The 72,089-nt window shown below is 40.7% G+C and overlaps 1 protein-coding gene across 1 annotated transcript; it reads right to left on the bottom strand.

The window, feature by feature from the left end:
• Window positions 1–58,749: 58,749 nt before the first annotated feature.
• On the bottom strand, window positions 58,750–63,186 carry LOC148030394 (UDP-glucose 4-epimerase GEPI48-like). The gene is made up of 11 exons (XM_087686716.1): window positions 62,951–63,186; window positions 62,807–62,849; window positions 62,111–62,356; window positions 61,721–61,770; window positions 61,486–61,621; window positions 61,262–61,363; window positions 60,931–61,158; window positions 60,045–60,126; window positions 59,880–59,962; window positions 59,555–59,646; window positions 58,750–59,458 (listed from the first exon to the last, which is right to left on the bottom strand). Exons 3-11 carry the CDS (start codon window positions 62,336–62,338, stop codon window positions 59,365–59,367), a joined length of 1,095 nt encoding a protein of 364 aa, XP_087542842.1. The 5' UTR covers window positions 62,339–62,356; window positions 62,807–62,849; window positions 62,951–63,186; the 3' UTR covers window positions 58,750–59,364.
• Between the last annotated feature and the right edge of the window lie 8,903 nt (window positions 63,187–72,089).

The following is a 72,089-nucleotide window of genomic DNA, read 5'->3' as shown; positions in this document are numbered from 1 at the left end:
GCATAACTCTCAATGGTGGGAGAAGGGGATTATTGAGTGGTTAAAGTATGCTGAATTTTTATGTTTCATGATCCATGTCATATAGGGTTTGTTGTTGTCTAAAATTTAAAAGATCTAGTGGCATGAGAAAACTCGGTACTAGCCCTAAGCAACGAAGCAATTGTGCATTAGAAAAAAAGCATAAAAAGGACTGTCTTTGCACTTTCACAATGTTGATTGTTAATGAATAAACTTGTTTGAGCATGGTAGTCATACATAATTGCATTACATGCACCATATGGTATCATATCATGGATGCATAGCACCTGCTGGTATGAGCGATGACCTATGTTGAGAGTGCAAGGTACCCCAAGCTATAGGGTTAGAGATTCAATTATTAGGGGGATATTCAGTGAGGATTATTCATTATCTCCTGGATACAATTTATCTAAAGAGTACAACCTAGCATTTTCATACCTAGCCCCACCCCCCACGACACATGCTTAGGGCATGACAAGGACAGGACACACCTAGGGAGGTACCACTCGCCTATGGTTAGACCTATCACCCTAAGCTATATTCACCGCACCCTCTATCTACACCAACTGGGTCCTCAAGTGTGGAACACCACCAAGGGCTTGCCCAAGGTAGACCCATCTCCCAGTTCCACAAGCATCGGCACCACGCACTCCACGGTCAAGCAGACACACCCCAGGTAGTGCACCTTCTTTTCTTTCTAGGTACAAGAAAAGGCCCCACCACCAACTTTAGAGACCCCAGCATCCATGCAATGCACTCCCCATTCCATGCCCTGTGCCATTCGGCAAAGCATACCCAAGCAAGGGGCGATTGCGACAACCACAAAGTTAAATGACGAATCCATCTAATACCATCTTGAATTTCAAAGAAGGGTATGTCCACATGCCATCCTACAAATGCATCGTACAAACTCAAAGTTCTTAGACACTCCTAGCCGTGAGGCTGTGTGGGGTGGTTTTAGTGAGTAGTACATGCCCGGCTAATGACATAGAGCTAGTGTCAGGTTCGTTGTAGGTCACGACACTCAAGCACCAGTTTGGATCAAACCCTACTTCAATGCTCGATTTGGAGTGTGCAAGAACTCAAAGCTTGAATCCATTGGTCCTGGAAAGGGAACCAAACTATGGGAGCTCTTGCTCGATTTCCAAGAACCACGGATTGCTTATTGTTTCAATAATTTTAAGCAAACTGCAATGGCTACCTCGCATATAGCTGTGCGCACTCTGTTGAGATATCGAGCTCCACTCGTGATATGCCAGGGTGACCGTTGTGTATTTATGTCACCGACTTGTCAGTTGCAGATGCGGTTGGTACACCACCCATGAATAATAGCTACATGATAGCTATCCTTATCTACTCTAGTTCGTGGCTCAGTTAGTATGCCACCTTAGTTAGTTGAGTTTGGTTTGAGACCCATATATAGGGTTCTTCTATTTCTTTGTACTTGAGTTCTTTTGGCTTACACAACTAAGAAGAGGAAAACTGTTTTCAGCCTCCACCCTTGTGTGTATTCTCCCATTATGCAAGCAAGAAAGCTACAAGTGAGACTCCTTCCTTCTCTCCCACAATCGTGACATGGTATCAGAGCCTTGTTCGTGGTAAGGAGCTCAAGAAAGCAAGCCAAGCTCGCGGTGTTCTGGTAAGAGGAGCAGTGTTGCTTTCATTGTCTGTTTTGGGAGCAGATCTCTGCAGGTAGCACAGCCGGAAAGTGCAGGAGTGCATTGTCTCAGGTTGAGACGCCCTTTGCGGTGAAGCAAGAGGGCAATATATGCTGCGGGCAAGGGCTTTAGCCCTTGACGACCTTGTTTTTTTTATTTGAGGCCATTTCGGGGCCTGTTTTGGAGGCAGAAGTTTTCTGCACGCACTCAGGAAAAGGCCCAGTTTTATGCTGTGCAACCACTGTTCTACAGGTCGGTGAATAGTTACTGTAAAAATTGCATTGTATGCTTGTGCGCAGAGACATTGGGAGTTACAGAATCATCCCTGTTGCCTGTTGATGCAAAATCGTCACTAGGAAGTGACTGTGTGGTCAAATACCACTTTCGCCAGTTTTGCAGATTTTCCCTTGTGAGGGTGAAGCTGTGGTTTTTGCAATGACAGAATTTTTTGCAGTCTTCTGTAATAGCATCTGATTCTCTTTCACAGATTGTCACTGAAAAGCTTGACAAGAACAACTTCCAAGCATGGAAGTTTAGAATGACGAATTTCCTTATGGGAAAAGGATATTGGGAATTTGTTGCAGGAAATGAAGAAGAACCAGTTCTTCCTGATGTTCCCAATCAACAGCAAATGCAGGCATTTAAAGCATGGCATGAGAGAGCCAGGAAAGTTATGTATTGGCTGTCTATCAGCATTTCAGACTCTATGATTGTGCATATTCAAGATGCAAGTACGCCAAAGGAGGCATGGGATACTTTGTCAAAAATGTATAGCACAAATACGCAAGCCAGGAAAATGCAGCTCAAGCAAGAGTTGCATAATGTGCAAAGAGAAAGTATGAGCATCAACGACTACCACATGAAGGTGAAGAAGATTGCAGATGCACTTGCTTCCATTGGGTCACCAGTGGAAGATGATGATTTAGTTTCCCTGACCTTGAATGGTCTAGGAAAGGATTATGCACAGTTCCGAACATCCATTTCCGTCCGTGAAAGATTTCCTGATTTTGAGGAGCTGATTGCTCTTCTAATTTCTGAGGAGCAAAGAAATGGTGGTGCATCTTCTTCAGGAGGAACTTCAAAAGAAGCTGTCTTCTACTCAAATGCTGGAAGAGGTAGAGGCAGAGGTAGAGGAGGCCGATATGGAGGCCGTGGTAGAAATCAGAATATGCAGCAAACTCAAGAAAACCAGTCCTATGGAGGAGGACGTGGTAACTCTAGAGGTAGGGGGAGCCAAAGAGGTCGTGGTGGATGGCAAAGAGGCCAAAATGCAAACAGTAATGTTGAATGCTACTATTGTGGTAAGATGGGTCATATGGAGAAAGACTGCTATAAAAAGCAGAATGACATCATGAATGGAAAACTGCAACAAGGAAATTATGCATCCTCTAGTAGACAGGGTGATGACAAAAATGAGCATCTGTTTATGGTGCAGCACATGAACAACTCTGTGACAAATGCAGAAGAAAGCAATGATGTATGGTATGTTGACTCAGGTGCATCAAACCACATGACAGGTCATGCAGAATGGATGGAGGATGCAAGGAAAATGGAAAAACCAGGATTTGTGGTGACTGGTGATGATACTGCACATCCTATTGTGCAGATTGGAAAAATTCCCTTGTCTATGCAGGGTGGGAAAAAGAAATACCTGTCCGATGTATTTCACGTCCCGAATATCACCAAGAATCTGGTTTCTGTTGGTCAAATGGTTGAACAGGGCTTGCAGGTCAGATTTAATCCTCATGGATGCTTTGTTGAGGATATGAAAAATAAAGGTCACTTGATAACAAAAGGAAAGAAGAAGGGCAGAATGTTTACGTTGGATGCAGACATGCCTGAATTGAGTGCAGCAATGTTTGCACATGGGACTTGTGTAGTTGCAGATATTGATATCTGGCATAAACGCATTGGTCATGTTAATGTACAGCGACTTAAATCAATGCAGGCCCAAAATATTGTTGCAGGTTTGCCAAAATTCAAGGTTGCAGAAATGCATAAGGTATGTGAAGCCTGTTAGTTTGGAAAACAGGCAAGGAAACCATTTCCTAGACATGTTCAAGAGAGTAAGAAGCCATTGGAATTAATCCACTCTGATGTGTGGACAACTAAAGCTGCATCTCTTGGAGGCTGTCATTATTTTGTCAGTTTTATTGATGACTATAGCAGAAAATTTTGGGTGTATTTTATGAAAAAGAAAAGTGAAGTTTTTGGGCATTTCAAAACTCTTAAAGCGATGGTTGAAAAAGAAACAGGCCTGCAGATAAAATGCCTAAGGTCAGATGGAGGGGGAGAGTACCTCTCAAATGAGTTTGCAAGGTTCCTGCAGGAGCATGGCATAAAGCAGCAATATTCATGCAGTCATACCCCACAACAAAATGGAATTGCAGAAAGGAAAAACAGGCATATTGGAGAGGTATCTCGTGCCATGCTCAATGAAAAAGACCTGCCAGATTTTTATTGGGCTGAAGCAGTTGCTACAGCAGTCTACATAATGAACAAGAATCCCACTGCAGCAATACATGGAATGACTCCAGAGGAGAGGTATACTGGTAGGAAACCAAATATTTCTCATTTGAAAATTTTTGGTTGCATTGCCTATGTACATGTGCCAGATGAGTTGAGATCCAAGTTGGATCCGAAAGCTGAGAAGTGCATCTTTATTGGTTACTCTCTGCAGCAAAAAGGGTATAGATGCTATAACCCTTCTACTCGTAAGTTTATAGTGAGCAGAGATGTTGTTTTTGATGAGATGAGTAGCTGGTATAAACCAGTAAATGTGATTGATGATGTAGATGCACAAAATGGTAATGCTGCACAGAATTCACAGCAGCAGTCACAAAATATTAGTGGACCTGGAGCGTCCTCTAGCAGTGGTTCACATTCTTCGCCATGGACAGGCAGATTGAGATTAGGAGAATCTTCTCAAAGTAATGCAGGTGAATCCAGTGGCTCAGAACAGAGCATTGATGATGAGTTGGGTATTCCTTCTATTGTTACACCTGGAGTAAGGAAGACGAGGGATGTTTTGAGAGCACCTGGGAGTGAACCCACTTTGCGCAGGTCTACCAGAGTTAGGTATCATGTGGATAGGCTGAAATATGATGGATTTACAGCCATTCACTATGCATATATGGTCAAGGTGATACAGGAACCAGAACCCACTTCTTTTGAGCAAGCCATGGGAAAAGAAAAATGGGAGAAAGCCATGGATGAAGAAATGGATGCCTTGGAAGCAAATGCTACATGGGAGTTGGTACCTTTGCCTAAAGGTAAAAATGCAATTGGCTGTAAGTGGGCTTATAAGGTGAAGCACAATGCAGATGGTTCTGTGAATAGATACAAGGCAAGATTAATAGTCAAGGGGTATGCACAAACATATGGCATTGACTATGAAGAAACATTCAGTCCGGTTGCAAGGATGGCAACCGTAAGAGCAGTCATTGCTATGGCTGCATCAAAGGGATGGTCTTTACATCAGATGGATGTAAAGAATGCCTTCTTGCATGGTGATTTGCAAGAAGAGGTCTATATGGAGCAGCCACCAGGTTATGTGCATGATGTTCATCCTGAGTTTGTTTGCAGGTTGAAGAAAGCCTTGTATGGCTTGAAGCAAGCACCTAGAGCATGGTCTGACAAGATAGGACAGTATCTTGTCACTATTGGCTTTCAGATTTCCAAGGCATATTTCTCACTTTATGTGAGAAAAACAGAGAAAGGTATTATGCTACTTGTCATTTATGTTGATGATTTGATTATGACAGGTGGCAGTGATGAAGATATCCTTCATGTGAAAATGCTATTGAAGCAGAAGTTTGAGATGAAGGATTTGGGAGAGCTGCGTTATTTCTTGGGCATTGAGGTGATTAGATCACCAAGTGGGATACAGCTCTTGCAGAGGCAGTATGGATTGGACATGCTGTCCAAATATGGGATGACAGGCTGTAAGCCTATTTCAGTTCCTTTGGAGCAGAATGTGAAGCTGAGCACAGATGCAGGTGAGCTTCTAGAAGACCCTACTATGTACAGACGTATAGTAGGAAGTTTGATTTATATGACTATTACCAAGCCATATTTGAGCTATGCTGTTGGATTGGTAAGTCAGTTTATGCAGGCTCCAAGGAAACCACATTTGGATGCGGCTAGACGCATACTCAGGTATGTGAAGTCCACATTGCAGTATGGACTATTTTATGAGACTGGGGTTCAGATACAGTTGCATGGATACACTGATGCTGATTGGGCTGGTAGTATTTCTGATAGACGATCTACCAGTGGATATGTGTTGTCTTTTGGGAGTGCTGCAGTCACTTGGAGTAGCAAGAAACAGCCTACAGTTGCCTTGTCGAGCACAGAGGCTGAGTACAGGGATGCAGCAATGGCTGCATGTGAGATAGCTTGGTTGCATAAGCTACTTTATGATATGAATCAGTCTACAGATGGACCAGTTGTCATTTATTGTGACAACATGAGTAGTATACACTTGGAAAATAACCCAGTCTATCATGCTAGAACAAAGCACATTGAGGTGCATTATCACTATGTGCGAGAGAGGGTTTTACTAGGTCTTATTGATCTAGTTTATGTCAGCACAAAGGATCAGGTAGCTGACATATTCATGAAGGCATTGGGCGCAGAGAAGCTGCGCAAGTTCAGAGACCTGCTTGGTGTGCAGGAATTGGGATTGAGCTCGAGGGGGAGTGTTGAGATATCGAGCTCCACTCGTGATACGCCAGGGTGACCGTTGTGTATTTATGTCACCGACTTGTCAGTTGCAGATGCGGTTGGTACACCGCCCATGAATAATAGCTACATGATAGCTATCCTTATCTACTCTAGTTCGTGGCTCAGTTAGTATGCCACCTTAGTTAGTTGAGTTTGGTTTGAGACCCATATATAGGGTTCTTCTATTTCTTTGTACTTGAGTTCTTTTGGCTTACACAACTAAGAAGAGGAAAACTGTTTTCAGCCTCCACCCTTGTGTGTATTCCCCCATTGTGCAAGCAAGAAAGCTACAAGTGAGACTCCTTCCTTCTCTCCCACAATCATGACACACTCTCCCACCTATGGATATAGTGAGTTTACCTTCATGCCCAATCAAGTTGCCTTCTCCCACGAGCTCTTTGGTAACTCCATGATCCAAGGTGCAAGTTCAAGCAAGCTTTATCCTCAAGCTCCAAGCTCCAAGCTCCAAGCTCCAAGCTCCAAGCTCCATTGTCCCATGCGAGACAAGAGAACAAAAGAGAATAGAAGAAGAAGAGAGGAGAAGATGGAGAGGTTCTCCACCAAAGTCCCTCACCCTCACACACTCACTTCCTCACTCCCCCTCACACTTCATCTCTCAAGCACAAGCACAAGCAAGAAAAAGAAGAAGAAGAAGAAGAGAGCTAGTTTTGGCCACACACAAGAATGAGCATCCTTGGATGCCCATCCCTTTTCACATGACCGACCATTTTTGTCTAGGGCCTCTTTCCCTATTTTCTTCCTATTTACATTGTTTCTTCACCCATGCCCATCTACATTTATAAATTGCATAGGAGGGAGCATGGAACTCTTTTACAAGGATTTAGGGTGCGCTTTTATATTTAAGATGTTCCTTTCCCTTTTGCACTCATCCTGAACTTTTAAATTTTCTTCTTGCACTTTTGGCCTTTTTCTCCTTGCTTTTTTGTTGGACCACCATTTTCTGCTTTGTCCTATGTCTTTTTTTATTTCCTTTCACTTTCTTTTTTGCTTTCTTTGCGCCGGGGTTAGCACTTGTCTACGTCTTCATGAGTTTAGCCTTTGTGTTTCAATCTCCATAGCCATACCCTAGATCCATGTTTCTCAACATGGGATCAAAGCCATGGTGAGCATGGCTAAGCTCTAAAATCTCTTGACCTCAAGCTAGTATCTTTTGATACTACATTACTTGTGTCTCTTGACACATACAAAGCCAACCTATTACTGGCCTAAATTTGAGAATCCTGATGCTAATTTGATGTTGTTCTAGTCACTCAACATGGGAAAAGACTCAGCTACATGTCCCTTCAAAGGAATTATATTTCATACCTGGCAAACTTAGATAAAGCTTATCCTAATGAAGAAGGGCTTATGAGTGATCACCAACAGTTAGGAGAAGAAGCTCCGAGATGCTACTCTTGTAGTAGCTTGGCAAAAAGTGATGACAAGGTCAAGCCATCATAAAGCTTGGGTTGGATGACATCTATATTCACCATGTCGATACCTATGACATGTTCCATGATACCTGAAAAAGATTGGACACTTTGTTTGGTGCACAGTCAAGGTCTTCAAAGTATGGTTTATTAATTGAATTTTTTAGACTGGACATAAAGCCTAACACATCTAATTACATGGAAAATCTCTTAATCCAGCTTGCAAGGATCAACATTAAAATGGATGAAGATGTATGCATTTGTGTTTTGTTAAAAATCTTGCCTCTAGACTATGATAATGTCTCCATACTTTAACCAACATGCCCGTTAACCCTCAGATGAATAAGGTGGAAAATCGAAAAATTCTAAGGCAGAGGGTGAGGCCAAGACAAAAGTGAGACGAAAGACGAAGGTGCGCCAAGAAAAATATGGAAACACAAGAAGCACAGAAAAGTTCTAAATCAAGGAGAAAGGCGCACAAGAAAAAGTGCAAGTCAACACTTTTGTAAAAGAGGACAAGGCGCACCATGATTTGTTTTAAGAAGGACCGGGCTCTCACCCATGCAAATTATAAAGGTAGATAGGCGGTAGGAAGGAAGCTAGGAAGATAGGAGGACAATGGAAAAGGGCCTAGGTTATTCGGCCATGTAAGAAATGGATGACCACCCAAATGGGATTTCAGGCTTTGTATATAAAGTTCAAAAGATGAATGAGAGCTCATTCTTGTGTGTGGCCAAAAGTAGCTTTCTTATTCTTCTTCTTTCTTCTTGTTCTTGCTTGCTTGAGCTTGTGCTTGAGAGAGGGAGTGTGAGAGTGTGAGGGAGTGAGTGTGTGAGGGTGAGGGACCGTGGTGGGGAAGCTCTCTATCTTCTCCTCTCTTCTTCTCTTCTCTTATCTTGCTTGCGGAAATAGATCTTGGAGAGTGGATCTTGAGGATGGAGCTCCCTTCAAGCTTGCACTTGGATCATGGAGCTATCGGAGCGCTCGGGAGAGGAGGCAACTCAATCGAGCATAGAGGTAACCTCATTACACTTGTAGAGATGGATATAGTGTGTCGACTATATGAGAGGTAGCCATTAGCACTTCGCTTGGAACGCTTAAACAATAAGCGGTCCGTGGGTCTTCGTAGTTGAATTGCCTCTACATTTTGGTTCCTTTGCCAGGACCAACGGATTCAAGCTTGAGTGCTTACACGCTTCAAATCAAGCATCGAAGTAAGGGTTTTAGCCCCGAACCGGATCTTGAGGTAGATAGGAGATTTAGGCATGTTAATAATCAGAAACAAGTAACTATTTTTGGATTTGGATGTGTGGCTGAGTAGGCTAAAGAAGCATGAATACTATCTGGTGATTTTTTTATTACATTAGGTAGGATAGAATTAAAACAGTGTGAGCACACAGTAGGGTTTTGCTTATGTATAACAGGCTAAAACAGGGAAAAGAAGGGCAAAAAAATAAAACCGTGGGTTAAATACTGGTAAAAGGAGCAAGATTAAGGTGAATGCAGACATGGGCAGGGCAATAAGAGGCCAAGAGTAGCAAGGAAGACCTCATTTTGCATTAGAGAGAGAGAGACCTGCTGATCACAAAGGAGATCACGCGCTTTGATTCTAGTGTTTTTGACCAATCGAGGTACGTAAGGATCTTCTTTATATGCCATTGACGTGATCTAGAAGGTATGACAGGGGACCATGACGGGCGCTAGGAGAAATCAGTCAAAAATCATCGCCCTGCGCCATCAGGTTTGTAACCAGAACACTATGTTGTCCTGGTCCGACTCCCAGAGTCAAACAATCGAGAACCATCCAACTAGGAGCATTGGACCATCCAACTCCATGAGTCGGACTGCCACCTCAGGTCCAATTGGACCACCCATCTAGTTGGACACTCTTTGACAATTGTACCAAGCCCATTGGTCCGATGATCTGTTCGATCGGAATTTCAACCGTCCAATTGGACAACCTTCCCCAACCAGACCGCCCACCATCATTCGGGGAACACGTAACCCGATTGGACCAAAAACTACAATCGGACCACACGAAAAATCGGTCAGGGTCGGCGTCCGACTCGAGAGTCAGACCACCCATCCGATTCTGGGAATTAGACCAGTTGGGGCAGAAGACAAAAGAACTAGGAGTAGGACCACCCCCCTAGGGCAGGACCTATTGGGACACATTCCCGAACACCTCAGGAAATCCACCCTGGCTTGCCAAAGCCAAGAACTAGAGGAAACCATGACTATGCCACTTAGAGATAGACTCTAGGAGCCTGCCGACTAGGTTTGTAGCCTAGGGATTGACCTCTTGGCTATGACCCAGCCTTGATAGAGCGTAGAGGGAGTAGCACAGTTCCCATATTAACCTCAGGAGTGACCAGAGACCATGTGTAGAGCCGTACTAGGTCGTAGACAAGAAGGGGGGAGAGCTAGAATTGCATGATCATTTTATCGATGCACCCCACACAGTAATTTCTTCCACAAAAGTGCACTGGAAAGGGACAGAAAGCCTGATTTTTCATCGTGCACCACAGAACCCAACATTAAGTGTGCATAAGTTGAGGATTGTTTTCAATAACAAGGAATGCAATCAAAATTAATAACTTAAGGAACACACCAATAGGAGGAGACCCCATAACATAATTGGATGCTTTGGAGCTCCATCGATAGGACCTTCGAAAACAGTAGTGGGACCAAAAGGACAACAAGATTGAGGGCAAAGCACTACCAAAGCTGCTAGGACTGATTGACAACCTCGTGGAGCAGGAAGCATGAACGATGTCAGGAGAAAACGTAGACTAGGGAGACAACCAGCTGGACTTCGGTGAATTCTCGACCACAGTCCAAGACGTGGTCAACGAGTACGACATGCTAACCAGGATAGTAATCCATGGTAGGCCAGTAGAGGAGGTAGTGGCAATCTTGGAGGAAGAGAGAAAAGCAGTTAGGAAAGCACTACATGGCATAGTTGCTTACAATTGAGAGCAAAGAACTAGGAAGCTGTAGTAGGACATAGAGGTGCACAAAGCTCAATGCATGCTGGCCTTAGTTAGAAAAAGCAAGGCGGGACCAAACACAGAGAGAGTGTGTGTGCTAGAGGCAGACCTCACGCTGAGCAAGCTTGTGACCAAGCATCTCATGGAAAGCATGGCTACTAAACAGAGTGCGGAAACACTAGTGACCTCGCTACTCTCAGGCCTATGAATTACTCAGGGGACAAAGAGCCAATAAAAAATCCCTACAGTAGCTAACCAACTGGACAAGTACCAACCTAGTAGCAACCCATATAGTTTTTTTGAGCACTTTGAGCAAGTTTGCGAGGCCAACGGTCTCACAAACCTTGCACAACACTCCTAAGATTTTGAACTTTTCTTAGGCGATAAGGGTAGGACATGGTACACCAACTTAGACACGGCAAAGCGGGCAAACTTTGCTCGACTAAAAGATCTCTTCATTAAGAGATTCTCGAAAGTGAGATAGATGGAGTTAGCACAACTGCATGAATAAGTGAGAAAACCAACCCGACCATATGTCCAATACGTGCATTGTGGTACATTCGGCCACGATTCCATACATTCTAGGTTGCCTAGGAGGTTCCCCTATGTCCAACAGTACAACCCGCCGTACCTAGGGAACAGGCCACCAAATTTCCTTGGAAGAGGAGCCCAGCTAGCACTTCCAGCACCAAATAATGCAAAGCCCATCATCCCTAGGATGGAGATCAACCCAACAAGTATATTCCGGTCACTAGGACCCTATGTGACCCATCCACCGAGTGATGCCCCAATCCATTACATGGAGAAGCCTAACAAAGACAAAGCCTACGTAAACCCTTATGTCTCGTAAAATGAAGAGGGCAACCTAGTCCTGATGGACTATTGACCAGTACCAGTGATGGCATTAGGTAGAGGTAGGGGGAGAGGATTCGCACAGCGCTGATCCAAGCTCCAATCTCGTGTTGGATTTACAGTCACTTGGGCCACATCTCATCACGTTGTTCAGAGAGAGAACAAGAAAATAAGGAGAAGTCTGACCTTAGATGATTCGAGTGTGGCATCACTCGCCTCTTTGCCAATTGCCCTAGATGGAAGCTATCTTCTAGCTCCGCAAACATGCCCTCAGTTCCCTTGGGGTTGTTCAAGGTCGAGACATTCCGCAATGAGGACACACCCATCCCAATGCATGTCATGACCAGAGCATAGACAAAATAGGCAGGCATATCACTGCCAGGACCCAGAAATGTAGATGCAACCTCAATAGGGAAAAAGAGCTGATGAGAAGAAGGAGGAAAAAGACAGAGGAAAAAATCCCTCTTAAGACCAAGGGTGCAACAACGCTAGTGACCGGCAAGAAAGTCATGGATGTAGAGGCAGAAACTACCGCTCCAAAGATGGTAGAGAAAGGGAGTGCCAAGGTAGGGGAGTATCCCCATCCTAGATGCCAACTCGAGGCAATAGCCAAAGTCACGGAGTGGGTAAAAGAAGCTTAAGATCACCTCAAGGATGCTGAGCCTATCTTGGAAGATGAGATCCAGGACCTCTCTAGTGTAAGCACGCTAGTCTCACCTACACGACCAAGGTCAAGAGATGCACCCATGCCACAAGCGGTGCCACCTAAGCCAAGTTCAGACGTCATGGGCCGGCCGGTCAATCAAGACCCGTGGCCAAGGAGCACAAACCTAGGAGAGAGGCAAGCAGCCTGCAACCTCCTCGCGACATTAGTGCCACCCCAGTGACCCTGAGTTTAGGACACCTCCTCAGACAGCACCCCACACTATGGCAGGAATTGAAACATTGGGTGGAAGAACCGGTGGAGCATGTTGCCACTGACCTACAAGATCATGATGCAATCACGCAAATACCCAACTTGACACTACACTCAGTGTCGAAGTTAGTACACGTTAATGCCTTTTTGGGAAGGCACTGAAATGCACCTAGTCTTGCCTATCCTAGCCCTAGGAGATATCACACAGCAATCATACCACAAGTCCTTAATTTAGCAACCCAAAAGATGGTCTTAGACATGAAGGGGAACAAAATGAAAATTGATGAGATGATGATCATCATGGATGTGACCCCTTCTATAAATGTTTTTACCACTAGCCCTCTAATGTGCAAAAAGGAAATGTAGTTGACATCAAGTCCATGAAGGTGGAAGGAATGATTGAAGAAGATCAGCCCATGATCTCTCAAATAAGAGCATGTTTCAAATGGTTAAACCTTGTCTCATGATTTTGGGTAACCTACGTTTAGGCAACACTCTTGGAATAAAGATTCATAGAAGAAATATTCTTATGTTTAGTTATCTTACAATGAAAAGGAGCATAAGGAAAATATCAATATCACTAATTTCAAGGGAGACAATGCTTCACCTTTGGAATGGGAGGAATGGATTAACAAGCTTGAATTCTACTTCACCCTTTATCCTCCAAGTGATGAAGCCAAGATTTATTTTGTGGCTCTTCATCTTGAAGGTTACCTCCATGCTTGGTGGAGATACATGTGCAAGAGATAGGACAAGACTCTCTCACCTTTGGGAAGAGTTCAAGCAAGCAATGATTGATGTTTTTGTTTTCCCTTTGAAAAAAAAAGGCTTAAAAAATAAGCTGGTATGCATGCGCTCAAAGAGGGATGTCCATTAGAGATTACTTAAACACCTACTTGAATCTCTCTATGTACGTTGAAGGTGTTTCAACCTTTGTTGAGCTAAATAAATATATTTTTGGTCTTATCAGCAACAGTTACAGCCCACCAACTCTAAACTTAGCCCATTCAAGGGCAAGTCATATGCACTCTTAGGGAAATGCAAGATTGCAGTCTCTATCAAGTCTGAGAGCCTATCCGACATCTTCTACGTATTTCCAAACACAAAGGGGCAGGTCAAGAATCGTTATTAGGATGCACCTTTAAGAAATAGGTGCAGTGCACCATAGATTGTGATTTGCAACATATTCACTTTGCCATTGGCAACGTTTGAATTGTGACAACTTTCAAAAAGGGCAACGAGGTACCACCCAAGCCCGCCATGCCACCAATAGAACTACCTAGGACCAAGCCTAGGGAGGAGGGTCGTGAGCCACCACAACCCACCCAAACTACAAAACTGCCACCAACTAAAGCCATCCCCAAAGTCCTAGAGCCCGCACTTCAATGGGTGCCAAAGCACCAAAAATGACCTCCCCATAGCCAGCAAACACCGCCTTGCACAACTCACAACTGTCATTCAAACCCTAAACAACCAACCTGACGCTATCAACATAGGCGCAGAGTCAAGCCGCGGTGGATCCCCAAAGATCTATTGCAAGCTCAAGGATACTACAAAGGCAACACTTGGATATGGGTACCCAAGAAGAAACATGCTAGAAGCATGACCACACCCCCCCATCTCCAAGAAGCCATGCTCCTACTGATGTAGTGAACACCCAGAAAACCTAAGCAGCCAAGACTACAAAACCCGCGATGGCTGCGATCAAAAAAACCCAACCAACCTATCAAACCACACAAACGTGTGACACCCCGGAATCATCTAAGACTAGAGAGCTTCTCACCCCAGTGGGCTGCACATGAGGCGGGCAAAGCACCATACATGCCCCTGACACCACCCTCAGTATCCCAAAGCCACACTTGTCCCCCCAACTAGGGTAAAGAACTACCTATAGACACACCAATGTCATGTCATTCCCCCCTCGAACCATTACTGTCTAGCTCCCTTCCACCTCAACCACCAGTAGGCCTTAGGCCTTCCTATGAGCGACGTTCATTTCTATCAATTGCCAAGGACCTTGCTGAGAATACGAGAGATGAGTTGGTAACTTGCATCAAGCTCTTGGATGCCACCTTCACCACATTTGCTAGGAACTACAAAAGACTTGGCTTGCTTAATGAACCCCTTGCTATGCCGAGGTTTATTCCTTATCTTGCACTTGGGAAGAATACGAGTTTATAATCGCAACATCCCCCAAAGTCTCAAAGGAGTTGATCGATAATGGTGAAGTCTCAAAAGATCACACCTTCAAAATGATTAATAACATCCTACTGCAAGCCCCAAAGGCCTGTGTCACCAGTGGAGATTGAGAAACTTACTCACCTCAATGACTCTAACTCCTCGTTCCTAAAAAATGGGCAACCTATGTCTCCAATGGGAGAAATAGGGTTGCCAAATAATGACTAATGCTGAGCAGCGACGCACCATCAAAATAACTGAGTATGACTAAGTATGACCCGACTTACATAGCACCAGCCTTGTTTAGGGTCTTGGCCACCACTTGATCCAAACACCTAGATGACCTTTCATTGAACATATCCTTATAGAAGAAGAGCTACATGTGGCTAGACACATCAACTCAAAACCAATGTCCTAACTTACATTACCCAAGTATGCATTAGCCCTCATAATCTCGATCATTCCCAATTAGAATACAACCCTAATTTCTATAATTGGATGATGCCATAGTTAATAGCACCCTACGGTGCTCAACTGTCTTGCCTCTCCCATGTCCAATCATAGGAAGGATTCTTCTCATTCCCAACAGGGGAGAGGTTAAAGGTGAAGAAAGGTGAAATCAGGGAAAAGTGTCATAAGATCTTGGAAATGAATAGAATTGCTCAAGGGGAAATTCTTTTTGTTGCTTGAAGCATGTTCTTATTTCCATAAAAGCATGATCAATTCCTGTTTATTTTCCAACAAGAAAATGTCTTAGGAATACTAATGGTAAACCACAACATTTGTCAGGAACCTAAAATGGTAGGGCAAGATAAAGGCAACAAGCTTCCATTCACAGAGGAAGAACAAGCTAAGTATGGCTTGACGGTAGAAACGAGGGGCTACAACTAGTTCACATTCAAGCACGCCATGAACCTAGAGGATGTCATCATGGAAAAGCCACCCATAAAATGACTCGTGGACTATGTAGCCTACAGAAGTACATAGAAAAGGTTGGGTAGGCGGTCAACTATGAAAAATGTACAAAGTTTCTAAGGAGCTTCAATGTCAAAAGGAACTGTGGCATGGTGACAATTAGGAAAGGGGAAGAATCCCACCAAGTAGAGGTGGAATTAAGCCCTGAGGTGGTGGAGAAGGCCCTAAGCTTAACTAGCAGGACCGAGCGACACCAAAAGAGGGATGTGCACAACATGCTAGGGATGAACAAGGCTGCTGTACGCATAGTGGATGGGATAAGTTTAGTGGATATTCCAAATCCTGAGATCAAGCTGTAGGAAAAGATGGTCCATGCTCTCTTCTCTAGTCAGAGGTACAATGCCCTTATGAACATAATCGGGGTGCCATTGTTGGAGAGCATCGCAGTAGGATCACTAGATGAAATAGATTGAAAAGCCTTTGTGTGAAAAACTATTGAAAGCTCAGCAAAAGCTTTGACCACTGGTAGAACAGTAGCAGGAGGAGAATCCCCAACCTCCACAACAAGATCACCTCGAAAGAAGTCCTCCTCCAAAGCATCCACCATTAGGTTTGGTGGGATCCTAACGGCCATCATCCAGGAGGCCTTAAAGGACACATAGAAAGGTGGAGAGGGAGTAGGGGAAACCCCTGACCGATTGCCTCAACGTGAACAGGTGCAGTCAAGCAAAGGATTATAAGAGATAAGGAAGAGTAGGAGAGACGCAGTCCGGACAAGGAGAGCTAAAGGCACAAATGAAGGGAACCCCATCAAAGCTACATAAGGAGACAAAAGAAATGATGATAAGGGAGGAATGGGCCGAGTTGAGGAAGGCCCAAAAAGATTCCAAGAGAGCCAAAGATGAGAGAAAGAGAAGAGCCGAGAGAGAGGCAGAAGAGCTAAATAGAAAGGAAGATGAAGACATGGCGAAGGCCATGCATAGGTTTGTAGAGGAGGCCTACGGTTCCAGAGGAATGGCCACCTTGAGCCCACACCACGAAGGCGAACCAAGTGGCAGTGTTGAAGTAGCCCCAATTGTCGCGGGAAAGGGAAAGGCCCATTGCACCCCCTCCCTTTGACTCTCATGCCTCAAACCACCACCACCTCCTCCGCCACACAGGAGCCAGTGTCTACCATGGACACCACCACTCAGCTCATGTCATGATGCAGTTCCTAGTCACAGAAGTACAAGAGATGGTGCTAGAGGTAAGAGCCAAAAGGTTGTCTACAGCGGCAGACCCCGAGTCCAAGCATGACCCAAAGCAGCAAAAGCTGGAAGCAACCACCATAGCACTGCCAATGATTCCCCCAGTTGCGGATTATGATGCCTATGTGGTTCAACTCCTAGCCCAATTAGAGAGGGCCAAGGAAGAGAAGAAGGCCGTTGCTGTGGAGTTAGAGGCCGAAAGAGAGGTTGTTGTAGCCCTACAGCTAGAGATGACACGCCAAGCCTCTGAGCATCAAAAAGAAATTTGGAGCTTGAAAGAGCAACTCAGTGCCCAAGAAAAGAAGGCTCAAGAAAATGAAAATCACCTAAGGCAAAGACTAAAGGACAAAGCCCAAGACTTTGTGGTGGAGCAACGGGACCACAAGTGACTCATCTAGCAACATGCTGAGCTCCAATAGCAAATGGAATAGGTGGAAGCTATGCATGTAAAACTATAGGAAAGCTTGCAAGAAGGTGACTAGGCATCAAAAGAATGATGCCAAGAACAAGAGGATGCCCTGGTATTCCAACTATGGACGACAATGGAAGAGCAAGGAAGGCTGGAGAGAGAAATAGAAGCCATTTCAGAAAGGAGGTATGAGGCCATCGAGAAAGCCACAGTAAGCCTACAAGACAACCTAAAGAATGCCCATGGAGGCACTAATGGCCATGGCCATGACCTGAAGAATGCCCGGGAGGAGATGGAGCCTACAAGACAACTTGAAGAATGTCCAAGAGGAGGTGGAGGCACTAATGGCCATGGCCATGACTGAAAGGAAGCTACACCGGGCAGAGCTTGAAAGTTTTGTGCAAACCACTAAAGATATATCAGAAAAAATTGCAAAATCCTACCAATAGCACTCTGTGGCAATGGAGCAAGGTAGGAGGATAGCTTAGGAGCAGCTAAACCATCGGGATAAAGAGAAGACCCAGATGATGGAAAACTGGAGCGAGTAGCAACAGGTGGTAATGATGTTGTCTCAAGAGATGGAGAGGGGTAAGGAAAACATGGAAGAAAAGGCATAACAGTGGGAGGAACACAACCTTGAAAGAGTATAGGGACTAACAAAGTGTCTGGCAGTATCAGAATGTGAGAGGGTGCTCGTGGAGTCCAAAGCTGAGGCCACTGAAGCGTGCTCCAACACATAGAGGCAAGCCTTTTTTAGCAATGTGCTTCATGTCACACAAGTTGAAGGTGAGGACACGGTGGAGAGAATGAGGAGGAAGCTAGAATTGACAACCAGAGCTTTAAGATATGGCTTGCAAGAGTGCACACTTCCAACTAGCACGGGCATAACCAAGGAGCAGCAGCGTAGCTACTTGCAACAAGCCAGTCTCTCCACCGATGAGCTCAGGGAACTTGGATTCAAGGAACAAGATAAGGCCCACCCACCCCTGATCCAACTCTCTATGGAACTAGACACCGAGGAAGGGCCTAACCTTGAGCAAGCATTCGAAGAAGAATCACAAATCAGGGAGACCAATTCTCCCTTACCTAATCTACCCCTAGAAGAGATAGAGGGTACCTAGGTTCCTGAGTGTGTTATTGCTGCAAGAAGAAGATGATGAGAACTTGTGGAACAAGCCCAACAGAGGGCGAAGGTACGGCCACAATAGCTTCTTGAGACAAGCCCATGCTGCCACATGAGGATCACCACCCCCTGTTAACTGGCTGCAAGAGCTAACAATTTGGCAACAAGAAGAGCTCATATCCCGACCCTTTGAGTTCTCCTTCCTCTACCCACAGGCCTTAAACTGAGTTTTTCCCTTGGAAGTAGTGGAAGGAATCATTCGTTTGGGCAATAATCTAGTAAACTGATGAGTCGAGGAGGAGCGAGCATCATCATCACACAATGGAGGTGGGAGCCCACGAAGTACTAGCAGGACAGGGTCCATCAAGTTTCCAAAACCATCCAAGGCTACCATGCGCAACCAAAGTGGCGAAGGAGGATTTTGAACACCAATTTTGATGCATGGATGACCTTCTGCGGCACGCTACAGAAAGAACGGAATGATCCTACCTACATGCCCTACCCTTACAGACAAGGAGTGGATTACGATAGGTGGATGGATGGTAGGTATAGCTTTCTGAATATCTACAATATCAATGCAGCAACTCTCGACGATTGCATGACCTTTAGAGTAGGAGACTTGAACCCTTCTATTAGCCACTTCCTCTAGGATTTGTCTTCCCTTAGGATCATTAGGTTTGTGCTTAAACAAAATCCAGTAGCTGAGGAAGCCCACCTCTCCCCACTCTTTTTTGACATTTACCTAGGAATAGATAGTTGTGATATGGCTAGGCTCATGATGAGGGAAACCTTGCTTCCCTCGTTTTTCATGAGAATCCTTGAAGGCATGAATGATACCCACTTTACGAGCGGCAACCACCCTTTTTTTTCAACCACAACTCTCAATGCTAGGGCTAACATCAAGGAATACCTGCAGAGTTGCACCTTCTTGACTAAATCCCTAAGACCACCTCGTGACTCTTCCATGGAAAATCAGGGTAGAGTCTAAGAACACCCTGACTATTCAAAAAAAAATCCCCACCCCCCACGACACATCCTTAGGGCACAACAAGGCAGGACACACCTAGGGAGGTACCACTCGCCAATGGTTAGACCTGTCACCCTAAGCTACATGCACCGCACCCTCCATCTACACCAAATGGGTCCTCAAGTGTGGGAAACCACCAAGGGCTTGTTAGATATGATCAATGCCCCACCCTCATTAGGTGCTACCAATGATCCATGGTGCTCAAAGTTGTAAGGCCCCCATTATGAGGAGAAGCCATATGTGAGCCCAGACATTGGTTGAGTCCTGACTTGTATGTCAGATGAGGTCTATGTGACCGGATGGCAAAAAGGTGACCGTTGTGGGTCTAATCTTTGGGTTAGACAGAGTAGCTAAGCTGGTAGCAAATCGAGGCACATTGCATCGAGTTGCGGGGTAAGAGAGTTATCAGGGGCCCTAGCCAATGGTAAAGGGAATATTCCCTAGAATATTCCCTAGCCAACTAGTGGAGGTGCACATGGAAGGTCAATAGACACATGGGCATATGAAAGGTCAACAGACACATGTGCATATGGAAGGTCAACAGACACATGGGCACATGGAAGGTAAACAGACACAAGTGCATATGGAAGGTCATCCATCATGACCCCCTTTACAAGCTATAAAAAGCTAAACTCCTTCATAGCTATCTATCATCCATCTTTCACCCAGTCAGAGTTGTTATTCCAGCTAGCCTTAAGCTCTTCATCTATCTTCTATCTAGATCGCCATCTAAGCTTCACACAGTGGAAGCGCACGGGTGGATAGAGCCATCTTTGTATCAGTTGTTTGAAGTTAAAGAATTTACTGATTCTCCTCTTATCTGTTGTGTACTCTCTATCTCTTTCTCAGATTCTGTTCGCTGCGCCGTGTAATATTTTACATGGTATCAGAGCCCAAGGGGCTCTAGAGATCGGAGAGCGTGCAAGAGGCAAAGGCTTCAACAGCAAAGAGAAACTATGTCGACTTCCGAAAGCGGTGCAGGAGGTGGTGTTGCTGTACCAGCTATTCAAACACTGAGGATTCGTCCACCAACCTTCAGCGAAGGCAAGTTAGATGGTACAAACTACACCTTGTGGAAGTTCAAAATTACAACTATCCTTGATTCTTATGAGCTTCTGGAGACTGTGCTGGGGACTGACGCAGAACCACAGCCTACCCCTGACCCATCAAATCCTAGTGTGATGATTCCTCCGAGTGCAGATCTTCTGCGAGCTTGGAAACGAAGGAATGCAGATGCATTGTGTGCCTTAGTTACAAGCTATTCTGATAGTGTTTTGACTTTGATTCAGCATACAACCAAAGCTTCAAAGGCTTGGAATGTACTAAGGAGTCAGTATGAAACACGAAACCAAACAAGGATTCAAAGCTTGGAGAATCAACTAGCAGTGGAGAAGTTTGCTGAAGGAGAGACGGTTGGAGAATTCATCACTCGAATTAAGAATCTGCGCGACCAGATGGCTGGTGCTGGGATACAAAAGACTAGCGAAGAGCTAGCTCGGAGGTGTCTTCGGATTTGTCCACAAAATTTTGATGGACTAGTAACTGCCCTTAATACTCAGGTGAGACCTCAAGCTTTGACTTTTGAGGAGTTTTGTGCATTATTAATGGAGGAGGAGTTGAGGCTGAAAGCCTGAGAAGGAAGCAACAATGGAGATGCTGCAGTCTCTGCCAATGCAAAAGGCAAAGGTGTTTCCTCTACCAAAAATGATGGTGACAAAAAGAAGAAGGGCGGCAAGAAGAAGTTTCAAGGAGAGTGCTTCTACTGTAAGAAGAAAGGACATGCAATTGCAGATTGTCGTGTCAAGAAGGCAGATGAAAAGAATGGTACCCTTAAAAGTAAAGGGAAAGAGACAGCCAATATGGCTGAAGCAGAGTTGGAATTATTCATGGCGACCATTTAGGAAGTGTGCTCCTCGGCGCAAGAAGAATCTACCATTGACTCATGGGTGTTGGATAGTGGGGCCTCCCGTCACATGACCAACAAGAAAGGTCTATACAGTTCTATGCATCCTCTACAAGAATCCATCAATGTGATGGTTGGAAATGATACTAAATGCCCTGTTGCGGGCACAGGTACTATTTCTTTTGTTGCTGCAAATGGTGAAGTCAAAAAGCTTTCAAATGTGTTGTATGTTCCCGAAATCAGGAGAAATCTCTTATCAGTTGCTGCCATAACTGATCTTGGTCATGAAGTGAGGTTCAAGAAAACAAGTGTAGAAATTATTGATAGTGCTGGCACAATTGTTGGCAAAGGAGAAAGAAGGAACAACCTGTATGAGCTAAGTGCTCTTACAGCCACCACTGGAGTGGGCACAAGTAAGCTTTGGCATGAAAGGTTTGGACACATCGGATTTGCAGTATTGAAGGAGATGCAAAAGCAAGGTATGGTTGCTCACCTACCTACAATAACTGAATTGAAGGAACCATGTGAAGCTTGTATGATGGGCAAGCAACATAGAAAGGCATTTCCACAAGAAAGCAAGAATAGAGCACAGGCTCCTCTAGAGTTGGTGCATGCTGACTTGTGTGGTAAGATGCCTACACAGGCCTTGGGGGGATCTTCTTATTTTATGTTGATTGTCGATGACTACAGTAGGAAGATGTGGGTGTACTTCCTTCGTGATAAGGCTCAAGCTTTTGGTAAGTTTAAAGAATGGCTAATACTTGTTGAGAATGAAACAGGGAAAAGTGTGAAGAAATTTAGAACAGATGGTGGTGGTGAGTTCAACTCAAAGGAGTTTCAAGGCTTTTGCAAGAGCAAAGGGATCAAGCGTCAATTGACGATGCCTCACACACCTCAGCAGAACGATGTTGTGGAACGTAGGAATCGCATCATTGTGGAGATGGCAAGATGCATGCTAAAGGGCAAGGGATTGCCTAACCATTTTTGGGCTGAAGCTGTTAATACTGCAGTCTACATTCTAAATCGGAGCTATACAAAGGCTCTCAAGGAAAAAATACCTCATGAGGCTTACACTGGTAAGAAACCATCTGTCTCACATTTCAGAATTTTTGGATGTGAATGTTATGCACATGTTCCAGATGAGAAGAGAAACAAGTTACAACCAAAAAGCAAAAAATGTATCTTCTTGGGTTATAGTGATGAGCAGAAGGCTTACAAATTATATGACCAAGAGGCAAAGAAGATCATCACGAGCCGTGATGTGGTTTTCAAGGAGGAGCCGCATACAGTGGAGGAGGAGAAGGCAAGTTCTTCCACTTTATCATCAAGCGAAGAAGTAGTCCACTATGAACCTGTCCCGAGAGCTATCCCTATCCTTAAGGAGGAGGAAGCATCATCTTCAGATGATGAGGAAAAAGTTCACCAACCTGAGATCACCCCACCGGAAAAGCCATTTCCGCGCTGGGTGAAGTAGCTCTATGACCACAATAATCCTATGCCTGCATCTGTTGAGGAGAAGGCAGACGGACCAAGGAGGTCTCAGAGAATAGAGAAGCAACGGAGGGCTTCTGCTCACATAGTCAATATGGCCTTGATGGTTAAGATTATGAGAGAAGTAAAGGAGCCAACTGATTTAGAAGAAGCACTTGCAGATCCATCATGGAAGGCTGCTATGCAAGTGGAGTATGACAGCGCTCAGTTTTGCTGTTGGTGTTTTGAGCAGGTTCTCAAACAAACCTCATGAGAGTCATTGGAAGGCTGGGATGCTATCGCTCAGATACTTGAAGAAAACTCTTGACTATGGTATCACATACAGTTTTGGAACTTCTCTTGTGGGAAACTGTGACTCAGATTGGGCAAGAGACATTGATTCTAGGAAGTCAGTTTCTGGTTATTATTTCTCTTTGGGTTCAAGAATTTTCTCTTGGATTAGTAAGAAGCAACCAACAGTGGCATTGTCTTCTACCGAAGCAGAGTACAAGGCAGCTTGTTTTGCTGCATGTGAGGCCGTATGGTTGAGAAGGATTCTATGGCATATGGGAGTGCAGGATGAAGAACCAACTGTGCTGAGATGTGACAATCAGAGTTGCATCGCCATTGCCAAAAATCCAGTGTTTCATGCACGCACCAAACATATAGAGATCCAGTATCACTATGTGCATGATTTGATGGAGGATGGGATAGTGGAATTGGTCTACTGTCCAACAGAGGAGAATGGAGCAGATATCTTCACCAAAGCACTTACGAAGGATCTACTTCAAGTTCATCTTCAGAGACTCGGCATTGGGCCGACGAGATAGTTCACCTATGGGTGGACATTGAGGGGGGGTGTTAGATATGATCAATGCCCCACCCTCATTAGGTGCTACCAATGATCCATGGTGCTCAAAGTTGTAAGGCCCCCATTATGAGGAGAAGCCATATGTGAGCCCAGACATTGGTTGAGTCCTGACTTGTATGTCAGATGAGGTCTATGTGACCGGATGGCAAAAAGGTGACCATTGTGGGTCTAATCTTTGGGTTAGACAGAGTAGTTAAGCTGGTAGCAAATCGAGGCACATTGCATCGAGTTGCGGGGTAAGAGAGTTATCCGGGGCCCTAGCCAATGGTAAAGGGAACATTCCCTAGAATATTCCCTAGCCAACTAGTGGAGGTGCACATGGAAGGTCAATAGACACATGGGCATATGAAAGGTCAACAGACACATGTGCATATGGAAGGTCAATAGACACATGGGCACATGGAAGGTCAACAGACACAAGTGCATATGGAAGGTGATCCATCATGACCCCCTTCACAAGCTATAAAAAGCTAAACCCATTCATAGTTATCTATCATCCATCTTTCACCCAGTCAGAGTTGTTGTTCCAGCTAGCCTTAAGCTCTTCATCTATCTTCAGTCTAGATTGCCATCTAAGCTTCACACAGTGGAAGCGCATGGGTGGACAGAGCCATCTTTGTATCAGTTGTTTGAAGTTAAAGAATTTAATGATTCTCCTCTTATCTGTTGTGTACTCTCTATCTCTTTCTCAAATTCTACGCCATGTAATATTTTACAGGGCTTTCCCAAGGTAGACCCATCTCCCAGTTCCACAAGCATCGGCACCACCGACTCCACGGTCAATTAGACACACCCCAGGTAGTGCACCTTCTTTTCTTTCTACGTACAAGCAAAGGCCCCACCACCAGCTTCCAAGACCCCATCATCCATGCAATGCACTCCCCATCCCACGCCCATGCCATTCGACAAGGCACACCCAAGCAAGGGGTGGATGTGACAGCCACAAAGAGTTAAATGACGGATCCATCTAACACCATCTTGAATTTCAAAGAAGGATCTATCCACATGCCATCCTACAAATGCATCGTACAAACACAAAGTTCTTAGACACTCCTAGCCATGAGACTGTCTAGGGTGGTTTGAGGTGAGTAGTAGAGGCCCGGCTAATGACATAGAGCCAATGTTAGGCCCATTGTAGATCACCACACTCAAGCATTTGTTTGGATTATCAAACCCTACTTCAATGCTCGATTTGGAGTACGCAAGCACTCAAAGCTTGAATCCATTGGTCTTGGTGGCAAGGGAACCAAACTATGGGAGCTCTTGCTCGACCGTCAAGAACCATAGACTACTTATTGTTGCAAGAATTTAAGAAAAGTGCAATGGCTACCTTGCACATAGCTATGCGCACTCTCCCAACTATGGGTATAGTGAGCTTACCTTCGTGCCCATCGAGTTGCCTCCTCCAACGAGCTCTTTGGTAACTCCATGATCCAAGGTGCAAGTTCAAGCTTGCTTGATCCTCAAGCTCCAAGCTCCAAGCTCCAAACTCCATCCTCCCATATGAGACAAGAGAACAAAAGAGAAGAGAAGAAGAATAGATAAGAAGATGGAGAGGTTCTCCACCGAAGTCCCTCACCCTCACACACTCACTTCCTCACTCCCCCTCACACTTCATCTCTCAAGCCCTTGGCTTGGGAGACTAAGGAGTAACCACACATATTTAGATGGATTTATAAGTGTTATAGGCAAAGACAAAGGAAAGAAGAAAGTGTTGGATGGTAATTATGCATCTACTAGTCATTTGGGATTTGATGAATATTCTAGTGGTTCAAAGATTTTGGATGATGATCTTGGTATTCCTTCAGTCATTAGGACACCAGGTGTACAGAGAGATCATAGTAATGTAAAGGCTCCATTGAGTGATCCAATGATACGCAGGTCTCACAAGGTCAGCTACCATATTAAAAGATTTGGTTTTGAAGGTTATGCAGCTCACCATTATGCTTATATGCTGAAGCTAGTTGAGGATGTTGAGCCTACTTATTTTGAGGATGCTGTTGGTCATGCTCATTGGGATGCAACAATGGATGAGGAGATGGCTGCATTAGAAGAAAATAAGACTTGGGATTTGGTACCCTTGCCTAAGGGTAAGAGAGCTATTGGCTATAAGTGGGTTTACAAAGTAAAGCATAATGTAGATGGTTCTATTAACAAGTATAAAGCTAGGCTGGTTGCAAAATGCTATGCTCAAACGTATGGCATAGATTATGAAGAGACATTTAGTCTAGTTGCTAGGATGGAAACTGTTAGATGCATGATTGCCTTGGCAGCAACCAGGGGTTAGATTTTGCAATAAATGGATATTAAGAATGCCTTCTTGCATGGTGAGTTGCGAGAACAAGTGTATATGGAGCATCCAGTAGGTTATGAGGATTTAGAGCATCCCACATATGTGTGCATGTTAATGAAGGCTCTCTATGGGCTGAAGCAAGCACCTAGAGCATGGGTTGTGACAAGATTGGAGAGTATCTTGTCAATATTGGATTTTGTATTTCCAATGCTAATCACTCACTTTATGTGAGAAAGGTAGATACAGGTTTGGTCATGATAGTCATCTATGTAGATGACTTGATTATTACATGTGACAATGACAATGGGATTGCTGGTTAAGGACTTCTTGAAGAAGAAGTTTCAGTTGAAGGATATGGATCGCACACGCACGTGTGTGTGTGTGTGTGTGTGTGCATGAAGAGGCTAGGAAGGATTTCTTAGAAAAGAAAAATACATTAAAGGAAATAGTTGTATTCTTAGAGATGACCTCAACCCCACTTAGCTAGCCCACATGAGAGAAAGTATACCCAAAATTTGGGAATGCCTAGGAAGGTAAGATGGCTTTCTACAAGGGAGGCATTGTATTCATCCTAGGTTAAAATACCAAATGATGGTGAAAGATCTATTAAACTAGCCTAAAACTAGCAATATGGAATTGTACTAAAGGGAACAACTGCATTCATGGAGATGACCTCAACCCCACTCAATTAGCCCACATGATAGAAAGTATGCCCAAATTTTGGGTAGTTAGGAAGGTAAGATGCCTTTCTACAAGGGAGGTATTGTATCCATCCTAGAGAAAATAATCAAATGATGGTGGAAGGCCTATGAGACTAGCCTAAAACTAGCAATATCAAACTATAATGGATCATTAAGACTAGACATAGGTGCATTTGTCGAGACTTTTAGAGACCAACGTCAACTTTTACTTACAAACACACGAACGACCATAAGCATGCTTCCATGCATAACTAAAATATGAGTCATGTACCTTGCATGGAACTTGGGGCTTAGGGGCATGGCAATGTTGTTTAGGGAGAAACTCTACTCACACATCCAAGTAGTCCATCAAGATTAGCAAGTTGAATATTATTCTAAGCATCCACCAAGTCTAGATTTATATTTAGAGCTCAATAGCAACATTATTTTAGCTTTTTGAAGCATCCCTAATCCAATTTAGTAATAATGGTAGTTGGTCTCCTTCACATCTTCTAATGTGAGTACTATTCATTAACCAAATTTATGCTTTGAAGATGTACATAATGCTCACTCATATATGATTCTAAAGGAGTATAAAATTGAAATCTATGTCATGCAATCACACAATCCATGCAAGACTAAACAAAATGAATGCACTGAAAAATTTGTGCCTAGCCTAGCTACAAGTGCCTCTACCTCATGCAAACTACAAACACCATTCTTTAATTAGATTAAATCCTTAACCTTACCTCTCATCCCTCAGCAAAGGAAAAAATGTTGTACTTTTCTCCATCCACCCAAATCCACACAATCATTCAATCAAAAATATGGTCCTCATGATGTTGACAAAGAAGACAACCCATCTCACGACTGTAGGCATCCTTCACGACCCTCAAACTCACCCATCCACCTTCCCACTCATCGGTTAGTTCCTATTTTGGTGATGAATATCCCAACTCTTGTGCATGCACAATGAAAGGTGCTCTCTTAAGTGCACATGCATCTAAGGTTTACAATATATAGCTGTAGTGGGCATCATGCCGTACTAATGCTCAACAATGGTGCAAAAAGTGCATCAATCAAACCCATGTCATGGAAGTAATTAATAAAATCAAGAGACAACCCCGAAGTGCAATTTATCCAACAAGTATGACATGAAGTGCTCGTGAATCCATAATCCCCATGATTTGCAAAGATATCGATAAGAAAACATACCAAATCCATAATCCCCATTATGTGCAAAGATATCGACAAGAGAACATACCTATTTCAAGATGTCTAGTAACTACAATCAAAGTCATGCTCCAATCTTGACCAAGTCCATCAAATTTTCAAGCTCAATAAATCCAAATAAATTGACAAAAACAATTCCTAATCTAAACAAACACAAAAATTCTAAGTATAAAACAACAAAACAAACAATTTCACAAACGGTTAAGCTACAAAAATCCTACCTATCTAATGCTTTTCTAGGGGTTTTCAATTTATGTGAAAATACCTAACAACATGAGGTTGCATCTACAATATTCCACTAGCAAATGTCTCTTTGCACAATGTGCTTCCACATGATCCCAAGGGGGACTACCTCATAAAACATGTAAGATACCACATGAGCTCAAAAGAAAGGGTATTGTATTTAGTAAAATTTATAGGATTATATTTATAAAAGGGATTTTTGTATACATTTTGAAAAAATATGTAAGTTTAATAAAATAAAAGGGGTCATCTTGAGGCCAGATAGCATGTCTAGAAAATGACTTTCTTAATATCCTTTGAGCGCACATCATATAGATGATTTCTTATAAATGGAATCCCTGAGCACATGATCAAGATTAATGCTTTTAGTCATAATCCCTCACATTTTAGGGACAGCCAAAATCATAGCCCAAAACATTCCACATACTGTTGCAATGAGCATATAGTGGGTAGGTGAGAGGCTTACCAATATTGGTAGTGAGATAGCTACAAAGGTAATGAATACATGAATATGGTTTGTTCTTATGGAGTTCAGTACATGAAGGCTCTTGATCCATTTCTTTTCCACACTTGCTTCTTTTGTACAATGATAGTGGTTGTTATTTAACCACTTCATTAGTGATGCTGATGGTGATGATCATGGATTGACGTGTCCCAATTTTCCTCATACAAATGCCTTGAGATGAGCATACCTATCCAAAAATGCAAGAAATCATAGACTATGAGCCTATCCTAGTCTACAATAGTACAGCTATGCAAGGGAAAGGCAGTAGCTTCCAGTACTTGAAAATGGTGGACAATAGTAGAGGTGTTTGCAAGGTTACAAACCCCAACAATAGCAAGCAGGAAATTATCATCCTTAATTGAAGATATGGGAGGAAAGTTTGCTAGGCTACAAAGCTAAAAAAATAGATCCTATTCTTCTTGAATGTGGAGGTGCTATCATTTTCTAACATAGTTAAATTGTAAATGATTTCCATTGGAGCTAGTACAGTAGATTCTAGTCCTATAGTTCAAGAACATCAATAGCTTTATCCTCTTCACATGATAAGCTCACCATTAGCAACTTCTAATACTTGAAAATGGCTTTATCCTCTTCACATCAAAAGCTTTATCCTCTTCACATGATAAGCTCACCATTAGCAACTTCTAATACTTGAAAATGGTGGACATTAACAAAAGTGTTTGAAAGGTTACAGACCCCTAGAATGGAATAATAATACAAAACAAGATTATAATCCTTAATTGGAGATGTGGGAGGAAGTTTTGCTAGGCTATGGAGGCCAAATAATAAATCCTAGGGTGTCACTAAGGAACAAAACAAGCATTGAAATGCCAAAACTACCAAATCAAATCGATAGGCAAAGCTAACAAATTATATTGATAAGAGGAGTGACAAGTATGAGTGCCAAAACTCCTATATCAAAATCAAGAGGCAAGGGTGACAATCTAGATGGGAAAGAGGAGTGACAAATATGAGTGCCAAAACTCCTATATCAAAATCAAGAGGCAAGGGTGACAATCTATGTTAAAATGCGCAGGATCTAGAGCATGGCTATGGCGGCCTGTAAGCATAGACTAAACTCATGATGACATTGACTGAAGACCAAAACTATTACACAAGTGAATTAGGTTCCAAGATGGAAGCTTGGACTCATAAACACAATCTTGTGTAGGACTGACAAGTACAAGATTGACACTAACTGATAAAGAAAAGCATCATCATGTATTCATTCATCTATCAAAAGTGGTAGTCAAGTACAATGCTTTATAGTTGTTGGATGGGTATAGTTTTTCCTTTCTGTGCATATGGGATTCCTGCAGCCTACATGTCTTCATCCCAAACTGCCTCATACAAAGAGGCTACAATAGGCGTGATTGCAGATATCTCAACAATCTAAATGGGAAAGAGGTGTGACAATGTGTAGAAATGCAATAGCAGATTTTGTAGGTTAGGACTTTCTCAAAGCTAGCAATAGTCCGATGATCTAATTATGGCCCTCAGAAGAAGGTTAATGGCCTAATTGACGATAGAGACCTAAGTAGCAAATCATAAACCTTTTGATAAGAGATACCCCCTTTTGATGTCAAGTGAACATTGAGATGACTAGTGTTTCACAGTTGTGGATTAATAGGGGATTGAAGCTTTCTAAACTTGACGTTTTGGATTCAACTACACATGAAGAAACTATCAGTTGAAGTGATAATGGTAAACCTCTCTCTTTTTCAAATATCAAAATTACCTATGTCCAGAGAGAGAAAGAGAAAAAAATTGGGGGGGAGGGGGTGGTGGTGTAAAAATTACATGGCACAATAAACAAAATCTAAGCAAGGAGTAAAGAATGCACGTCAAATATGAAAAGAATGAAAAATACTTTAATTTCAAATGAATTGATACAAAGATGGCTTTGGCAACCCATGCACTTCCACTATGAAGCTTAGATGGCAATGCAAATAGGTGATATGCAAAGAGCTTAAGGCTAGCTTGAAGAACTCTGGCTGGGTTAAAAATGAATTCACAATGGCTTTTGAGGTTCTTTCTTTTATAGCCCCAGAATGTAGTCTAGTAGACCTATCCAATCATATTATGAACCTTCCCTCGTCTGTCAAGGAATATTCCCTTTATCATCCAGCTAGGAGCACTACCTCTCCAAGCCCATTTGAAGGAAGTTGTTGGCCCCTTAAGACCCACCCTAGCAACAAGGGGCCATGAAAATAGGGGCCCCTAATAACTCATGCGCCACACAACTTAATGCATTGTGCCTCTCAAGTTGCTACTAACATAACTACTCTATCTAACCCAAAGGCTAGATCTACAAAGGTCACCTTTCTGCCCCATCAGGTCACATAGACCTCATCTGACATACAAGGTACGAGAGCTCACACATGGCTTCTCCTCATAATGGGGGCCTTACAACTTAGAGCACCATGGATCACTAGTGACACCTTATGAGGGTGGGACATTGAATGAGGGGTTGCTGGGGAAGGAGGGGTAGTGTTGTTTGAAATCCTCACAAGTAGCATCTAGTTCATTATAGTACTTGCATTCTCACAAGCAACAGTTCCTTATTGTAGTTAAAAAGTACTCGCAAGCCTCCCAAATTTATCAAATGAACTCAAACTCTCTTGTTAGAGAATATGAGTTGACTAAATGAATGCTTCTTTCATGAGTTGTATCCTCCTCAAGATTAAGAGGTGCTGATTGACTTTTGATCTTTGATGGGCTGCTAGCTGCCACACTACTATGATCTCCTTTAATTGACTCATGTATTTATTGATTGTCATTCTATCTCATAAGCACATTGTTTTCCAATCTCTCCCCAATGACTATTACCACTCCTTCCAGCTCTAGCCCTTGGCACCCATTCTTCAGTCTGCCACACAATCTATAGGTGTACAAGCTATTGCATTTAGTGCTTCACTCCTTCACATGCTCTACTACATGCAAACAACATCTAGACTTACCTATAACCTAGTGACAACATCCAACACATCATATGATATGTCTAGGCTTGCATTTTGTGGATTTGCAATCCGCCCAACATCAAACTTACCTACCCAACTCTTTTCTAACGGGTGCGATCAACTTCCATGGGCAATATTCTATTGTATTTTTCTTCATTAGCTCCAAAAACTATTGCATTATGGTTTCCAGCATGCTACCCTATCATTCCAATATCATCTTAGCTATGGCAAGTGGTTATCGCACTCAAGATCCGTCTCTAGTGGACATCACACTCCAACTCCTCCCTTAATCCACTCTCATGAAAATCATCAATTATTGGATAGATTTAACTTTGAGCACTCTATACACACTTTCATTTATTTAATTTATTCAATTACTTCTAAGTTATCTTTCTTATTTTTGGAGTTTTTGTCTAAGCTATTATGTTTTAATCGTGTTTGTACATTCTATGTTTTCTTAGTGCAAACCCTTGTATATCTTCACACGGTATAAGATCTAGTGCTCTTCTAAAGAGTACCATACAACTATCATGGAGGCTTGGTTTTTGTGAGATACATAAGCAACATATAAGCAATTTACAATGGCTAATATTCCTTTCTCATGGGAAGCTAGCGTGTCTTTTTACTTCTCCATCACTAGAGGCCTTGAGGAGAAATTCTGGCCTCAAAAAGAAAAACAACCAATCTTCTTCTTCTACAAACATAGAGTGGATATCATATATAAATTTTACAAAATACTTGAGGATAAGATGGCCCTTGACTACACTCCTCTTTCTAATCTCTACACACCAAAGAGCTTTGCACTTTTCAATATCTTATATTTAAATTCCAGATTTGCATTGAGCACAATAGGATTAGGATCTTTCATTCCCATTCCTAGCACATTTTCTTTTCTAGACGTTAGCTATCCATAGGTGAATGTTACTTTGCTCCTTGGTACACCCTTATCAGGAGGAATACCATCCATAAATATCGTACCTCTAACACACCCCCAAGTATACGTATCTAGCTTGCTTTTCAATTTTCAAGCCTTCAAATCTTGTCGTCAAGCCTAGAACTATTGTCGCCTAGTTGCCCATGTTAGAAAACTCCTGTGTTTTAATCTGCCTACTACCCCCCTACTTGGGAAAGTTACTATATATCTACATTTTTTTTGTTTAGTCATCTATACAACTACCACATCATCCTCATCATCTATATTGGCTGATTTTACCTTGTATTTTGCATGTTTATCACCGATCTAACATTCTATTGCTATGTTTGCTACTAGACACTCCTGAAGGATGCCTTGTTGCATTTTGAGATTCATCAAAGTATGATACACTCTCCAACTCATACTCTCCGCCATGGTCCTCAAGACACAGGCCAAGTTCAAGGTTTAGAATTTTTCAATACATAGTGTGTTGTCTACATTGAGAATTGTGTTATTAGGTTTCATTCTTTACTATCCATTGTGTTCTTGTTTTTGTGTTTCCCTAACCCTACTATATTTCTTTATCAATCTATGCATTTGTCATACGATTGTATCCAAGTAAAGTACTCACTAAAGAAACATAGGCACTCGATCGGAAAGCTCACTTTGAAAGCAAGAGCAATAGAAGGGAAGATGACATTGAGCACCACACATTAGCTCGGCCCCAAAGGAGCCTATATTGAGAGCTGAGAAAGAGGCATCCATTGCCAAAACAACTCCACAAGGCTCCACCACAATTGAAGGTCCTTCTGACTACATTGCAAACACATCATTATTCCATCATAGATGAGGAGTTACATCAGCTGATCTTGGCTCATAAAGCTAGGAAGTCCAAAGAACTACATCCACAAGCCTTTAAACAAAACATGCATAAAGAAGGTATACTTGATTCTTTCTATTCAAGTGTTCTATACAAATCGAATGATATCACAGGGCCATCAAGACCTCCATTAGGGATGGACCCCCCTCTGAGAGAGAGAGAGAGATCCAAAGTATGTTTTTATTTTTAGCCTGTCTCTGCTACTTCAATGCAAGGTACACAAGTCCTAATTTTGTCCCTTCTTATATTTCTTATTTTTCAGTATCTTTACAGCATTTTGGTAAGGATCAAGATGAAGCTAGAGTGCCATATGTTGATCACAGTAAATCTCCCATTGAAGATACATGCATATATGTTAATAGAAGGAGTGATTATGAGGAAAAGATTGGTAGCTCTTCTTCTTTCTTTTCTTCTTTCAATTTTGCTTCTCAAAGTCAGAATGGGTTTGATTTTTCTTCTTCGATGCATTTCGCATCATCATCTTCATGTCAATTTCCATCTACTAATCAAAATCAACCTAATGCATCTTCATTTTAAAACCCACCCATCCCACCTACTTCTGTCGCTATATCACCGTTACCTTTCACACCATTCACATGAGCTTCAAAGTTTCAAAATCACTAAGGGGGATGACCTTAAGGTCAAGTTGGCTAATTATCAGTGCCTCCTCGCACCGAATTCTCTATTATTAAGGCTCCTAAGTCCCTTAATGAGCCAGTCACATTGTTTCTGAACAAGGTGCCTAGAAAATACTTCCATGTTGTACAATAAGTGATCTCACAACAAATCAAGGATAGTGACGAGGCTCTATCCACGACACATGAACCTATGAACAATGAGTACCTTTGCCACTATCACTTCGGACACCTTGGGTATGACTCACTGCACTATATGAGCTATCACATTGTTAGATGGTTGAGGAACTTCCATGCCTCAATCTCTCCAAGAATGTCTGCCCAACTTCTCAACTTGCGAAGCAGCACCACATACCCTTTCCTCAATAGACCACACATAGAGCTAAGGTGGTGCGCAGTCGGATGTTGGGCGCATGCATAGTGAATGACGAAAGGTTCCTAAGAACAAAGAACTCTACAAACCTTCATAATTTCAAGTACAAAGCAAAAGCAAATTTGCTCAATGTGAGACAAAAGAGACAAATTGGATGCAATCTCCCCCGATATCTTATGTGAGTGCTTCACAAGGCATGTATTTATAGATTTATTTATCTTCAAGCTCAAAAATAGTCCACTTTAAAAATAACATGCTTTTGCTTTTGGTATTTGTGTTTGTCCAAATATAAAGTAAAGTGTTTGGACGTCCAAAAGTCGGGCTATACCCAAATACAAATATCAAATAATGAAATAATTAACCGAGCGCCTAAGCGCATACAAGATAATAAATATTTTGTCAAGTGCTTTAATAAATAAGCGCGCTTAAATAAATATTGATGCCACGTCTTTAGTGATAAGACCGCACCCATCAAAAATAGTAATTCTTCTATAAATTTGGATTCATGCCATCGCCCGGTGCTACCCAATGCCACTGTCGCCTGCTCTACACATCAACTAAAGCATTCACAATTGTTAGAAAATAATAAAATAAAACCCAACAAAAGTGAATACCTAGCAGTCTTCAGCTACAAAATAATTAAATAGGTTGAAACTCTGTCCTTGCCTTAATTTAATTCGAGTATGCACTCTAAACTCGTAAATGTCCATTAATTCAATATGTATTTTACAAAATCGCCCACGTGCACATTAAATTAATTTGGCGTCCGAAAAGGACAAGCGTCCCCATCAGCTTCTTGCATAAGGAATCCACCTTGTGTACAAGCCTCGACAAATAAATAGTTTTACGGAATTCACTGTAAAATATGTCTCCTAGTATCATAACATTGGTGTGCAGATCGAATGCTGGACACGTGCGTAGTGAATGTCGGAAGGTCCCCAAGAACAAAGAACTCTACAAACCTTCATAATTTCAAGTACAAAGCAAAAGCAAATTTGCCCGACATGAGACAAAAGAGACAAATTGGGTACAATCTCCCTCCATGTCTTAAGTGAGCGCTTCACAAGGCATGTATTTATAGATTTATTTACCTTTGAGCTCAAAAATAGCCCACTTTACAAATAGCATACTTTTGCTTTTGGCATTTGTATTTGTCCAAATATAAAGTAAAGTGTTTGGGCGTCCAAAAGTCAGGTTGTGTCCAAATACAAATATCAAATAATAAAATAATTAACCGAGCACCTATGTACATATAAGATAATAAATGTTTTGTCAAGCACTTTAATAAATAAGTGTACTTAAATAAATATTGACACCACACCTTTAGTGATAAGACGGGCACCCATCAAAAATACAAATTTCTTCTAGGCATTTGGATTCATGCCATCGCCTAGTGCTACCCAACGCCATCGCCACTTGCTCTACACATCAACTGAAGGATTCACAATTGTTAGAAAATAATTAAATAAAACCAAGTTAATACCTAGTAGTCTTCATCTACAAAATAATTAAATAAGTTGAAACTTTGTCCTCACCTTAATAATTCAAATGCGCACTCTAAACTCGTAAACGTCCATTTATTTAATACGTACTTTATGAAATCGCCCGCTATATGGAATCACCCGCGTGCACACTAAATTAATCTGACGCTCAAAAAGGACATGTGTCCCCGTCAACTTCTCACACAAGGAATCCACCTTGTATACAAGCCCCGACAAATAAATAGTTTTACGGAATGCACCGTGAAATATGCCTCCTAGTATCATACCACTGATACGCAGATCGAATGCCAGATTCATGCGTAGAGAATGTCGAAAGGTCCCTAAGAACAAAGAATTCTATAAACCTTCATAATTTCAAGTACAAAGCAAAAGCAAATTTTTCTAACATGAGACAAAAGAGACAAATTGGATGCAATCTTTTCCCATCCCTTATGTAAGCACTTTACAAGGCATGTATTTATAGATTTATTTATCTTCACGCTCAAAAATAGCCCACTTTACAAATAGCATGCTTTTGCTTTTGGCGTTTGTGTTTGCCCAAATATAAAGTAAAGCGTTTGGGCGTCCAAAAGTCGAGCTGTGCCCAAATACAAATATCAAATAATGAAATAATTAATTGAGTGCCTACGTGCATACAAGATAATAAATATTTTGTCAATCGCTTTAATAAATAAGCGCCCTTAAATAAATATTAGCACCATGCCTTTAGTGATAAGGTATACACCTATCAAAAATAGTAATTCTTCTTGGTATTTGGATTCACGCCATCGCCCGATGCTACCCAACGCCACTGGCACCTGCTCTACACATCAACTGAAGTATTCACAATTGTTAGAAAATAATTAAATAAAACCCAATAAAAATAAATACCTGGCAGCCTTTAGCTATAAAATAATTAAATAGGTTGAAACGCTGTCCTCATCTTAATTTAATTCGATTGCGCACTCTAAACTCGTAAACATCCATTAAATTAATATGTATTTTATGGAATCGCCCGCTATGGAATCACCCACGTGTACATTAAATTAATTTGACGCCTGAAAAGGACAGTCGTCCCTATCAGTTTCTCACACAAGGAATCCACCTTGTGTACGAGCCCCGGCAAATAAATAGTTTTACAAAATCCATCGTGAAATATGCCTCATGGCATCGTAAGGTACCTCTTAGATTAATTTGTGTTGCTCTTTGTGGGCCAACATCCGTTGCCACCCTTAATTTCATGCTATACTTCACAACAAAGCTTTTTGAGCACCTTTAGGTCAAGGCTATTAAAACTTTAGCATACATCCTCAACCATTGTCCAACTGCGGTGGTTCCTCAAAGGATCTGATCCCTTCTAGGCATTCTTTGGCACTCGCCATGTTATTTCCTAAGTATTGTGTTTACACACACTCTCCTAATGATAAGACATGAAAGCTTACTCCTCATACTAATCTCTTGGTTTGTAGGCTACTCTTTTGAGAAAAAATCCTAATCCTCAAACAAACAATGTGGTTATTCAAATAGAGATTATTTTTTATGAGAGAGATTGTACATAGCACTACATCGGCTTTCGAGCCAATCCCTACTCCTACATCAAAGATGGTACTGAGACTGAGTCTAGTCTGCTACCCACTCTTGACCCACCTCCACATGGTCTTCTATACCTTGACCTTCCCTACAAGACCCACTACCTCGTCGATACTAGCAGATCATGCAAGATTCAAGGATCCTTCGACCATATTCCACTCCGAAGGGCCCTAGAAGATCTGTTTGGCTTGTATATAGTGTTTCATTTGTATCTATCTTTACAGCAAATCATAAGTGCATTCTAAGCTGGAGAATTAACAACATGCTCTAAAGCATACCCCAATGGTAAGAAGCCATGGAAAAGGAGCTTGCCAATATTGATCGAAATGAGACTTGGACCATGATGAATTATCTGAGCCATAAGAAATTCATTGAGAGAAAATGTATCTTTAGTTCCAAATTGAAAGCTAATGAAGCTCTAGATAAATACAAGGCTCATCTTGGTAGTGCAAAGTTTTAAACAAAAACATGGCATAGATTATGAGGAGATCTTTGTACTTGTTGGTTGTGCTCATCGCTCATCACAATTGGCCAATCTAACAAATGGATGTCTAAAAGTTCCTTCCTCAACGGTTATTTAGAGGAGGAAGTCTCTAGGTGGAGAAACCTCCTTGATTTTCTTCTACTAACCATAAAAACAAGGTCTTTTTTTTGTGAAAAGCTCTTTACATGCTCAAGCAAGCATCACATTCCTAGTTCCATAGGATAGACGAGTTTCTAAAAACTCATGGATTTGATTATGCCCCTTATGACCTAAACTTATATGTAAAAACTACTTCAAAGGGGTTCAACTATATTCTCTTATAAGTAGATGATTTCCTTATCATAGGCTTAAGTTATACTACCATTGCAAATATTACGGCCTAACTTTGTTCCACATTTGAGATAGCTAACCTTGGTTAGTTATCCTATTTCTTGGGGATGGAGGTCATTTGATCTAGGGATAATATTTTAGTATCACAGCAAAAGTACGCTTTTTAGTTAGTAGAATTGTAGTATATTGATCAAACACATCATGTGGCCACACCATTTTCCCCCACTATCCACTTATCTAAGGATTCTCTAGGCCGATGATGAGCATAGCTATAGGTTTGTTGTAGGAAAACTTATCTTGTTGATTCATACTAGGCATGATCTTGCATACTCTATTTCTTTACTTAGTCAGTATTTCAATGCACCTAAAATGTCACATTGGATTGCTTGTATGCATGTGTTGAGATGTATTCGGTATGTACACTAATTCAAACCGGGTTGGAAATCTCAATACCCAACGATCTCATGGCAGCTACATGTTTTCTTTGGGTACAACTCCCATTTCTTGGTCAAGCAGTAAGCAAGTGTTGATAGCTATTTCCATAGCTAAGGTAGAGTATCGAGCCCTCTTCAATGGCACCATAGAAGCTATCTACTTGAGGGAACTACTTGTTGTTTTACACTTCCTGTGTGAGTCTTCGATTGTCATATATTGTGATAACTCAATCATCACACCACCAACACGGCATATTGAATTCCACTTTCACTTCAAAGCAGAGAGTAAGTTATGCTATGCTCCATACACTTAGAATTTGTGCCATCATCAAATAATTTTGCAAAGATTTTGACCAAGGTGATCAATTGCTTGGTTTTATAGAACTTGATACCCCCCTACTACTTCTGAGTGAGAGGGAGAGGGTGATTCCCTCTTTTCCCTTCCACATTGATAGTGGGTGGGCTTCTTCTCTTGAGGGTGATAGGATTTTGATTCATTTATTACTTCAAGGACATTTATTATCTATACATTGTATCATCATCTACATCGTCTGGATGACTATGATTGTAAAAGGGTACTTGAGTAAGTGAAGGACATTGTCCAAGTGATACCGTTGCATAGCATTTTGCATGAACATCATCATCTACATTGCCTCTTGCATAACTCCAATGCATCAAGATTCTATTCTCGTAAAAATGCATTTGTGTACATTTATCCCTTTTAAGTCTTATAGAGTGGTCAACTCTAGATGCCCCATATTTGTGGCACCTCACATGGCAATCTCCAAGGGTAGACTTCCGTACTTACTTTGCTTGCTCAACTCACCTAGCTTGCTTTCACCTATCTTTTTTTGTATCCTTTGAATACCCTCCATAGATTTCTTCATCATTAACATCCAATGGTGGTTGGGATAGCTTGTTTGTTTTGTGAAGGTCTTGGGTTTAACCATCCCTTTATTCTCCCCTAAGGGCACAAATTATTCTCAATAGAACGAAAAGTGATTAAAAACCTTCACTTAAAGTTGCATCTATTAAACAATCAAAAGCTCTCCACAACCCAAAATAAAAACAAAAAAAAGTACATTGTGGTTCCATCCATCTTTGTAGATCCTAGTAGGCTACTAGGCAACTGAGGAGCACCCTTTGTCCAATGCCTAAGCCTCTCTAGGGTAATCACTTGGGCTTCCTTAGTACAATAACCATCACCTCTATAGATTTGATAGGTCACTAGACAATCAACGTGTATCCTTTGCCCAATGCCTTGGCTACTTTGGGGTGGGATGCCTTACAATAAAAGACAAGAAAATTTGTGCTTGGGCTAGTACAATCCCTTTCTGGTTCCAATTTTGCGCTAAAGAGGGGGTATTGAGCTAAAACTACATTAGCTTTATTAAAACATCCCCAAAACTCAATTAATTAATAAATTATATTTTTATTCAAAAAAAAACATTCCTAGAGAGTGCATGTGTTCCATAAGTACAAATCTTAAGTAGGAGGACCCTAACTTTCTATAAATAGGCATGTTGTCATGATGTTGTGCCATCCACTCAACCAGAATCTCATTTTTATAGCTCAGATGTTCTTTTTCTCTACTATCCAAACCCCGTTCATAGAGGATAGCTCAACCAAAGATATAATCACTGCATTCGGTGCTTGTTGTCCAACCCATGTCACTGTTTATCGAGGAGTTTAAGCCTACCCAATCCCTCCATCATCAATACTAGCAACTATTGCCATTAGATGTTGCTACCGAGCCTAGAACTATTGTCACCACCAATTTTCCATGTCAAAAACTACTCTGTTTTTATCATGTTGCCACCCTGCCTAGGAAAATTTCTCACAATCTACAATTGTTGATTCTACCATGTCTTATGCCAATCTCTCTCATTGATATGGCATTCTATTGTTGTGTTTGCTGCTACTAGACACTCATGAAGGCTACCTTGCTACATTTCAAGATCCATCAGAGTACAACTCTCTTTAGCGTATACTCTCACCCTCAATCCTCAAGACACAATCCGAGTTTGGAAATTAATATTCTTCACTACATAGTGTGTTTGCTACATTGAGCATTGTATTCTATTCAGTATTCATTCTTTATTAGTCATTGTGAAGTGCACGAACCACGAAGTACAGAGCTTCTATGAATGCAACAATGTATGTTGAGAGAAAGAGAGAGTGACACAGAATATGTGGGTACAAAGATTGTACCGCTAAGGTTTTAGATATGTATATATATATATATACAGAGCTTCTATGAATGCAACAATGTATGTTGAGAGAGAGAGAGAGAGAGTGACACAGAATATGTGGGTACAAAGATTGTACCGCTAAGGTTTTAGATATATATATATATATATATATATATGCATGTGACATAGTATAGTACCCTAATAGGAGAAGCACAGGCACGATGGCCCTTTATTCCCAACAACCTCCCCCATGAAGGAAAGTGCCTAAAGGTAGAGGAAAAGAATCAACTAAGTCTAAGTATGTACAAAGCTGAAAACCTATACCTATCCAACTCCCATCATCTGCATGGCAATGAGCAAACCACTCTGCTGGAAGACATTTCGTGAGAAGGTCTCTACAGGATTATCATTAGGATATACCTTGACTAGCTCAATGCTCTTGCTATCAAGTATTTCCTTGATGAAATGATGCTTCACTTGTATGTGTTGTCTTTGCATGAAAGACAAGATTCCGTGCTAATATGATAGCACTCTAACTGTCAGTGGAGGACAGGAATCTCTGTAATACCAAGCTCTCCAACCAAATGTGAAAGCCATAATACCTCTTTGCAAGCCTCAGCTGGTAGCCACGTACTCAACCTCTGTAGTAGACAATGCAACACTCTTCTACGTCCTAGATATCCAAGAGATTGATTCCCCCCTGTGAAGGTAGATACATACCCTGAAGTAGACTTCTTGTAGTCCGCATGTCCAACATAGTCTGCATCCATAAAGCCAACAACAGATGCCTTCTACTTTCCAAAGCAGATGCACAAATCCTTTGTGCCCTTAGAGGTATCTCATGATACTTTTCACTACTTCCCAATGCTTCTTGCCAGGGTTTCCCATGTACTTGCTAACCACTCCCATTGCAAAGGCAATGTTAGGACGTGTAGCAGCCATAGCATACATCAAGCTACCAACAACTAAAGCATACAAAATCTTGGCCATTTCAGCCTTCTCATCACTAGATATAGGGATGTCCTCTGCATTGAGTTTCACATATGGAGGCAGTGAAACACCAATTGCTTTCCCCCCCTCCATATTGAAACACTGCAAAATCTTGGATACATACTCCTATTAGGACAAATAGAGAAGGCCCTTCGATCTATCCCTGAGTATTCGCATTCCAAGAATATGATTTGCATCACCAAGATCCTTCATGTCAAAGTTGCCATGTGGACTTTGCTTCAAAGAGTCCAAGGCATAAACATCCCTACCTGCAATCAGCATATCATCGACATACAAGACCAAGGTAATCAAGCTACCATTTTTTGCCTTTTTGGTGTACAAGCAATGATCCACTTGACTCCTGTGAAAGCCGTGAGACTGCATGAATGTATCAAACTTGTGATACCATTCTTGAGGTACCTGTTTCAGCCCATACAAACTCCTTTTGAGTTTACATACCATCTTCTCTTTGCCCTTTGCTACAAAAACTTCAGGCTATTGCATATATATATCCTCGTGCAAATCACCATGTAAGAATACAATCTTTACATCCATCTATATAGGTTCCATATCTTCAACTATAACCAAGCCCAAGATAGTTCTCAAAGTAGTCATTTTGAGTACAAGAGAGAAGATTTCATCAAAGTCAATCCCATGTTCCTACTTGTATCTCTTTGCAACTAGCCATGCTTTGTACTTTGGTGAGGAACCAAAAGTGACTTTCATCTTATAAACCCACTTGCATGGAAGAATCTTTTGCCCTTTAGGCAAATGCACTAAATTCCAAGTACTATTCTTTTCAAGAGATTCCATCTCTGATAACATAGCCTTAAACCACTTCTTATTGTCATGTTTGTTTATTCTTGAAGCATAATGGTTCACTACAGTCAATCACCATGACATTATTAGCAACATACTGAGCACCAAGAATAAACCTATCAAGTGGCCTTGAAGGTGAGTCGACCTACAAAGCAAAGGTTCAACATTTGGAGGCCCTCGGGCCTTCAAATCTGCATTTACAACTTGCTGTCCTGAAATTTTAGCATGCTATCCAAACTCCATGTTATCTTGCCGAGACTATGGTGCATTGTGGCCAACACCTTGCTGACCATTTTCAACATCACTTCCTACATTTTCAAGAGTATTTACAGTACGTATTTGCTGCTGTCCATTGGGCACAAACTCTTGTCCAACAAGTATATCTTCCTTGAAAACAACCCTTTTGACTCCTCTACCTTTTCGGGCTGCTTGCGCATGTGATCTTTACGAAAGATAATATCATTGATGCATACTACTTTCCTTTTCTCGAGATTCCATAATCTGTACCCCATTTCACCCTCATCACCATATCCTAAGAAAATGCATTTACAGGACTTTGGCTCAAGTTTGTTGTGTTTCTCTTTACGAATATGCACAAAAGCCTCGCATAGCCAAACACTCTCAGGTGAGCATATGAAGGTGACTTGCCCGACCACTCTTCCTGAGGGATTCTCCTCCCCAAATACCTATTCAGTGACCGATTGATCAAGTGAAATGTTGTCATAACAGTCTCTGCCCAAAATCCGTGGGGTAATGCAGCATGAGACAACATAGTACGGACCTTATCCTGAATGGTCCGATTCATACGCTTCATAACTCCATTTTGGGGTGGATTATGAGGGGAAGTGAGCTCTCTCTTTATCCCTTTACTATCACAAAAGTTTTAAAAGGATTTGGACACTTAAGTGTCTTGCCAATCATATTTTTAGCCAATGCTAGGAATTTCTTAAACTTATCTAGAGCCTCATCCCTGCTATGAATAGGATACTGTTACATTAATAAGGTAATTATGGAAGACAGGCGCGAGGGATGACCGTCCGAGGGCCTTGGGCACCCGAACGGGGTCAAGGGGAGCCTAGAGAGTAAGAGAGTCCAAGAATAGTAGGACTCACCTGAAGCAGATGGCTGGCAGAGGAAACAGGGAAAGAGGAGCCAGCACTTATCTAGGCGAGGTTGGGAGGTGAAAGAAAGAATCACTCGTGCCATTTCGGAAGCCAGACTTAACCGTCGTGAGGAGTTTTTTGTTACCTCTCGTCATTCATCCACACGGGATACTCGTCATTCGTGATAATACCACAGTAATATCAGAGTCGACGGATCCTTCTAAAGAGTCGACGGGTTCTTTCGAAGAGTCGATGGGTCCTTCTGAAGAGCCGACAAGTCCTTCTGAAGAGTCAACGTGTCCTTGCAAAAAGCTACGGGTCCTATCCTTGCGAAAAGCTGTGGGTCCTGTCTTCACCGGGACATATCAGTCAACAAAGGCGACCACGATGGATGGAGAGCAAAATGGATTACGCTTTTTGTCAACAGTCCTGCGGGCGATTACGATGGGACTAAGTCCCACTTTAATCTTTTTGGTTCACAGCTTGTGTTCCCACGTGACTGGATAGGGGGGTGATTAATTACACCCATACCCAGCACTCCTACCGACAGGCCGTGTTCCCATCTGCCTCGTTCCTCCCGCCATCTCTACTTTACAGAGATCATTGACTTCTGTTTTATTGTAATCAGGGAAGTACCCCAACTTTGTACGCAAATTTCTTATATTTTCTTTCCAATTACAGTGTATTATGGAGGGGAAAGGGAGAGAGGGATAATCGAGGGCTCTAGTTCTGGGGACCACCCTATGGTAGATCCCCATGAAATGGAGATATAAGAAGAAGAATGGGAAGAATTTTTTGCCACACGAGAACTATATGATGATATAACTGCTCGTGTGCAAGCACAAGGGGTTCAAATGGAATTTCTAACTCAAACACTCACCGAAATAAAATCTCAATTAACCTTATTACTAGAAAGGGATAAAAATAAGCTAGAAACCTCGAATATTCCATCTTCATCGAAAGATTTAGATGTGACTATGTGAGATCCTAAAAAACCCCACCAAAAGTTGAGAGATAACCCAGTGTTAAAATATATGAAACCCCCTCAGTTTCACAGGGAGGAAAAAAACAGAAATAAAGACACTATCTTTAATTTTCTCCAAAAATGGGAGGATTTGTACAAACTTAAAAATACTCCACCACATCTCCAAGCGCTGGAGGCCAGTTTAACTTTGGGGCCAAAGGCATATAAATGGTGGCAAACTTTAAAGGAGGCAAATAAAATACCTGAAACTTGGGCTCAATTTGAATCAGTCTTTTTGAAAGAATTCCTTCCTGAAAATGAAATGGAAAGAAATTGGGAAGATTGGAATTATGTCAGACAAAAGGAAAGACCCCTGCTAACATATCTGGAGGAGTATCGTGAGATAATCCTCAAATTGGAAGGAATAGATGAATTTCAAAAGACAAGAGGATTCATTACGAGACTAGATAAGGCTGGTAAAAAGGAAGTGAAAAGGAGTTCACCTAAGACGCTTGAAGAGGCATTTAAATTTGCATTAATTAATGAAGATAGTACGCGTCCAAGTATACTCGCTAGTCTCATTGATACAGAGCCCAAGACTAAGGAATTGCAAACCTCAAAATTTGTAGAAAAATTTAAAAGAAAAATGCCATTTCTTAAGGGCTAGAAACAACCCTTTGAAAAGAAACAATATGTAAGGCCAAAATTAAGTCAAGATGACTTTGATAAGGCCAAAAAAGAAAGGCTGTGTTTCAATTGCCTATCCCCTAACCATACTGCCTAGAATTGCCCTCAAAGGAAAAAGGGGGAAGATAAAGGAAATGATAAGGACAAGGGCAAGGGAAAAGAAAAACAAATCCATGTAGTACAGACCCTAGAATTAAAGGGGCATAAAAGGTATAAATCTTTAGAGGTCTTGCACAAGGATATACAACACAGGTGTTGTATGTCAACTTCTATGTGGCAGCCTACTTTTGGGCCACATGATTTAGTTAGAGTGCATGGATTGACAGCTAGAAAGAGAGTTAGAGTTATGATTGATGACTCTGCTACCCACAATTTCATAAATTATGCACTTGTCAAAAAATTGAAACTTCCCCAACAAAAGAGTGGGCATCAATATGTTGTTCGTATGATGCAAGGTCAGTATAATAAAATATGGGATACAATGGTATCCAATTTGGAAATTGAGATCCAAGGATATAAAGATAAACTTGATTTCCAAATTATGAATATGGAAAGAGCCGATATTGCTTTAGGGAGGGAGTGGCTATGGGGATTGGAACCATCCTTCAAACATAGTTATCATCATAATACACTGGAATTTGAAAGGGATGGTAAGACTTTTGTGATTCAAGGTGAACATGAAGTATCTGATAACCCTTTGTTGTGTTTCACTGAAGTTCAGAAGCTGATAAAGAAGGAAGCTTGTGAGGTATATATGTTATGGTCTCTTCCTATACAAAACACTTTTACTTTCTGTAATATTAAGCAAAAATTTTCTTATGTTTGTGAGTTGAATGTAAGTAATGAATTAAGTGGTTTGTTAGATGAGTTTAAAGATGTGTTTCCTTCTGATTCACCAAGTGGCCTTTCACTAAATAGGGGTGATATAAATCACCCAATTGACATAGATAGGGATACACACCCTATTTCTAAACCACCTTATAAATTAAGTGAAACACAGCACCAAGAAGTTGAAAGACAAATTAAGAATTACCTTGATAAAGGGTTTATACAACCCAGGAATTCACCTTGGGCTTCACCAATTTTATTGATAAGGAAAAAAGATGGTTCTATGCGGCTTTGTGTTGATTATAGAGCACTTAACAAGATAACAATGAAGAATAAATTTCCTATGCCCAAAATGGAAGATCTTTTTGATCAATTACAAAGGGCAAAATTCTTCACAAAGATAGACTTAAGATCTGGCTATCACCAAGTTAGAATTAAGGCACTGGATGTTCCTAGGACAGCATTTCGTACTAGATATGGGCATTATGATTTTTTGGTGATGCCTTTTGGCCTCACTAATGCACCAGCTACCTTTATGAAGCTGATGAATAGTGTGTTACGGTCCTATCTAGGACACTTTGTAGTAGTCTTCTTGGATGATATCTTGATCTTTAGTAAATCAAGAGAAGAACATTTGGAACACTTACATTTAGTATTCCAATTGTTAAGAACACATTCCCTTTATGCGAAGAAAACTAAATGTGAATTCTTCGCACAAGAGGTCAAATATTTGGGGCATATTATCTCGAAAGACGGAATCAAGATGGATCCTGAAAAAGTAAGGGAAATTATTGAATGGCCATCTCCAAGGAACCTGGAAGAGCTGCAGATTTTCCTAGGATTATCTGGATTTTATCGTAGATTCATTCGAGATTATGCCAAAATAGCTCTTCCAATGACAAGCCAACTTAAAGGGAAAGGGAAGAGCTTTAATTGGGGAATAGACCAAAATGAAAGTTTTCAAAAACTTAAGGTAACTATTGCTACAACTCCATTACTATTAATTGTGGATCCCAATAAACCATTTGTGGTTGAAGCCGATGCCAGTGGTTGAAGCCGATGCCAATGGTAAGGTGATAGGTGCGATCTTATTACAAGAAGGTCGGCCAGCTGCTTTTGAAAGCAAGAAATTAGACCGTGCAAAACGGAATTATTCTGTTTATGAGAGGGAGCTGTATGCAATAGTACATGCAGTGAAGAAATGGAGGCACTATTTGTACGGTGCCAAACTTTTTATCTTGTCGGATCATGAAAGTATTAAGTGGCTTAATGACCAACCGGATCTACAAGGGCGTAAAGCCAGATGGACCGAACTCCTTCAAGATTTCGACTATGAGATAAGATGTAGAAAAGGGAAGTATAATATAGTGGCTGATGCACTCAGCAGAATGCCCATCATAAATGAATTGAGCTTTACTCAGTTCACTTCCGATTTGCTTGAATCCTTAAAAGGAAAATGCCAGGTTGATCTGGCATATTCCAACATATGGGAAGCAATAGAAAATGGGGATCCAAATGGAAGGGCCTCCACTGAGGAAGGAATATCTGAGGATGTTCAACAAGGAAATGGAGCATCAGAGGTTGCTCAAATCGGATTCAAGTGGAAGAATTTTACCATTGATAACAGTTATTTACTCTACAAGGATAGGGTATGTGTCCCGAAAGATGAAGAAATAAGGCACCAGATACTCTTTGAGTGTCATAATACCCCTAGCGTAGGACATCCAGGAGTTAATAAGACTTATAGTCTTATTAAAAGGCAGTTCTATTGGCTTGGAATGAATAAGGACATCCTTGACTATGTGGTCAAATGTAATAAATGCCAGGTTAATAAAGTTGAAAGATTGAAAATGGGAGGACTTCTCCACCCATTAGAGATTCCTTTGGGAAAATGGGAGAGTATCTCCATGGACTTTATTGTTGCATTACCCAGAACACAGAGGGGACACGACTCTGTGTGGGTGATTGTGGATAGGTTAACCAAAATGGCTAGGTTTATTCCAACTTCAACTGATGTTAAAACACCAGAATTGGCTAGATTATTCGTAGAGAACATATACCGATTGTATGGCCTTCGGGCAAATATAGTTTCTGATCGGGATAGAAAATTTGATAGTCAATTTTGGCGTGTTGTATTTACAAAATTGGATACTAAACTTAGCATGAGTACGGCGGACCACCGGCAAACTGATGGGTAAACTGAAAGGGTTAACCAAATCCTTGAAGATATACTCAGAGCATATGTAAGTAAAAGGCAAACTAATTGGGAAGAATATCTACCGATAGCAGAGTTTGCATATAATAGTGCCAAGCACTCTTCCACTGGATATAGTCCATTTATGTTAATGTATGGGTTTCAGCCCAGAGCTTCTCATGCAGTAGGACTGCATAAGGAAAAGGTTCAAGCAGCCAAGGACTTTTTGGAGGATATGAATAGCATGTTAAAATTTGCTCAAGAAAATATTAAGAAAGCTCAAAATCAAGCTAGAGCTTATGCAAATCCTCACCGAAGAGACATCTCCTTTGAAGAAGGGGAATTGGTCTATCTTAAGGTGTCTGAACAAACTAAAACCATGAAAACGGGACAATGTCCAAAGCTTTCACCCAGGTATTGTGGTCCTTTCACAATACTTAAAAGGGTGGGAGAATAGGCTTACAAGCTCCAACTACCTGCTCGTAGTAAAACACATCCGATTTTCCATGTAAGCAAGCTAAGGAAGAAGCTGGGTGATTTGGATAATCTAATCTTAAATGATAACATTGAGGAGCTATTAGATGACCAATCTAATCCACATGAACCAAAAAGAATATTAAATGTTCATAGCAAACGAACAAGGAATACTATTTATCAAGAATGTTTGGTCAAATGGAAAGATTGTTCACAAGAAAGCTCAACAGCAAGTACCCTAAGGAAAAGGTTTCCCAATTTACAGTTGGACCTTCCAAGTATCGTTTTCGAGGACGAAATCGATTCTGAAGGGGAAGAAAATGTTACATTAATAAGGTAATTATGGGAGACAGGCACGAGGGATAACCGTCCGAGGGCCTTGGGCATCCGAATGGAGTCAAGGGGAGCCTAGAGAGTAAGAGAGTCCAAGAATAGTAGGACTCACCTGAAGCGGACGGCTGGCAGAGGAAACGAGGAGAGAGGAGCCAGTACTTATCTAGGCGAGGTTGGGAGGTGAAAGGAAGAATCACTCGTGCCATTTCAGATGCCATACTTAACCATCGTGAGGAGTTTTTTGCTACCTCTCGTCATTCATCCACACAGGATACTCCTCATTCGTGATAATATCACAGATATACCCAAAATTTACGTGTAGCATCATCGACAAAGGTGATAAAGTATTTCTTCCCCCCCCCAAAGACAACCCTAGCATCTGATATACATTTGAGTATACCAACTCTAAAGGAGAAGGTTTCAATGAAAGAGAATTTTTATGTAAAGTATGAGCATGCTTATCCTAGACACAATCATCACAATGATGAAAATCAACATACCACAAACAAGGCAAATAACCCAAACGAGTGAGTACTTCCATTCTAGTTTGACTCATGTATCCACCGGCTATGCCACAAAGAAACACTTGGCTACTCGATTACGGCAATAACATGGTCACGCACACTCGATACATGTAATGGATACAAAGTATCACTCTTTGAACCTGTAGCAAAGACCCTAGATCCCTTACAGATCTTCCATTTTCCATCACCAAAGGTGATATAATAACCATCATCATCTAGCTGCCCTGTGCTAATCAAGCTCTTCTTGAGTTGAGATACATGCCTTACATTCTAAAGTGTAAAGGCTAAACCATGCTGAAACTGCACCTACACACTACCAATGCCTGCAATATCACATGCACAAATATCCTCCAAGTGGACAATACCATGTCTACCCCTCGAGGGGGTCACTCATGAATATACGTATATATAACGTGAGTTCAAAATAAGGGGTTTTTAAAACACCATTTTTATACATTTTTTACATACAGAAGGGTGTCATATAAAGGAGTTACTTACAGGTTCAATAGAAAAGGGTTGTGTTTTATTCAAGAAAAATTCACAGATTAGGATATTTATAAATAGGCCATGAACGCACGTTATATAGAGAATATATATATAGTGAACCCCCCGAGGTCTACCCCCAATGTAATTGGAGAACCACTCACGAGATGAGGAGTAACATGAAATGAGGCACTTGAATCCAAGATCCAAGTATGCATGTCATCATCTGTATCTACTACCAAGGCATATGCACTAAAGCAAGAAGAGACAAAGAGTATGTCATTACCACTATCGCTCTCATGGCTAACTACATTCACTCCTTCTATCTTGACACTACTCTTCTTTGCTAGCTAACTATCCTTCTTCTCATCCTTATTGTCATCAGCCTTGTTACCCTTCCCTTTCTCTTTCTTCCATTTGTAGCAGTCACGCTTAAAGTGACCCTTCTTGCCACAATGATAGCACTCTATATCTTTCCCACAAGATTTACTGCGTCCTTTGCTTTCAAATTTTCCATTCTGCTGAGACATGCCTCTAGTATGCAAAGCACTGGAAGACTTATTGGATGCAATGTTTTGTCGATTCATCTCTTTCATAAGCAACGCACTCTCTACGTCAAAATACATCAGCATAGCATTTGAGTTGCTCATGGCTGTCCTAAAAGTATCCCATCTTTCAGGTAGAGTATGAACAGTTCTTTGTTCTCCTCCAAACATTGGCATAACAAGAAAGTAGCCTTGAACTCATCATCAATATTAAACTTCAAGGCAACCAACTAGCTGAAAATGGAATTAAACTCACTGAGGTGTATAGACATAGTTGTACCCTCTTTCATGCGGAGATCCATTAACTTCTTCAACCAGTAAACTTTACTTGCAGCATTCTTCTAAGCATACGACTCCTCAAGTCTCTTTCAAATGGCATAGGCAAAATCCAATCCTTCTATGTTAAACAACAAGACCTCAGAGTCTAAAAGTTCAATGGTTGAACGAGCAAGCTCATTATGCTCATTCCAATCCTCTTGTTCCATTTCCCCTGGTCTTGCCCCCTACGTCTTGATAAGCTTCACTTGCTTCTTCTGCACCAAGATTTTGTAGCACTGCTTTTGCCAAACTGCAAAGTTATGTGCCCCTTTAAGCTTCTTGATGTGCATAAGGTGACTGCTGTCACTGTTGCTAGCCATGACTATAGCTCAAAATGACAAGAGAACAAGCCTAATCTATCACACAAGAGGTGCAGAAAACCAACTTGCAGTATACTTCCAAAATCTCAGTTCTGGCATTTCAGCATGACAATGACATTTCAGACCAGTAGCATGCATATAGACATCACCAAATAGCAGCAAACAAGTCTAGGTACAAACTGCCTGCAAATGGTCTTTGCTGTTCATGGTATACAGCAGCAAGATGTCTACACAAGCTGATCTATTTTCAGCTCAAAAAATGAGGCATAACACATATCCAATCACTGCTCAAGCATGTGACCTTACGTCAGTACCAAAACCGTGCTTATGAGCTTCATTGGAAGCATACAACCCTGTCAAAACCACTTGCAGATATAGCATCTGCTGTCTACAATCTCTTACAGCAGCCAAGACAACCTTTCCCAACCTCCACATCATTCATGGTATGCATGTACATTGTTTCACTAGTACCTGAGAGATGACCCAAATGCAATAGGCATACCACAAACCTCTGCCAAGTACGTTCAGCCCTGCTATAAACAGTAGTAAAAATGACAGTAAAACTGAGTATAATTCGTGTTAAAACCAGGTCAAACATATCTTAGACCCAAGGCATATCATGTTCCAATGTAGTAGCACCAATACATGACCATTTGGGCATCCCACGAAGCATATGTGAGCTCAAACAATGAAGCAGATAACTTCTTTGACCTGTGAATCTCACAGACTTACTGATGTATACAGCAGTGAATTCACTGACAAATGAAGCTATTTTAGTGGCAAAATCAGCTCTAAATCAATCCCATAACATAGGCATCAATCAGCAACCAATAGGCATCAAATGTCAATGCCAACAAGCATAACATCAAATGTTAATATTGCTGCCCTGTTTTACGCTGTTTGTGGACTGTTATAGCAGTCCAGAACTGAAGTAAAACAGTCACAAATGTCAATGCCAGGAGAAGATCCAATGCACAAGCATAACACCAAGCATTATAATGCTCAAATGAGCTGCCAATGAAGCCCAAATGGAGTAGGGAGACTAATAGAAACTGAATGTCTATGTAAACTAATATGTTGCTGTCCACGTGGCTGCACCTGTAGGTCTGGGAAGGGCTGGGAGCAGCTCTTGATGCTAAGGAAGGTGAGAAGGGTCCTCAAGGACCCAAACAAGCTCGTGATTGAAGCTCAAACAAAATTGTGTGACCAACGTTTCCTAAGAAGCAAAGAGCAATGGCTGCCCTGCTCTGAACTGAATGCAATGTCTTTCTCAAGAGACACAAATGCACTACCTCCTCAAGCTCCTACTCCAAAATGCCAAGCTCTCATACCAGTTTGAAGTGCGTGGACCACCGAGTATGGAGCTTCTATGAATGTAGCAATGCAGGTTGAGAGAGAGAGACAATGATACAGAATATGTGGGTACAAAGATTGTGCCGCTAACTCTGTGTGTGTGTGTGTGTGTGTGTGTGTGTGTGTGTAGAGAGATGACATAGTATAGTGCCCTAATGGGCGAGCACGGACATGGTGGCTCTTTATTCCCAACACATTGTGTTGACTGTTGCTGGATTACCCTAACCCTAACTATGTTTCTCTTTATCAGCTAGTGTATTTGTTGTACAATTATTTTTGTGTTTTGTGGTAGAGCATTTCTTTACACCGCCTACTCCTCACTTAGCACCAATACTCCACTTGCCATGGCCAAAAATACCTTTTACTAATAAGGCTCATTTTGGTTGTCGAATTTCACAAACTCAGTCAATCTTATACAACTAGTGCTTTAGTCTTGGGGTCTTTGGGACCTAGTAGTTAAAGTCTATGCCAAACCCTCCATTAACCCACCCAATCAAGGGTTACTTCCTGAGTTTAACTCCCAATTACAACATTTTCCCCTAGAATCTGATCATTGAAGTCATCTCATTTGCCGTTGTAATGTGAGAGATCAAACCCATAGAATCAATCTCAATCATGAGCTACAAGGGTTTTTGATTAAGGGGATGGTCTAAAAGTCAAGTTGGTTGAGTATAGGTGATTACTTGTAAAATTTTTCAATATTGGATGACGATCAGGTCACATTATTCCTAAACAAGCAGCCACCCAAACTTTTCACTTTATGCAACAAGTCATTTCATTATCTCAATTTTCAACCTTCTATGAGTTTAAATATCAATCCTTGCATTATGCAAGGCTACATGATCAAGTCAACAAAAAGACATCTTCCCCATTTTTATGTCTAGTGGAGGACCTGATATACTCTTCTTTGAAGGGGAAATCCAAAGTGGCAAAAACTCTCAAGAAAGGAAGGCAACCCAAACAAGGGCGACACCCCTTTCTTAGATAAACCCATCTGGCGACAACTCCATAAAAAAGAATAGGTTTTGCAGACACTACCATTGCTTGGACCACATAGACTAGGAGTGTATATCAAGGCCCCGAGGCCTCCCACCTAAAAATTCATAGCATCCCATGACTACATCCATAGGCGGTACACCTCAGACAATTGAGAGGGGGTCCTCCAACTGTTGCACCTACTACTGTTGCTCCTTACAGTACACAACCACATCAACAGCGCACCACTAGACAAGTGGCATGTGGACAACCCCCTCCACTCTCACGCTATAGGATTCTTGAAGGTTTGAGTGATTAGTCTATTAACCCCACTACATTACGTTTCTCATGACATGCACTTCTAGCTACTTATGACCACTTCTCCACCTCATCACAAGTTTCATTGACTAAGACTTGCTGATGGACATGCTCAATGGTCGTCACACCCTTAAACTAGTATTCTCTAAGTCCGTCACGGTACTCTAGGCTAGTCTAGTGTCCATTCCTACTCTTTAACATGCAAGTTTGCATCCATTCTTCTTGGGTTGGAGACATGGGTTGCTTGCCATTCCTTTGTGACACCATCTTACTTTAAGACTTGCTCTTCCACCAATATGGAGGCTTCCCCTCTCGAGGCAAGTCTTCAAGCATCTTTCAATGTTACCATAGCAGGTGCTTCTACCTCGCCCTTCCAACTAGGGTGCTTCATCTTCATCCTTCTTCATAGTTCTTTGCACCACACCAAGACCGACATCAGGTTCCTCTTCCTTCTTGGGCATCGACATACGTGGTTAAGAGGGGGTTCCTACCCTTTTCTTGGTACCGACAAATTTCAGCATTGTCTTTGACATCAAGTTCCTCTTCCTTCTTGGGCATCAATATACATGGTTAAGAGGGGCTTCCTACCCTTCTCTTGGTACCTACAAATTTCAGCATTGTCTTTGACATTGACCTCCCTTCCCTATGTACTCACCCTTTGCATTGCATGATCATTATCATCTTTGCAAACAAGTGCCTAGACAAGTGAATGATTTCCCCCATGAGAGATATTGACCAAGTGGCATCTTGCTGCAGCGCATTCCCATCATTTAGCATTTATTCATGCATCTCATTGTGCAAAGTTCCCTTGAGCACATTGCTCACATCTGATTCTGAGCTATCTCCACCAATGGTACATACCTCTTCACCCCTTCCCTTCATCCTCAACACCCTTGCAAGTAGTTGAGTGCATACTATTTGTTTGAGAATTTGTGAGCCAAGTGTCCCCTTACTAACCCCCACGGTCATATTCATTTCATAAGTTTTATTAGAAAAAGAAGAAAATAAAGTTCAAAGTGGTTTTACCACGCTTTTGCAAGTCCTCATAGGCCACTAGGCAGCTAGCCAGCAACCTTTGTCCAATGCCTTGGCCTCTTTGGGGAGGTCTTTTAGACTCTCCACGAAAGATAACCATCACCTCTTTAGTCTTTGTAGGTTCTTGGACAATCAACATGCACCCATTGACTAATACCCTCACTCCTTTGGGGTGGAACATCTCGGGATACACACAAGGTGAGCTACGCTTGCAATCCCTTGGGCTTGAGAGGGGGTGTTAAGCTTGAAAAGGACCATTTCATATTAACATTATTTAGCTCATTTAAAAACAGCCCCAAAACTCAAAAATTTAATGCTATTAAGAGTTTCAGTGTCCATAAATAAGCAAACTCCTGCAGTTTGGTTGGTTCCTCATGTATAAATAGATGGTGTGCTCAGTCAATTTGCATCCTGTTTCATATCCAACCTACTCTACTACTTGTCAAGACTATCCAGCCTTGCCCTAATACCTAGTGATGGAATCCAGCACATCAGACAATTTGTCCATGCCTGTGTTTTCTGGTTTTGCAGGCCACCCAGCATTGAACATACCTCTCCCAACCCCTCTGCTGCTGCATGTGACCAGCTGCCATCATTTTCAGGCAGCACACTGCTGCATTATTCTTCACTAGCCACAAAGACTGCCGCGTTTTGGCTTCCAGCCTGCTGCTTGTCAGCAATATCCAGCCTTGCCCAAATACCTCATGACAGCATCCAGCACATCAGACAATCTGTCCATGCCTGTGTTCTGGTTTTGCAGGCTGCCCAGCATCAAACATATCTCTCCCAACTCCTCTGCTGTTGCATGTGACCAGCTGCCATCATTTCAGGCAGCACACTGCTGCAATTTTCTTCACTAGCCACAAAGACTGCTGCATTTTGGCTTCCAGCCTGCTGCCTTGTCATTTACATCATCATCTTATAGCTCCAAATGGTGGCTACAGCACTTGGGATCCATCTCCAATGGACATCATTCTGACTTCTTCCTCAGCCCACTCCCATGAGAGTCCTAGGCTGCTGGACAGCTCTGCCTTTGACCACTCCATACACACTTTCATTTCTTTACAACATTCATTCAGTTTGATGTGTTTGATGCTGCGTTTGTGTTTTTGCATTTTTAACCGAGTTATTTGTGTTTTAGTTGTGTTCATACATTCTATGTTTTCTCAATGCAAATCCTAGCATATCTTCACACACTTTTTGATGTTTCAAGAGTAGATTCATGTTCCTGCTCATCAATTCACTGATCTTATGGTCAGCAAGTTGTTGGATTTAACCATCTCAATCTTCTGCTACCTTGCCACCTTCTAGGATCACCCCTTTATGGCTAGATTCTGTTTAGTAACCTCAGGGAATGCTTCACTTGCTAATTGTCATCGTCAGCTTCAATACTATTCTATTGATTACAAGGGACATCTAATAGGTCAGCTTCTATTGGTTGAGGTTCTGGTAGCTCATCTTCTGTTAACTCCTTCCTACCAGCTTCTAGCAATTCTGGTGCAAGTTCCCTGGACAATGACAAGATAGGCCCCTGCACTAGCTCCTTCCTCTGCTTGCAGGTACTCTCATCGGGTGCTTCCTCCTAGTAATGAGCTTCTGCTGTCCCTTTGGCCCCCATGTCATCATCATCCTCTTCAGCATGTGCCTTCTTACTGAAAGTATTGGGCTCATAACATGCCTCTTCTGCTTGATTTGGCTCATTGCTTTTCCCTACTTCATCAAGTTGGGCACCTCTGATGATGATATCAGAGCAAGTTCTGGTACCTCTTCATCAAACTCACTGATCTGATGATCATTAATCTGTGACTCATTTGTTAGTTGAATTGGACCATCTTTATCTTCAGCTTCCTTAGTCTCAACATCTGGGATCACCTCTTCATTTTGTAAGTTTACAAATTTCTTTAAATCTCAGAAATAACAAGTTTACTGGAAACAGTGATCCTTCCAGCTTTGGAATACTGCTCCAATTCAACACCCACCTTTGAGCCAAAAATTTTGACAGGGATGATTCCTGTAAAACTTGGTACGCTGCTTCACTTGGAAGCTTGACCTGTCTGATAACCAACCAACAGCATTTACACCAATCATCTTTGGCAACCTCAATCACTTCACAGAATCACAAATGACTAGGAAAAAGCTGTCAGTTATTATCTCATTCAACTAAGAGCATTACAAAGTTTACAGATCGCTATAAATCTCAGCAATAGCAAGCTTACTGGAAATATACTTGCTGAGCTTGGCAGACTTGTGATAGAGCTGCAATACATGCCACTGCATCATTAACAAAAAGTTGGTAAGAGACTTCCTACTCACACCCTCTAACCCAAGTCTTACAATTTGAACATGTATGTTTTGGCCTTCTCCTGAAGTGTGTATGACGCTGCAAGCCTTTTAATGTGCATATGACACTGCACTGCAATTTTTTTAATGTGCAAATGTATGTATTGGCATCCTGAAAATACCTTCTGCATGCATCAGCAGTTCAATGCTTGTTCACCACATGCAAGTTCGATGTACCTTATTAGAGAGCTGAAACAATTGTGAATCTTAAATATTTCCTTCGATTTCATCATAGGTGCAATTCTTCCAGCTTTGAAGTATCCAACAAACATGGTCTTTACCAATCACATTTGGAAACCTCAATCACTTGACAGAACTGTACCATGGATATGGATACAAACAAACTGTCACCAGGTATTTCCCTCCAAAATAGGAGCATTACAAAGTTTTATCAGAATAATCTGCTTCAAGCCTCAGAAATAACAAGCTTGCTAAAGCATGCCTGCTGAGCATGATAGGCTTGCAAAGCTCAACCCTCCACATCAGTCATTTATCCAACCAATACTTAGATCCAGTTTCTCCTAAGCCCTTGTTATTAGTATCAATGTTTCCAACTCAACCAATAGTTGCTAGACAATGTTGAGATATGGCACAAGCCTCTTCTAAGGGCAACTTGTTCATTCCTTTGGATGAGTTGATTATGAAATAAAAAGTACCTGGGATATGGAACAAGCATCTGTAAACAAGAAAAACAAGCAAACAAGCAAGAAAAATCAAGCTGCTTCAAACACTCCTTCAAAGGGAAAAAAATGAGGAACTTGGAAGACAATGCTCTTGCACACAACAGTGTGCCTTGTTATTTCCTCTCACCTCCACCCACAATTTTTGCCAAGACAGATTCTTTTTTAATAGATATCACTCAAAAGTAACGATTGTTCCCCTTCCTCTTTGTCATCTTGCTTTTCCTCCTCCTCGTCAATGACAATCAAAAAAGAAGTATATGCAGGGTCACTGCTGTTTTTTGGTGGCTTGCAACTACACTGCCTTGTTTTCTTTAATGACACAAAGGAAGTTTTCTTATAGCCAATTGCTACAAGATAGAAGTGTTAATCTTAGAGTTCTTAGCTGCACCTTGTATGTAATGCCTGTCAGTTAGACCAAATGGCAATGTTTGTGCTTCCTTTCCAAAGCTACTCCTTGAGAATGTCAAAGGCCTTGATGTAAGTTCTCTATATTATTGATTTAAAAACAAACCACCTCTTTAGAAGAAAGACATGAATCAGTCTATTGCAGAAACATTCCCATTTTTGTGAACTCTGTTTTCATAACCTTTGAAGTAAGAGTTACAATGACATTTCATCTGCTATCAGCAGTTTTCATAACCTTTGAAGTAAGAGATACAATAACATTTCATCTGCTTTCAGCAGTGAACACCTCAAGTGAAAACATCTATAAGGATGCTGAGCGTTCATCTGACTTTCAAGGCCAAAACCTATCCTGAAGAATAGACACTATTCTTGTGCCATAGTTTTGTCATAGAGGGTTATGAATACTATGCAAGTCAGAATCTAGAAATCCTGTGTGTGTGTGTGTGTGTGTGTGTGTGTGTGTGGAAACAGCTGCAACTTCTTCGAGCCTGCAACCCCTCAACAAAGGGTTTCTGTGCAAACCCACCTTGACACTGCTAGTCAGACATTTTAGATATACAATGAGACTTGATAATCCTATTTACTTTCTTGATCCACCAGGCTTATAACCACCATGGATTTGACCCTCCCTAATACTGCACGTTACATCTAATGCATATACAGTGAGATGAGAACCTATTTTCAGAAACAAATCGATAGTGCCTGCTGTTAGTACTTAGTCTTCTGATCCAGGTGGCCTGTAACCCCATGGATTCTTAACAGCCCAGTTCCATTGATCATGGCACATCTCCTCTATTCCAAATTGAGCTCTGCAAAACATGATGGAAAACACATCAACAGATGAAAATATCACCTTAAGCACTAAAAACTCTCATTGGGTAGAATACTTCTTATGAGGGGCATACTTCCATTGCAGTTCCCTTTCAGCCTTCTCAGTAGATGCATAGACTTCACTACAGTCACCTGGGCGTCGCCCAACAAACTTCAATGGTATTTTCTGCCAAAACATTGCATAGTTGCTTCACTCAATCCTTATCAAAGAAGCCATATGATAATCAAATATTTTTCCTTTTAACAATGCACATAGGACTAATAAGCATTGAGACATGACACAGTGAATCAAAATTAATTTGGTGCCACATATCAATGCTGATTACACTTATTTAGTGAAATAAATATAAAAAGCAGCCAAATACAATCTAAAGGGATAAACAGGTGGCATTGCCTTACCTTCCCAGATACTTTCTCAAAGGCTGCAACCATTTCCAATACTGATGTCCCTCGCCCAGTTCCTAAATTATATACAGTGCAGCCTAGAAAAGAAATACCGGAGCATGTCAGCAAAACATAGACTTCTTTTTCAGATTAAGCAGAGCCAAATAAGAAAATCCATACCTATGCCACTGGAGCTAAAGAGCTTCTTCAGTGCTGCTAAATGGCCATTAGCCAAGTCCACCACATGAATGTAATCACGGACCTGTTAATACACAAACATGCAACCCATTGTTTGAACAGAAGCATTTTCTAAGATTTAATACTTTTACCGTATGAGGGTGGCGTATCATGGCTTTTAAGCCAGATTAAATTTTCAAAGACAAAGTTTTTTAACTGTGCACGTATAGAGATTTTGGTTTCAGTTCTCTTTTGGCACAATCAGTAATGTGATTCTCACACATGCAGTTCTGCCCCATTTCAGACAGCAATTGGGGTTGCTAACAAGATAGAACAGGTGGGATAGGTTCTAGACTGCCATGGTTTACAAGGCACAAACACCATAGTTGATCTTGATGCATGCAAAGACTAAACAAGACCCAGCAACAATACTACAAGAAACAACCTTGGCCATGGATCCCACTGAGGAACACCGGCGAAACTATAGCAAGAAAATTTATGCTTATGCTTCTTGAAGAAAAGGCAGACTGAACACTTCATATATGTTATCATAGACTGCTAAACTAATCTTGACAACACACAAAAACCACCTCTGCTAATTTGTGGATAAACCTGGTCAACATGACACAGACTGCTAAACTAATTTTGACGACACACAAACACCACCTCTGCTAATTTGTGGATAAACCTGGTCAACATGAAGAAACAGATGACATCACCATATAGTTCTAGCTTCAGGAATCATATATTCCAGCAAAGATTGGTAAACTAATGATGGCACATAATAAGTACTGTCCTCTACTAACTTCTGGATAAACCTGGTCAGTGTAAAGAAACAGATGACTCTTGTTGCATTGTTATAACTTCAAGAAGGGTTATGCAATCATACCCCAGTACCATCTCTTGTTGGATAATCATTGCCAAAAACAGCCAGCTCATTTCGCCTTCCAACTGCTACTTGCTGTACAAAAGGCATCAAATTGTTTGGAATGCCTCTTGGATCTTCACCAATCAGCCCACTCGGATGAGCCCCGACAGGATTGAAATATCGCAGAAGAATAATCTGCCATTCAGAATCTGATCTCTGAACATCTCGTGCCATCTCTTCAATAAAGAGCTGAAATTCCATGTACCAGTTAACTTTAGATCAACCTTGCATGTTGCAAAACCTTTCAGCTTCAGAGTCCTGGCATATGCTGCAGGTAAGAAACTGAAGTTACCTTTGTACGACCATAAGGATTAGTAGCTGATAAAGGAAATTCTTCAGTACAGGGAACAGTTTTGGGTTGACCGTATACAGTAGCAGATGACGAAAAGACTAGCTGTAAAATCAAGATAAGGAGAGAGATCTTGTCAAATTAGTTTAGAGACAACAAACCACATATGAAACACCCCCAAATAAAGATACAATACAAGTGAACTAAGCATCAGTAAAATGACTTGCCTTTTTACATCCATGGTTACCCATAACCTCTAAGAGGTTGATTGTGCCTATTAAATTATTCCCATAGTAGGCCAAAGGCTTGGCCACACTCTCACCCACTGCTTTCAGCCCAGCAAAATGTATGACAGCATCGAACCTGCAAACGACAACCAACATGATGGGAAAATCGAAGAATTGCAGTGCTCTTAAAAAATTATCAAATTTTAAGTTGCAGAAAAGGTGTGCTCTTTCATACTTGGCTCTAGAAAAGAGCTTTTGCAAGGCTTCCTTATTGCGTAAATCTATCTGCAGCAAAGCCAGACCAGTGGGGCAAACGCAAATCAGTATAAATATACAAAGTATGATCATACAAACATGAGGATGCACATAAAACATTGTGACATAGCTATATGGAATCAGGACTACTGAGCCACTTTCAGCAAACAAACACCATATTAGGGAATTTGGGAATTCTCATATAGTTTGGGAATTCCCAATATAATTAATATTTGGCCATATGATCAAACCTTGTCCCCTTACTTAAAAGGGGAGTCTACCCTAATTACTATATAGGTTGTATTTCTTAGTTCCACTTTGAAGCATAGAGATTCCAAAATTCTCTAATATGGTATTAACTGCAAATTACCTGGAAAAAGTAGAGATTGCAACTGTTCTTCCCAGCTAAGTCTACAACACGCTTGACAGCCCCCTCAACAGAGTTATCCAGGTTGTCAATGATGACCACCTTGTAGCCCTGCTCTAAAAGCTGTAATGCGGTGTGACTTCCAATGTAACCAGCTCCACCAGTGACAAGTATCGTTGGTCCATAGTGTGTATCAGAATTTGAAGTAATATCCCCAAAAGTGTGATTCATGATGCTCGACCAGGACCCCTGTAATCGAAAATTTGCACAACCATAAGACTCCTGCTCCATAATTGAAAGATGGAACAATCGTGGTGAAGGAATCGAACAATAAAGAAGAGTGAAAGGGGGTCTGCTCCATAATTCAAAACTTAGGCAATCATTTTCAGCAAATGGGACAACGAAAGGGAGTCCTGCTCCATAATTGGATAATTGTACAGCCATGTAACATGGAAGAAATTGAATGACAGGTTATGCATGAGACATGCCAATTATATGCTTAATAGTGTAACATGGAAGAAATTGAATGACAGGTTATGCATGAGACATGCCAATTATATGCTTAATAGTGCTTGTTATTCTGTTTTTGGGCTGCCTAGGTCTCTCATGAGCTGCATAAAAGACTAAAGATTTATGTACATGATTTTACCTACAACAGCAAAAGAGAAGAAAGAAAACTCATATTGATTACCGACGTACCTGGATGGAGCTGTGTGGCGCCCTGTTTGGCCGATTGAACAGGCTGCCAAGGACAAATTGCAAGAACAGCAGTAAGAAACAGGTGAGTTATGTAACATGAAACGCAAGTTCCAGGTTAAATTGTGGGAGGAAGAGGAAACATACTGAAAGAAGGATGATCTTCCTCCTGCTAGGCAAAAGCAATTGTGAGGCGTGGATGACTGAAGTTGCTGAAAGAAGGATGTGCCTCCTCCTATTGTGCAAAAGCAATTGTGAGGCGTGGGTTAAGGAACGCAACTGATAGGGTATGTCTGTGTTAGGTGTGATCGGTGCTTCTGCGAGAGAGAGAGAGAGAGAGAGGCACACGAAACGCGTCGATTGCTTATATCGCTCACAGCACAGGAGAGAGAGAGAGAGAGAGAGCGAGAGAGATTTGAATTTGATTTTTTTATATAAATAATACTAATAGTAGTAATAATAAAAATCCGACATCCTTGTCCTTCCACATCAGCATCCCCAAATCTTTTCCTGCCCGACCTCGCTGACGTGTCGGCTTCTGAATCCTCTTGACGTAAACCACCGCCCAATCCAAATGTCCCAAGGAATTTCCTTATTATTTATTAAAGATATTTACTTCCTTTGTTATGATTGTTTTTTTACAGCCTCTCTATTATTCAAAAAGGCATTCTTTTTCGATGGCTGTTAATTGGGTTTTTTTTAAATTAAAAAAAGGGCCCTTTCTAGAGGCTTTCGTTCTGTACCACGTTTGTGAAGTGTGGTTCAACATGCACTCGTGCATTTCCCTTCTCGAGAACAAAAAGAAGGAGAGTATCCGGATTCCATATCATTCTCTTTAAATCTACAAAGAATAGCAGTAGTAACCATAGTCATAATTATAGTACCAACGTTCTAACTTATCACCAATTGGGGTCGGGGCTCAATGGTGGGTGCTAGGGTTGAGTTCCCTGGGTATATGAGTTCGAAACATGTGAGTAGACCTTAACAGTATACCTCTCAAAAGAGAATAAGTCACAAAAAATACTAACCTACTTCATGCCATGTCTATCCTTTCCATTGATTTTAAGTATTGGTGAACTAATCCCCCCTCCCCCCCCCCCCCCCACCCCACCCCCAAGCAGCAACCCAACTAGTGGATAGAGTAAGGGGGTCGAAAAAGTCAAAGCACCCAAATTAGTGATGATTCTTTGTGTCATACCCACATCAATTTAAGCACGCTAAAACATATGTCTTCATCAGAAGGAGATGGCACGTAGCCTTTCTATTGGAGGAGACACTCTAGCCTGTCATAGAATTGGGTCATTGATGCTTTTTTCTCAAGGCGACCAACTCTCACATTTTTGCATGCATGTTTTTACAACATAGAATTATCCGTAGTCGTGGGAAGGAGGAGAAGTGAATAAAATGATCTAAGTTATATTTATAAGATATACTTGAATGTTGCAAAGCCAACTGTATACTCATGCTACTTATTTTCCATCAATTTAAACCAATGAAGGGTGAGGTTGGTAGTTGTCACTAAACTAGCCCCTTCACCTTACATGGCATGTGTTGCATGGGAGATTATATGTGTAAGTACCCATAACAGATGGGATAGAGTCGGCAAATATGTGTCCTACAACAATGCTACTCACACATGCATCATCTATTCTATGTATAAGCTTTTGCGATTACTAAATTAAGTTCCGTATAGCATTATAACTTATAGGCATATATCTAAAAGACAAATTATTTCCAAGGAGCTTAATTCAATTTGTTTTACAATTGTGTATGATTGACAACTATGTATGTGATTCAATATAAAGCATTTATAAATACGCCCTTTTTCAATTAATTTCATATTTGATGCATGTGAAGGTAGAAGATTTGGTGCATTTTTGGATTATGTGAGTGACATGTGTCAAGCAATGTATATCACATAGCCAAAATGTCTTCTTGCAATTTCCAAAGAAGTCATGCCCTTTGATCCAAGTGGCTACTATTGTAGTACCCGGAGAGAAATTAAAGAAGTATCTTGCCACCTTTAAGCAACACTTGTACTAATGAAATATTTTGAATGGCCATCAAGAAGATTCCATACCCCTACTATGCTTGAAAGTTAGGCAACCCCAAATCTCTCCACCCCCTCTCTTTCGTTCGTAAATTTTTTTGATTACTTTTTAGAAAGCAATACATTTCCTAATAAACAAGATGCGCACTAAATCAATTGCCAAGACATAACAAACCTTGTCATACTTTCATCCCACATGTCTTATACATATTTATGAGAGCTTTGGTAGCCTTTTCACAAAATTGTTCTTTTTCACCTAACCGGATCCTCCTTAGGTGACCACTTTTCCTCCAAATCTTGAAAATAAACAATTCGTGCATGTAGTTTTATGTATGTGTCATTTCATGAACTCCAACACACATGCTATTGTGTGTAGATCTTGCATAGGCCCAACCATTGAAATTCATTAGTCCAGCAAATGCTTAACATTTAGTATCGCATTCTAATTGTGAACTTGGCACAAATAAGAGTTTATTATCACATGCCATTCCTTTTCGTGGCCCAAAATCATATATTAGGAACCTAATACATCCTCATTAAATGGTTCATCCAACATACTAAATTTACATGCATGGTTTATTGCACAATAAAGCAAGTTTGTGAAGCATTACCTTCATCGTTCAAAAAATAACTTTGTGGGGAACATTGTTATATCAAAAGTTGTATGATTTATAACTAATAATTTCACTTGCTATTCCCAAAGAACATGAAAATTACTGATGGTGACACCTAAATACTTTTGAGGTGTAGTGTCTTGCTCCCAATAAGTCAAGCTCTTACACTACCAAGTTAGTTTCCCTCCTCACTTTGAATATATTTCTTTTATTACACTCAATTGGACCTATAGACACTCAAGCTGTTATCACAAAATTGTTTACTTAAAGGGGATCTTACCCACATTGTCGTGCATATTTTGTTTGTCCTTACAGTTGTTGATCAAAACCCCTTTTGACATCCACATCAATAAGAGATGAAATATAGCTTTTACATATATTTGTCAAGAAGAACTAATGTTGACATGTTAGAGACCTAAGGTTTTGTTATTTCGTACTATTTGTGATACATTTCGATAATACATATCACAAGCAACCCAATTCGTGTGTAATAGTACAAGAGGGATGCAAGAGGAGGGGATGGTGTGTGTGTGTGTGTGTGTACAAATTGTGATGCATATGTAAGATTCACATCAAACAATCAATTCCTTGCTCCAAACATGTGGAGATTGCACAAGTAGGAACGAATGGGAGGGACTAGGTGTTGGTGTGAAATCATCTACCAACAATCATGCATAATCCATCCACCCATAGCCTCTTTACACTCAAACCTATTGCAGTTGAACTCTCTCTGCTCTAGGCTATGGCCATGTGATAGTGCAACTAGATTGTGCCCATACGCTGATATTCCAAGAGGTAACACTTTAACCTAAGCCATTTTCAACCATGTCAACTAACTCATAATGTGACTTTTTATCTTTCTATTCAATACTCGTATCAATTGTCATATCTACTTGCATTTCCCCATGGTAGATCATGTGCTCTATGTTATAGACCAAATTATCCATGCACGTCATTAGGACCCCATCTAAAAAGTGCTTTTTTCTTTAAAAATGTTCATTGGGAGCCTTTGTTAGAGATATTCATCCTCCCCAAGTTATCACTATCTTGAAACCAAACCTTCTACTCACTCAATCTTCCCTAAAGTATGCCTAGTTCTCAATTAACAAATAGATAATAATTATTTCAATTCAATTGAATGTGATCAATTCCTTGATGTCCATCATTGACTATGTAACATCTCCTAGTTTTTCACATGAAAAAAATAGGTGTTGTTTGCTATGAGCTAGAAGCTCCAATTTGTGAGTAAAAAATATAAGTTGTTCAAGTATCTTGAAAGGAGCACAATACATAGGGGGGAAGTGTTTAGGTGAGAATAATACATTGTTTCATGACTATAGGGTGTTTATAAGTAACAGTACGTGGAGGTGGTGCTCCCTTAATGTGGACTCGAGTTTCATGTTGAATGATAGAAATGGTGGAGAGTGCATTGAATGTAAGATTGAGGGGGGCCTTGCCAAATGTATTTGTTTAAAAGGTGAGGAGATACCTCTAAGTCATGGGTTCTTAAATGTTGTAAGGCATTTGGTTCCAATGGAAGTTGATGGTGAACTTTTGGAAAGTAGATGGATTGTGAAGCTCTTCACCCAAAATGTTGTGTACTAGGAAACATAAACCTCCCTTAGGGTTTAGGATAGGCACATAAAGGTTCACATCATCTAGACATCCATGATGCAATACCATAAACAAGGTGGATGTGTTTCCTTATTGCCACTCTCTAGACATATAGGATGTGGCTTATTCTTAAGAAACACTATCAAAAGTTTGTGCATTGGTCTACTCATATCATCATCTTGATAGATCTCATTTGTACTTTTGTGGAACTATATCTCATGTTGATAAGGGAATCAAGGGCATAGCATGCATTATTCCATGGTGCTATATATCCCCTTGGGCCCATGACTAGTTTGGTAGATTGAGCCATACTTCCTCCATTATTTTTTAAATGTTCACTAGGCTAGAGATGCCTTTAGATAGTAATAGTCATCAAAAGTACCTTAGTTCAGTGATGTTATCACATGTTCACTAGGTTCTAGAGATGTTCTAGAGGTATGTGTTATATAGTGGTATCAAAGAGCTCTAATATATTGGTGCTTTTTCTTTGTAACTTCTCTCTCCATAACCTCACTAAGCTTGTTTGGTATGGAATGGACATTTTAATGTTGCACGTGAATTTCATAAGCGCCAAAACTCAAAGTTTTGCATTTTCTATGAAGGTAAGGTTTACATAATTTTTGTTATGTGCAATGCATATTAAATTTACTTTTTTTTTCAAATGTTAGGTTGCACTAGGTTTTTTATAACAACATGGGCTACTACTTTCCATGAAAATCTTAGTTTTCTAGTAGATGACTAACTCCCTTGTGTGTAAGCATTGCTCTTCCATGACATTTTCCTAGTTTCCTATTTTTGGTTCATGTAAACTTTCTCTTAAAAGGGATTTACTAGAGTCGGTTTTATCTCTTTAATCACCATGTGTATGAGTATTTCTTCTCCATGATGACTTCCTTTGGGCTTTCTATTTTGATACACATGAACTTGCTCTGCAAAGGGATTAAGTAGAGTTCCTTACCTCTTTTATTACCATGAGGGAGAAGAAGAAGAAGAAGAAGAAGAAAAAGAAGAGAGATGGCCTATGTGCCCCATTTCTCATATGGCACACTTAGGGGGGAGTTATTTTCTTAACAACCTTTTTGTGTGCCAAGAATTGGAGGTGTCTCAAGCATTTCCTTTAATGGCAAGGCTTACCTTGTACATCATTCCACCACACACAAGGTTTCAACCTCTTGATATTGAAACTTTGAAAGCTTTGCCAAACAAGTGTGATTGGACTTCTTTGTTAACCCAAAATGATAAAGACTACAATTCAAAAGGAAGAAGTTGGTCAAAAGTGTTCAAAGTCAAAGGTCAAAGGAATCAATGAAGGAAAGCTAGTCAAAGAGAAACATACTTGAAGATAGAAGAGACAATAAGGAGGATCCTAGATGTGCCAAAAATTGATAGAGTAAAATTTTGGAAATTTTTGAATTAATCTTAGATGGCATTGGAATCCTTGCATAGAATATCTCAGTTACATCATATCATCCTGAAGAATAAATAATCTTGGTAAAAATGAGAGAGAGGGGATTTCTTCCCTGTAGATTGTTGTATCTAGTGGAATCAAGTTTCAACTCACATATGTAAAAAAGTTCTACAAGTAATGTGGAGTCATGAGCAAGTTGTCACTTTATGAAAAAGTCCATGCAAAAGCACTATATCCTTAGAATGAATTCTTGTACTATTTATTAAACATTGAATATGTTTTATACTATTGTTGTTTATAGTCTCTACTATTCTTAAAAAGTTTCTTTTCTCAGTGACTATTACTGATTTCTTTTCTTTTCAACATTGAAAAGCAAACAAAATCACACTCCAAAGGCTCTCTCTAGAGGCTCTTTTTCTCTATACATTTGTGAATTGTGGCTCAACATGCACTCATGCACTTCCCTTCTCAAAAAAAGAAAATAAAAAAAGTATTTTAATTTACAAATACCAATGGTAATCATAGTTTTCAAAATTAGTGCCAAAGTATTAACACGTTTCATTCCATGTCCATCTTTAAAGTCTATCTTTACAAAGCTAAATAGTAATCATAATAATCATTAGTGCCAAAGTACTAACTTATTTCATGTCATGTCCATCTTTTCCATAGATTTAAGTATTGGTGAACTAATGGAACCAATTTATCAATGATATGTATTCATCACCAATGCTACTCCCACAAACCAATGTAGAAAGAAAATTTTTCTTGCTTAAAATTATCTCAAAATATTATTTAAGATTTGCATTGCATCTAATTTCTTGGTTAACAAGGTTAAGGAAAACATGGGTTCAAATCCTCCCAATATTTGTTCAAGTTGAGAAAAAGCTTTCTCAAACATACATAGTTTCAAAAGAGGTTTCCCTTTTTGAAAATTCCTCATCAATGTATAATGAGAAGCTTTTGTATATGGTTCAAGAAAATTTATTTATAGAGTAGCTTAGTTGTAAATCCCCACATAATGGCAATTTTTTGTGTTAAATTCTCATGCATGGTTGAAGAAATATTTTTTTGGCGATATTTTTAAGCAATCCTTGTGCCTTTATTTTAGCCCCCATAGCAAACCTAGCAATGGATGTTTGCATGTGCAACATACATATTGGAGTGTAAAGATTAGCACATGATCCTCCATGCATACTTAGTTGACCTATAAGAAAACGTGAAAACTTAGAAATGATTACTATTTAAAACTTTGATTATAAACTAATTAACATGCTACATGAGTATTAGGATTGAGGACACTAGGAGTTTAGTCAATATATTGCCAATGCACCCTTGCTCCTCTTACTACAATGTTGTGCTACACCATCTCTTGTAAAAAACTTTGGCTTTACACAAAATCAGACGCCCACAATAGATCTTCCTTAAACATTGAATCTTGTACATTGTAAGACCTTAAGCATTATCTTAATACCACTATTCTACTTTATAAACTTTTACTCTTTTTAGTGAGCTTAATTTTATTACATATAACATCATAAGTTATAGTAATTTTCTAAAAGACAAATTATTTCCAAGGAACTTAATGTTTGGTAGTTTTGTATGCTTGACAACTATGTATTTGATTCAATATGAGACATTTATATGTACAACCTTTTTCAATCAGTTTAGTCAATGTATCTGAACATAGAGAATTTGGTGCATCATTGGATTGTGAATCAGTATAAGAGACATGTGTCAAGCAATATGTATCACCTTGATTGTGAATGAGTATAAGAGACATGTGTCAAGCAATATGTATCACCTCGATTGTGAATGAGTATAAGAGACATGTGTCAAGCAATATGTATCACCTCAAGTGTATCACATAGCCAAAGTCTTTTCTAGTAGTTTCTAGCAATTTTCAAAAAGGTCATGTCCTTTGATCCAAGTGGTTTATTACCATAGCATCATCAAAGAAATTAAAGCAATGGTTCAGCAACTTTAAGTAGCACTTGTCATACTAATGAAATATTTTGAATGGCCATCTAGCACATTTCATACCCTACTATGCTCAACAATGGCTCATCACCTTTAAGCAATACTTGTCATACTAATGAAATATTTTGAATGGCCATCTAGAAAATTCCATGCCATGCTATTCTCGAAATTTAAACCCCCCCAAATTCCCCTAGTCCCTTTCCTTGTTTTGCAAGTTTTATTGAATGTTTTTAGAAAGTCATAATAATCAAGACACACACTAAATGAATTAGCAAGACATATCCAACCTTGTTATGCTTTCATCCTACATGTATTGTACATATTTGTAAGAGCAAGCGACTTTACTTTGTTAACCCTTTCACAAAAATATTCTCCTTCACCTACCACCACACATTTCCTTAGGTGATCACCTTGCTTCCAAATCTTGAAAATAAAAAATTTGTATAGATAGTTCTATTATGTATGTACCATATCATGAACTCCAACATATCTTATTTGTGTATATCTTTCCTAGACACCACCATTGGAATTCATAGTTTAGTAATGCTTAACATTTACTTGTCACATTCTACTTGTGTATTGGGTACAAATAAGGGTTTTTCATCATAGGCCACTCCTTTTGGTGGTCCAATTTATTTTTACGAACCTAATACATCCTAAGTTGGTGGTTCATTGCCTAGTAAAGCAAGTTTGTGGAGCATTATCTCTTTACATATTACATATGCATCACAATTTTCACACACACACACACACACCTCCTCTTGCATCCATCTCGTATTATTATGCATGAGATGAGTTGGTTGTGCAATATGTCTAATCCAAATGCATCACACCTAGTACAAAATAAAGAAATATATAGGCTTCTAACATGTCAACATTAGTTCCTCTCTTAATAAATATGGCTTGCACAAGCTATATTTCATCCTTCATTGGAGTGGATGTCAAAAGGGTTTGTGATCAACAATTATAGGGATGAGACAATGTGATTAAGGTCACCTTAATCAAACATAGGCTTCTACACTTAGCACGTTAGTGGTCATTATGATCCTTATATGGCCACTAACTTACGATCTCCATATCTCTTCTTGTGTTCTTGATTGAGCTCTCTCTTATGTGTATAGTGTGTGTTTGACACAATAGCTCAAGCAAGTCCCCCAACCACACAACTGGTGACTATACATCACTTCTATGTACTTGGTATTCACATGAAACACTGGAAACTTTGTCAACATGATGGCACTCTAACTATTACTATGCAATAGTGGCATGTCTTCATTATGGCCTGAGTCTCCCAATACACGAGTAGGCCATATGGCTTCTTTTCACTCCTATGTGGCTACAAGATACTCAACTTTAGTGATATATAATGCCACACATTTCTACAAGTGAGACATCCATGAGATTGCACCACAGTACAAGGTAAAACATATCTTGTGGTTGACTTTCTATTGTTAATATTCCATGCATAGTTTGCATCTGTGTATCTAAGTACATCACAACTACTTCTCCCAAAACATATGCACATATTTCTTTTAGCACTCAAGTTCCTTAAGTTGTATTTCACTACTTCCCAATGCTTCTTTCTAAGATTTGATATGTACATACTCACTACTTCCACCATTG

This window comes from Lygodium microphyllum, chromosome 10 (genome assembly GCF_053477565.2).
Source record: "Lygodium microphyllum isolate KBCC chromosome 10, Lygodium_microphyllum_v1.1.10, whole genome shotgun sequence".
NCBI lineage: Eukaryota > Viridiplantae > Streptophyta > Polypodiopsida > Schizaeales > Lygodiaceae > Lygodium > Lygodium microphyllum.
This window is presented reverse-complemented; position numbering and strand designations above follow the sequence as displayed.

Coding starts and splice junctions, on each gene's coding strand:
- LOC148030394 (XM_087686716.1), bottom strand. CDS start 62,338: ATGAATCACACTTTTGGGGATATTACTTCAAATTCTGATACACACTAT. Junction 61,159..61,261: donor ATCCTTATGGTCGTACAAAG/GTAACTTCAGTT, acceptor ATGGAATTTCAG/CTCTTTATTGAAGAGATGGC. Junction 59,459..59,554: donor GAAAGGGAACTGCAATGGAA/GTATGCCCCTCA, acceptor CATGTTTTGCAG/AGCTCAATTTGGAATAGAGG.